The following is a 72,089-nucleotide window of genomic DNA, read 5'->3' as shown; positions in this document are numbered from 1 at the left end:
TCTAAGTACAGTAATGGAATATTTTGAAAAATTTTGTCACGAAATGCGCTCGCGCGTCACCCTTCGGATAGTGACCTGAACGCACAAACAAAACGGAGCTATTTGAATATAACAATGGATTATTTGGAACCAAAACAACATTTGTTGTTGAAGTAGAAGTCCTGGGAGTGCATTCTGACGAAGAACAGCAAAGGTAATCCACATTTTCTTATAGTAATTCTGAGTTTAGTGAGCCCCAAACTTGGTGGGTGTCAAAATAGCTAGCCGTGATGGCCGAGCTATGGACTCAGAATATTGCAAAATGTGCTTTTGCCGAAAAGCAATTTTAAAATCTGACACCACGATTGCATAAAAGAGTTCTGTATCTATAATTCTTCAAATAATTGTTATGTATTTTGTGAATGTTTATCATGAGTAATTTAGTAAATTCACCGGAAGTTTTCGGTGGGTATGCTAGTTCTGAACATCACATGCTAATGTAAAAAGCTGGTTTTTGATATAAATATGAACTTGATTGAACAAAACATGCATGTATTGTATAACATAATGTCTTAGCAGTGTCATCTGATGAAGATCATCAAAGGTTAGTGCTGCATTTAGCTGTGGTTTTGGTTTTTGTGACATATATGCTTGCTTTGAAAATGGCTCTGTGATTATTTTTGGCAGGGTACTCTCCTGACATAATCTAATGTTTTGCTTTCGCTGTAAAGCCATTTTGAAATCGGACAATGTGGTTAGATTAACGAGAGTCTTGTCTTTAAAATGGTGTAAAATAGTCATATGTTTGAGAAATTGAAGTTATAGCATTTTTGAGGTATTTGTATTTCGCGCCACGCGATTCCACTGGCTGTTGACTAGGGTGGGACGCAAGCGTCCCACCTAGCCCATAGAAGTTAATAGTGGTTTCTTTGTAGCAATTCGACCATGAAGACCTGATTCACGCAGTCCCCTCTAAACAGTTGATGTTGAGATGTGTCTGTTACTGAAACTCATTTATTTGGGGTGCAATTTCTGAGGCTGGTAACTCTAATGAACGTATCCTCTGCAGCAGAGGTAACTCTGGGTCTTCCTTTCCTGTGGCGGTCCTCATGAGAGCCAGTTTCATCATAGCGCTTGATGGGTTTTTGCAACTGCACTTGAAGAAATTTTCCTGATTGACTGACCTTCATGTCTTAAAGTAATTGTGGACTGTTGTTTCTCTTTGCATATTTGAGCTGTTCTTGCCATAATATGGACTTGGTCTTTTACCAAATAGGGCTATCTTCTGTATACCAACCCTACATTGTCACAACATAACTGATTGGCTCAAACGCATTAAGAAGGAAAGAGATTCCACAAATGAACTTTTAACAAGGCACACCTGTTAATTGAAATGCATTCCAGGTGACTACCTCATGAAGCTGGTTGAGAGAATGCAAATAGTGTCCAAAGCTGTCATCAAAGCAAAGGGTGGCTTCTTTGAAGAATCTCAAATGTAAAATATATTTTGATTTGTTTAACACTTTTTTGGTTACTACATGATTCCATATGTGTTATTTCATAGATTTGATGTCTTCACTTTTATTCTAAAATGTAGAAAATAGTAAAAATAAAGAAAAACCTTTGAATTAGTAGATGCGTCCCAAATTTTGACTGGTACTGTATGTGAAAATGAACACACCAAAATGAAATGCAAAGCACATTGGATATTATTATTGTCCTTATTTCGGGACTGAACTAATTAGAATAATACTCAGCATGCTTTGGAATTGTTCATTTTTAAATATACATTCAATTCACTTAGCAGTCACTCTTATTAAACAATAGTGCCATCAGACTTCTGATACCAATGTTGGGTGAAAGGGGGACACGAAGTTGGGAACCGCTGTAAATAAAAATGGTATAGAAAATATATTCTGTATTTTGAAAATACAAATGACAGCTATTTAAAGTATCTTCTTACAAAATACATTGGAGTGTAGTTCAGCCCAGTGTTATACAAAATAGTCAAATGTAATTGAAAGACATATTTCAAATACATGTAACAGAAATACTGCCCATCTGTGACAGTAGAGCACAGTAAAGTACAGTATAATGTACTATTTTGTACCGTACCCCACTGTACTGTTCTTTACTGTACTGTACTCTACTCTGTGCTCTACTGTACTGTGCTGTACTGTAGTGTACTGTACTGTCCAAACTTGTGAAATATAGACGTCTGTGATTGGTTCAGATTTGGTTTGAACGGTCCAAATGTGGTTTTGTTTGGGGGCGGAGTTTATTAGAATAATACCCAACATGCTTTGCTCGTGTTCATTTTTTAGATTTACATTTTGGGCTTTTAGCAGACACTCTTATCCATAGCTACTTAGTGCATTCAACTAAGGTAGATAAACAACCACATATTACAGTCATAGGAAGAACAACTTTTCTGTAACCTTTACTGTGTTCTGTTATTTTTTGTTGTTGTCTGAAAACTTTGAACATGATCACTGCCAGTACTAAAGTTTTTAAAAAAGCTAACATAAGTGCATGTGACAGATGGGGGCAATAATAACTATTCCATACTGCAATCTTCAGTTTGATTAATCTTCCCATTTTAATTTAAATGCATATTTTTCATGTGATATAATGCTTTCTTCATTGACATGTAGACATTAGTGAATGCATGTACGGTTGAAATTTGGCCATAGAAACAATGAGCAAAAATATACGTATTTTCAACATCTGGAAAATACTTTTTTTCAACTGTCTGGAAAATATGGCTTTTCAACTTTCATTCAGACCCGAAAATGAACCTGATTTCAACTTCTGGAAAAGTCTTTTGAACATCTTTTCAAAGTAATTTTGCTCACTGGGATAGTATTGTTATAGGCTCGCCACTGCAAAGAGCCCTTTATTATATCAACAATATGGTTTTGCCAAAGCAGCCCCATCACAAAACAAATGCTTGGATCACGTTTGAGTACAAGCGTGAAAACAGCGTGCAAATACCTCATAACTCTGTTTACTTAAACATTGCCGTTATATGCTTCAGGGGTAGTTCACAGACTCCTAAATGGTGTCAGAGTCAGACAAGGTTGTATAACCAGGTATAGGGAGGGGGAGTAGAGCTATCAAATCAAATCAAATTGTATTCATCAAATTTAATTTATCCCATCCAAGTCCAGCGCACAGTGACGACTGTGTGATCACACTCTCTGTAGCTGAGTAAGACCTTTAAACAGGTCAACATTCACAAGGCCGCAGGGCCAGATGGCCAGACAGATTACCAGGACGTGTACTCTGAGCATGCGCTGACCAACTGGCAAGAGTCTTCAGTGACATTTTCAACCTCTCCCTGTCTGAGTCTGTAATACCAACATGTTTCAAGCAGACCACCATAGTCCCTGTGCTCAAAAACACTAAGGTAATCTGACTAAATGACTACCGACTCGTAGCACTCACCGTAGCACTCCACACTGCCCTTTCCCACCTGGACAAAAGGTGGGAACACCTATGTGAGAATGCTATTCATTGACTACAGCTCAGTGTTCAACAGCCTGTTTTTCCTTTGTGTTTTGTGGGTAATTATTTTCCGTTTAGTTGTAATGTACCTGATGGAACTGTCTGCTGTCATTTTTGGGTTTAATTTTTAAGTGTTCATTCTTCTTTCATTAAAAATACAAGATTAACATATTCCACGCTGCACCTTGGTCTACACAGGCTCGGGGCTGTAGACCGTCGCTAAATGTTAGCAACACATCCGCCTTTGCGGGATTTGTGGGACATATGGTAATTAGTGTAACCAGGAGGAGAGATCTCATTTATTGCAGTAAATTCATCAGGCTCAAGTCATGTTTCAGTCAGGCCACTCACATCGAGTTTATGATCAGTTATTATTTCATTGACTATGACTGCCTTGGAAGTGAGGGATATAACATTAAAGGGATACATAGGGATTTTGCCAGTGAGGCTCTTTATTTACTTCCGTAGAGTCAGATGAACTTGTGGATACCAATTTGATGTCTCTGCGTGCAGTTTTAAGGAACTTGCTAACTTGCTCTAGCGCAATTTCTAACTAGCCTTAGCGCAATGACTGGAAGTCTATGGATATCTAAGTATTATTACAATGTTTTTCATGAATGACAGGAATGGAGGAAGTCTTTATTCCAGTGAGATTGTTAAGGCAAACACCACCATGTGAATTGGAAGTGGAAACGTCTAGGAGCAACAACGGCTCAGCCGCGAAGTGGTAGGCCACACAAGCTCACAGAACAGGACCGCCGAGTGCTGAAGTGCGTAGTGAGCAAAAATCGTCCGTCCTCGGTTACAACACTCACGACCGAGTTCCAAACTGCCCCTGGAAGCAACGTCAGCACAATAACTGTTTGTAGGGAGCTTCATGAAATGGGTTTCCATGGCCAAGCAGCCTCACACAAGCTTAAGATCACCATGCGCAATACCAAGCGTCGGCTGGAGTTGTATAAAGCTCGCTGCCATTGGACTCTGGAGCAGTGGAAACGCGTTCTCTGGAGTGATAAATCACGCTTCACCATCTAGCAGTCCGACGGACAAATCTGGGTTTGGCGGATGCCAGGAGAACGCTACCTGCCCCAATGCATAGTGCCAACTGTGAAGTTTGGTGGAGGAGGAATAATGGTCTGGGGCTGTTTTTCATGGTTCGGGCTTGGTCCCTTAGTTCCAGTGACAGGAAATCTTAACACTACAACATACAATGACATTCTAGATGATTCTATGCTTCCAACTTGGTGAAGACCCTTTCCTGTTTCAGCTTAACAATTCACCAGTGCACAAAGCGAGGTCCATACAGAAATTGTTTGTCAAGATTGGTGTGGAAGAACTTGACTGGCCTGCACAGAGCCCTGACTTCAACCCCATCAAACACCTTTGGGATGAATTGGAACGCCGACTGTGAGCCAGGCTTAATCGCCCAACATCAGTGCCTGACCTCACTAATCTTCTTGTAGCTAAATGGAAGCAAGTCCGCACAGCAATGTTCCAACATCTAGTGGAAAGCCTTCCCAGAAGAGTGGAGGCTGTTATAGCAGCAAAGGAGGGACCAACTCCAAATTAATGCCCATGATTTTGGAATGAGATGTTTGACGAACAGGTGTCCACATACTTTTGGACATGTAGTGTATACAGTTGAAGTCGGAAGTTTACATACACCTTAGCCAAATACATTTAAACTCCGTTTTTCACAATTCCTGACATTTAATCCTTGTGAAAATTCCCTGTCTTAGGTCAGTTAGGATCACCACTTTATTTTAAGAATGTGAAATGTCAGAATTTCATCACATTCCCAGTGGGTCAGAAGTTTACATAAACTCAATTAGTATTTCCTGGCGTCGCCTTTAAATTGTTTAACTTGGGTCAAAAGTTTTGGGTAGCCTTCCACAAGCTTCCCACAATAAGTTGGGTGAATTTTGGCCAATTCCTCATGACAGAGCTGGTGTAACTGAGTCAGGTTTGTAGGCCTCCTTGCTCGGACACTCTTTTATCTTTCTTTTTTTGCCCACAAATTTTCTATGGGATTGAAGTCAGGGATTTGTGATGGCCACTCCAATACCTTGACTTTGTTGTCCTTAAGCCATTTTGCCACAACTTTGGAAGTATGCTTGAGGTCATTGTCCATTTGGAAGACCCATTTGCGACCAAGCTTTAACTTCCTGACTGATGTCTTGAGATGTTGCTTCAATATATCCACGTAATTTTCCTCTTCATGATGCCATCTATTTTGTGAAGTGCACCAATCCCTCCTGCAGCAAAGCACCCCCACAACATGATGCTGCCACCCCCGTGCTTTACAGTTGGGATGGTGTTCTTTGGCTTGCAATCATCCCCCTTTCTCCTCCAAACATAACGATGGTCATTATGGCCAAACAACTCTATTTTTTTTTCATCAGACTGGTGGACATTTCTCCAAAAAGTACTATCTTTGTCCCCATGTGCAGTTGCAAACCGTAGTCTGGCTTTTTTTATGGCGGTTTTGGAGCAGTGGCTTCTTCCTTGCTCAGTGGCCTTTCAGGTTATGTTGATATAGGACTCATTTTACTGTGGATATAGATACTTTTGTACCTGTTTCCTCCTGCTCTTCACAAGGTCCTTTACTGTTGTTTTTGCACTTTTCGCACCAATGTACGTTCATCTCTAGGAGACAGAACGCGTCTCCTTCCTGACTGGTATGACGGCTGTGTGGTCCTATGGTGTTTATACTTGCATACTATTGTTTGTACAGGTGTTAGAGCCGATTTGGACATATTTGTATAAAAGACAGAACATTCAGAGCTCCATGTATATTTGTGTAAATATGAATGTATATGATGAAATATTAGGTACGTACCTTTATGATTTATATTTACCTGATTGAGATGTATTCATTTGTTGTTAGTGTAACTTAGTTTTGTCTCCCCCCTCTTGCCCATTCATTGTACTGCAGTAAGTGTGTTAGGATAAAAGCAGGAAGTTGGGCCTTTGGGGGGAGGAGTCCTTGCTAGACGCGGGAGCGGTATAGTTTTTTGACCATACAGACAGGTCATATTGTGTATTTTCAATATCAAGTAACCTATGTTTTAAGTTGATTGGATATTCATTTTCCTGTTAGATATAAGAAGAATAAACATTTTTGTTGCACCATATCCCTGGATCACATTGAATGTTTGGCTTTTTGGAAACCTTGAGTGTGGACTGTATGCGTACCAAACAACCCCGCTTCAGGCTTGGGCAGTGGCTATGGTAAAGAGGAAAGGAAGCCACTACATTCAAGTCAAAAAACTCAGTGAAGGATTGCTATCGGAAGGAAATCTCAGGTTTTGGACACACGCTGGATATTGTTCTATTTGTAATTGCATTCGTACCATAAGGACAGCTCGCTTGGAAGGACTTGAACTCCTAGAATTCGCCAGCCGTGAGTAACCACTGCGAATGAATGAGCTGCCCTGTTCAATGCGATCGTTTGATCATGCATATTATGGAAGCGCAAATGTGCTTATAATTGGAATGTTTGATAAACTTGGGAATGGAATTAAAAACACAGCGCTGTGAAAACAATTAAGAAGTTTAAGTTTGGGAAAAACTGAGATCCTAAGCACAATGTAACCTAATCATATGTCTAATATTTGGCCTAACGTGGAAATGCATCCACGCAACGAATGATACTGCGTGTTCAAACTTCATTAAAGGGACAAAACGTATAAATGGAGGAAATGTTTAAAACGCAACTAAAATGCTGAACTTGCACATGTTCAATTCAAAATGGGTCAATATGCTGAAATGGATGACTGTGTCTTAAAGCATTAAAGGAGGTCTAAAGGGGCATTACGTTTAACAATCAAACCAACAACTGTGTCATTGTAAATTGAGTGAACTAAAAGTGAATGATGGAGGACGAAATCCCAAATAAGACTCCACTGGAGAGGGCAGAGGAGCATTTAAATTCACTCTATGCAGCCCGGAGAGGCAAACTTGGAGTGTGTACACGCAAAATGAATGAAATAAAAGTCCTTGTTGATGGAGGAAACATTGAAACTGTGAATGAGAGTCTTGAAGCATTTGATGCTGTTCTCAATGACTTTAAGAATGCTCATGAATCTGTGCTAGAGCTGGTCACAGAGGAGGAACAGGACCAGGAGAGCATGAACTATTATCAACCAAGAATGAGAACTTATGAACATTTCCTGAAAGAGGTGGAAATATGGAAAAAAGCTGAAGTTGAGCCACAAAAGCTCATTGAACCACACGAAAGCATTTCCTATGTGTCAAAAACATCAAGTAAAACAAAGTGTTCTAAGACGGCTTCCTCAGTGTCCTCTGCACGCCTAAAAGCTGAGGCAGAACGAGCAGCTCTACTAGCTCGCCAAGCATCATTACAGGACAAGCATGCACTGGAACTGGAGAAAGCTCAACTGGAACAACAGAAAGCTCAACTGAATGTTAGGATGGAGAAAATGGCACTGGAAACGGACATAGCAGCATATAATGCCAAACTGAAGGTCCTGGAGAGTGTTGAGTCAACTTCTCAATCCCATGCTGTGGCAGCCCATTTACTAAGCCAAGAAGATGGAATGAACTCTTATTTTGAGAACCAGGAACCCGAGGTCTATGTGGAACCTGAACCATCACCTGTTGAGTTTGCTGCATTAGGTGCAGTTCCAAAGACCCCACTACAAAGGGTTTTACAACAACCGACAACAAAGCCATCAAAACCTATTCAGAGGACAGTCATGAACCACACCCTTCAGCAGCCAACAGCAAGGTCTAGCAATCAACACAGAATCAACACTGCGGGTATCAGCGATAATACCAGCCATGATAACCTCTCTACTGTCATGCAAAGGCAGAATGAAATTGCTGACCTTCTTGTACTACAGCACAAACAGGCCACACTCCCTGTTAGGGAGATACCTATGTTTGACGGTGATCCTCTGAACTTTAGGCCATTCATGCGTGCATTTGAACATGGTATAGAAGATAAGACGAGCAGTCACCAGGATAGGCTCTATTACCTGGAACAGTACACCACTGGTCAGCCCAAGGATCTGGTACGTAGTTGTCTGCATATGGAAGCCAGAAGAGGCTATGCAGAGGCTAAGAGGTTGTTAAAGGAACACTTTGGCAATGAAATCAAAGTCACCACTGCTTACATGGAAAAAGCTTGGAACTGGACAAACATCAAACCGGATGATGGAAAGGGACTGGGTGGCTATGCACTCTATCTTAGAGGTTGCTGTAATGCTATGCAAGACCTACAGAACATGGAAGAGCTTAATCTTCCCTCCAACATAAAGTTGATCATGTCAAAACTTCCCTACAAACTAAGGGAAAAATGGAGGTCTACAGCATGTGATATTTTAGAGAGAAGACACCTGAGGGCCCAGTTCAGTGACCTTGTGACGTTCATGGAAAAACAGGCCAAAATACTGCAGGATCCGTTGTATGGAGATATTCAAGATCCCCTGTCCAACAAAAAGTTTTTAAAAACCAGAACAGAAGCTGACTTTAAACAGCAGTTCAAGTCCAAGAGTAGGGGAAGCAGCTTTGCCACTGCAGTAGCTGTAGTGGCAGATTGTGACTCTGAAAAACCTCTAAAAGAACAAACATTAAAAGTAAAGAGACCAGGCACCTACCCTTCTGACGCTCCCAGTATCTCATGCGTATTTTGTGCTGGAGAGCATTTATTGGTCGACTGCCAACAGGTGAAGGCACAGCCACATGAATCCAAGGTTGAGTTTCTGAGATCAAAAGGCCTTTGTTTTGGCTGTTTGATGAGAGGACACTTAAGCAAAGAATGTAAAAGAAGGATGACCTGTCAGAGCTGTCAAAGAAAGCACCCCACTATCCTGCACATTGAAGGAAGAGAGAGATTTAGATCTCAAACGGCAGATATGAGTGGTGTAGCAGTAAAGCGGGAGGAGACTGTCAGCAGTGCTCTTGTCTCACTGGAAGCTGGTGAAGATACCGGGGCCGGTACAGATTGTGCACTTGCAATTGTGCCAGTTCAAGTAAAGGTGGCAAATGGAAGCAAGTCTGTGTTAACCTATGCGTTTCTTGATTCTGGTAGCTCTGCAACATTTTGTACGGAGAGACTCATGAGGCAGCTGAATGCTAAATGCAGTGAGACTGAAATTCTGCTACGCACAATGGGGCAGGAGAGTCCTACCAAGAGCTTTGAGATATCTGGATTAGAGATTGGCAACGTGGAAGGCAACACATTTCTTGCATTACCAAAGGTCTACACCCAAAATAAGATCCCAGTGACAAGAGAGAACATTCCCACTCAGAAAGATCTCAAAAGGTGGCCATACCTGAAAGAGGTTCAGTTGAAGGAAATTGATGCCGACGTCGAACTCCTGATTGGCGTAAATGCTCCAAAGGCAATGGAACCCTGGCAAATCATAAATAGCCAAGGCAACGGACCGTATGCAGTGAAAACCATCTTTGGATGGGGGATGAACGGTCCTCTTAACAATTCTACCATGGCAGAAGAATCTGGATGTCCTACGGTGATGGCCAATCGTATCTCAATGGCCGACCTGGGAGTTCTTCTTGTAAATCAATACAACCATGACTTCCCTGAGAGAGGGTATGAAGAGAAAAGTGAAATGTCAGCTGAGGATCGTAAGTTTATGGAGATAGTATCAAGCTCCATAACCCTCAAAGACCGTCACTACTACTTACCGTTGCCCTTTCGCAACAAACAGGTAGTCCTGCCGAACAATCGTGACATGGCAAAGCAGCGGGCTCTAAATATCATCAGGAAGTTTAAGAAGGATGAAGGTTATGCTGCAGAGTACAAAGGCTTCATGGAAGAGATGATAACAAAAGGTTATGCCGAGAAGGTACCACAAGAACAGCTTCTCAGAGAGAAAGGCAAGGTATGGTACATACCACACCATGGCGTTCACCATAAGCGCAAAGGAACAATACGAGTGGTGTTTGACTGTTCATCATCCTATAAAGGTACATCTCTTAACAGTGAACTCCTTCAAGGCCCTGACCTGGCAAACACGCTTATAGGAGTCTTGCTAAGATTTCGGCAAGAGCACATTGCCATGATGGCAGATATCGAAGGAATGTTCCATCAAGTACGTGTCCATGAAGATGACTTAGACTTCCTGCGATTCCTATGGTGGCCGGATGGTGACACTAACAAAAGATTGGAGGAGTACAGAATGACAGTACATCTTTTCGGTGCTATATCCTCTCCAAGTTGTGCAAATTTTGCACTACGAAAGACTGCAGAAGACAACTGTGAGAGGTACGATGAAGAAGTGATTCAAACAGTCAAGTCCAACTTCTACGTTGATGACTGCCTCAAGTCAGTGGCCACAGAAGAACAAGCCATAGCTCTCACAAAAAACCTCATGGATGTGTGCTCTCAGGGTGGGTTCAAATTGACCAAGTGGGTCGGCAACAGCCGTGCTGTGCTGGCTTCTATCCCTGATGAACACAAAGCCAAGCAGATAAAAGAACTGGACCTGGACAGAGAAAGCTGCCTGTTGAAAGAGCACTTGGAATCCGATGGAACATTGAAAGAGATGCGTTTACCTTCCGAGTCATTGTCAAGAACTGACCCCTTACAAGAAGAGATATTCTCTCTACTGTCAGCTCTGTTTATGATCCATTAGGTTTCCTCGCCCCATTCGTATTAAAGGCAAAGCAAATTCTTCAAGTGCTCTGCAAGCTAAAGTGTGGATGGGACGAAGTCATCCCCGAAGAACACTCTATTTCATGGAAGAGATGGCTCTCAGAGCTAGACCAGCTTTCCAGATTCCAGATAGACCGGTGTATGATGCCTGAGAACTTTGGTCAAGTCAAGACCGCACAGCTGCATCACTTCGGTGACGCAAGTGAGCAAGGTTATGGCACGGCAAGCTACCTTAGGTTCACAAACGGTATGGGAAAGGTCCACATTGCATTCATACTGGGGAAATCAAGGGTCACTCCACTCAAGCAGATAACGATCCCCAGACTGGAACTTGCTGCAGCAACATTGGCAGTGAGAGTGGACAGGATGTTAAGGTTGGAGCTCCAGATTGAACTTGAGGAGTCAACTTTCTGGACAGACAGCCAGTCTGTGCTAAAATACATCCGCAACGATACCAAGAGATTCCATACCTTTGTGGCTAATAGGGTTGCTATGATCCGTGACCTATCGAAAGCAAAACAGTGGAGGTATTTGAACTCCAAACACAACCCAGCCGACGATGCTTCAAGAGGATTACATGTTGAAATTTTCCTGAACTCAAAGAGATGGCGCAAAGGACCAGAATTCCTGGAGAAAACAGAAACACAATGGCCAAAAGTCCCCGAGGAGCTTGGCTCCATCCCTTCGGATGACCCAGTGGTGAGAAAAGACGTCATCGTAAACAGTACATGTGTGGAAGAAAAGAGTCCGACCAGCAAACTGATTGAGTACTATTCAACATGGAACAGCTTGAAGAAAGCAGTTGCCTGGATGCTGAAACTGAAGAGACTTCTTCTACAGTTAAGCCAGAAAAGGAAAGTTCTCACACAAACTGATCCAGGTTCAGATCAGAGTCTGACTAACTCACTGAAGGAACAAATTGACAAGTTCAAACTGACATTTGGAAAAGAAAGTCTGTCTGTGGATGACCTAGATGAAGCAGAAAAGGCCATCATTCGATTTGAGCAGCGACAGCACTTTAAACAAGAAATTGCACTAGTTGTGAAAGGAAAACAATGTGCCAAGAGAAATGGCTCAATCTGTAAGCTTGATCCAATTCTTGACAATGGCATTCTGAGAGTGGGAGGAAGGTTAAGCAAAGCTGCTATGCCTACGGAACTAAAGAATCCTATGATCCTACCCAAAGACTCGTACATCTCCAGACTGATCTTACTCCACATCCATGAGCAGGTTGGCCACTCTGGGAGAGGTCACATGCTTTCTAGACTTCGCCAGCGATATTGGATACCCTGTGCCAACTCCTTAGCAAGGAAGATCCTAAAGAGCTGTGTCTTCTGCAGGCGGATGCAAGCTAGAGCTGGAGAACAGAAGATGGCCGACCTTCCACAAGATCGGGTGTCACCTGATTTGCCGCCTTTCACCCATGTGGGCATAGATTACTTCGGCCCCATAGAGGTGAAGCGAGGCCGCGTTCATGTGAAGCGGTATGGTGTGATCTTTACTTGCCTTGTGAGTCGAGCTGTCCATCTAGAAGTTGCTAGTTATCTGGATACTGATTCCTGCATCAATGCCCTGCGCAGGTTCATCTGTCGAAGGGGCCCAGTCACAAGTATCAGAACAGACAATGGCACCAACTTTGTTGGAACACACAGAGAGCTAGGAGAAGCTCTGAAAGAGCTGGATCACAACAAGATTCAAAATGAACTACTGAAGGAAGGAGTGACATGGTCATTCAATCCTCCCTCTGGAGCCCACCATGGGGGGGTATGGGAGAGGTTGATCCGACTAGTAAAAAAGATCCTCTATTCAGTCCTTAAAGAGCAAGTACTGGATGATGAGGCTTTGCAGACAGCCTTGTGTGAAGTTGAGGCGATTATGAACGACAGACCAATCACAACTGTAACAAATGACCCTAATGATCTAGAACCCCTGACTCCGAACCATCTGCTTCATCTGAAAGCAAAGCCAGTCCTGCCACCAGAACTATTCCAGAGAAGCGACCTATACTCACGAAGGAGATGGAAGCAAGTACAATATATTACTGACCTCTTCTGGAAGAGATGGATCAGGGAGTATCTTCCACTTATGCAGGAGCGGAACAAGTGGAACAAAACTAAGAGAAACTTCAGTCCTGGTGACCTTGTGGTCATCGTCGACGACACCGCCCCTAGGAACTCTTGGCTAATGGGGCGTGTGGTGGAGGCTTTGCCAGGGGCCAAAGGTCTTGTACGGAGCGTCATGGTTAGTTTTGTCTCCCCCCTCTTGCCCATTCATTGTACTGCAGTAAGTGTGTTAGGATAAAAGCAGGAAGTTGGGCCTTTGGGGGGAGGAGTCCTTGCTAGACGCGGGAGCGGTATAGTTTTTTGACCATACAGACATACAGACAGGTCATATTGTGTATTTTCAATATCAAGTAACCTATGTTTTAAGTTGATTGGATATTCATTTTCCTGTTAGATATAAGAAGAATAAACATTTTTGTTGCACCATATCCCTGGATCACATTGAATGTTTGGCTTTTTGGAAACCTTGAGTGTGGACTGTATGCGTACCAAACAACCCCCTCTTCAGGCTTGGGCAGTGGCTATGGTAAAGAGGAAAGGAAGCCACTACAAGCCACTGAACGTGGTACCTTCAGGCATTTGGAAATTGCTCCCAAGGATGAACCAGACTTGTGGAGGTCTACAATTTTTTTTCTGAGGTGTTGGCTGATTTCTTTAGATTTTCCCATGATGTCAAGCAAAGAGGCACTGAGTTTGAAGGTAGGCCTTGAAATACATCCACAGGAACACCTCCAATTGACTCAAATTGTGTCCATTAGCCTATCAGAAGCTTCTAAAGCCATTAAATACATTTCTGGAATTTTCCATGCTGTTTAAAGGCACAGTCAACTTAGTGTATGTAAACTTCTGACCCACTAGAATTGTGATACAGTGAATTATAAGTGAAATAATATGTCTGTAAAAGTAGAGTAGATGTCCTAACCGACTTGCCAAAACTATAGTTCGTTAACAAGAAATTTGTTGTCACGCCCTGACCTGAGAGAGACGGTTTATTTCTCTATTTTGTTAGGTCAGGGTGTGGGGTGGTCATTCCATGTTTTATATTTCTATGTTTTGGCCAGGTATGGTTTGCAATCAGAGGTAGCTGCCTATTGCTGTCTCTGATTGGGAACCATACTTAGGCAGCCCTTTTTCCCTCCTTGAGTTGTGGGATGTGACGGTCATTTACCATTGTTTATTATTTTGTTTAAATGTTCTGAGTAAAAATAAATAGGAAGATGAACACTTACCACGCTGCACCTTGGTGTACCCCTTTGGACAACCGTTACAGAAGATCCCACCACCAAAGGACCAAGCAGCGTGGTCAGGAGGACTGGACCTGGGAGGAAATCCTGGATGGGGCAGGACCCTGGACAAGGCCTGGGGAGTATTGCCGTCCGCAAGAAGAGATAGAGGCAGCGAAAGCGGAATGGCGATACTATGAGGAACAAACAGGTCAACAACGGAAGCCCGAGAGGCAGTGCCCCCCCCAAAATTTTTGGGGGCACATGGGGAGATTGGCGAAGTTGGGGTTGAGACCTGAGCCAACTCCCCGTGCTTACCGTGGGGAGCAAGTGACCGAGCAAGCACCGTGTTATGCGGTGATGCGCACTGTGTCGCCAGTGCGCACTCACAGCCCGGTCCGCTCGGTGCAAAGCTCCTCACAGTTGCCATCAGCCAGGAAGAAGTGTGCCGGCTCAGCGTTTCTGGTCTCCAGTGCGTCTCTTCGGCCCAGGTTATCCTGCGCCAGCTCTACGCACGTTACCCCCCTGTTCACCAGCACAAACCAGTTCGTCCTGTGCCAGCGCTCCGCCATTGCTGGGCTAAAATAAACATCCAGCCAGGTCGGGGTGTGCCAGCCCTAAGCTCCAGACCTCCAGTGCGCCTCCACGGCCCAGTATACCCTGTGCTTGCTCTGCGCACCCAGTCTCCTGTGCGTCTCCCCAGTCCGGTGAGACCAGTTCCAGCTCCATGTAGGAAGCCTCCAGTGATAATCCATGGCACGAAGCCTCCAGTGATGATCCATGGCCCGGAGCCTGTAGTGATGATCCATGGCACGAAGCCTCCAGTGATAATCCGTGGTCCGGAGCCTCCAGTGATAATCCGTGGTCCGGAGCCTCCAGTGATAATCCGTGGCACGAAGCCTCCAGTGATAATCCATGGCCCGGAGCCTCCAGTGATGATCCATGGCACAAAGCCTCCAGTGACGATCCATGGCGTGGAGCCTGCCGCGACGGTCCCCTGTCCGGAACCTACAGCGACGCTCTCCAGTCCGGAGCCTCAAGCGACGCTCCCCGGCCCAGAGCCTCAAGGGACGGTCCGCAGCCCGGAGCCTTCGGCGACGGTCCGCAGCCCGGAGCCTTCGGCAACGGGCCGCAGCCCGGAATCTTCGGCGACGGTCCGCAGCCCGGAGTCTTCGGCGGCGGCCCGCAGCCCGGAGTCTTCAGCGGCGGCCCGCAGCCCGGAGTCTTCAGCGGCGGTCCGCAGCCCGGAGTCTTCAGCGGCGGTCCGCAGCCCGGTGTCTTCAGCGGCGGTCCGCAGCCCGGAGTCTTCAGCGGCGGCCTGCAGTCCAGAGTCTTCAGCGGCGGTCGGCAGTGCAGAGCCTCCGGCGATGATCCCCGGTCTGGTTCCTCCGGCGACACAGAAGCGGGAGGATCAGCGGGCGGAGTGGGGGCTACGCCCCGAACCAGAGCCAAGAATAGATGCCCACCCGGACCCTCCCCTATAGGTTCAGGTTTGCGGTCGGGAGTCCGCACCTTTGGGGGGGGGGGGGGTACTGTCATGCCCTGACCTGAGAGAGATGGTTTATTTCTCTATTTTGTTAGGTCAGGGTGTGGGATGGGCATTCTAGGTTTTATATTTCTATGTTTTGGCCAGGTATGGTTTCCAATCAGAGGCAGCTGCCTATCGTTGTCTCTGATTGGTAACCATACTTAGGCAGCCCTTTTTCCCTCCTTGAGTTGTGGGATCTTATTTTTGTACTGCTCGGTAAAACCTGCAAGACGTGATGGTCGTTTACCATTGTTTATTATTTTGTTTAAGTGTTCTGAGTAAAAATAAATATCAAGATGAACACTTACCACGCTGCACCTTGGTCAACTCCTTTGGACAACCGTTACATTTGTGGAGTGGTTGAAAAACGAGTTTTAATGACTCCAACCTCAGTGTATGTAAATTTCCGACTTCAACTGTATCTCATATTAATTCAAGTACAAGCACAAATATTTAAATGACTGACAAGAGCACATCAACTCCTCTGTTTATTCTCATAATGGGTATCACATTTTAGACAAATACTGACACAAATAAAGTAAACAACCCCAACTAAATGATTGGATTCATGACTGTGCCATCATGGCACTCCTTGTCACTCCTTGTCATGCCAAATATTACGAGTAGTTGACATGATAGCACAAACAGATCTGGGACCCGGCTAACCAATCATAGCACCAAAGGAAAAATTCCGTAATATGATAAATCAATGCTGGCACTAAGACCGCACTCAGTGAGCTGTATAGGGCCATAAGCAAACAAGAAAATGCACATTCAGAGGGATCGTTTCTCGTGGCTGGGGATTTTAATGCAGGGAAACTGAAATCCATTTTACCTTCAATTTTACCAGCATGTCACCTGTGCACCTAGAGGCGACAAAACTCTACATCACATTTACTCCACAAACAGAAATGCATACAAGGCTCTACCTTGCCCTCCCTTTGGCAAATAAGACCATGACACCTCCTGCTTACAAGCAAAAACTCAAACAGGAAGTACCAGTGATGTGCTCAATACGGAAGTAGTCCAATGAAGCAGACCGTTTCACTAGCACAGACTGGAATATGTTCTGGGATTCATCCGATAACATTGAGGAGTTTACCACATCAGTCACTGGCTTCATTAATAAATGCATCAATGTCGTCATCCCCACAGTGACCGTACGTACATACCCCAACCAGAAGCCATGGGGTAAAGTACAGACAACATCCAGATTGAGCTAAAGGCTAGAACTGCCGCTTTCAAGGAGTGGGACACTGATCCAGACACTTGTAAAAAATCCCACTGCAACCTCCGACAAGCCATCAAGCAGGCTAAGCATCAATACAGGACTAAGATCGAATCCAACTACGACGTCGCTCGACAGAAGTGTCAGGGCTTGCAAACTATCACGGATTACAAAGGGAACCTCAGCTGTGAGCTGTCCAGCGACACAAGCCTAACAGATGTGCTAAATGCCTTCTGCAGTATGCTCGCTTCGGGGAAGCAACACTGAACCATGCATGAGACCACCAGCTGTTCCTGATGACTCTATGCCCACACACACTCATACTTACACTGACACCCCAACACACACATACACACTACATACCCCCACACACACAATACATGCACACATGCATACTTACGCCACACACACACACACATATACACACACATACACACTTTCACATTCACCACATATACTGTTGTTACTGTCTAGTGTCTATCCTGTTGCGTAGTCACTTTACCACTACCTATATGTACATGGCTACTTCGGCAGGTAGCCTTGTGGTTAGTGCGTTGGGCCAGTAACCGAAAGGTTGCTAGATCAAATCCCTGAGCTGACAAGGTAGAAATCTGTTATTCTTCCCCTGAACAAGGCAGTTAACCTGCTGTTCCTAGGCTGTCATTGTAAATAAGAATTTGTTCTTAACTGACTTGCCTAGTTAATTAAATAAAATAAATTCCCCTGCACATTGACTTGGTACTGGTACTCCCTGTATATAGCCATGTTATTTTTACTCCTTATTGTTATTCACTGTGTATTTATTCTTCACTATTTCTATATATATATTTTTTTATCTCTATCTTTAACTCTGCATTGTTGGAAAAGGACCCGTAAGTAAACATTTCACCTGTTGTTTACAAAGCATGTGACAATTTTTTTTACATTTGATTTGTAGTCAATTTCGTTCTGAAATTATCTGAGGTCACAGAGAGGCAGATAAACATCTTGATTCTATGTTTAACAGAGATCTTCTGTGTATAAAGTGACGTGGAATGGAAAAACGTTATGTAACAACGCACTTAGCTGTTCTACAAGTGGTCTGAGGCATTCGGTAAATATCAAGGATTTTCAAGTGCAATTACAGTAACAATGGTTTGGGGAAACAGCGTAGAGATTTAATGATGCTCCTATGAAGGTCTTTATGATAAACCTAGCCTTAATTCTAATGGTTTTGGGACAACGGGCCCTGGTCCATGCGAATGCATCGGATGTGCTTCTGTGCTACAAGCTCATCTCTAATGGTCAATTATCAATTGAATAACTAGAATATTCAAACAGCCGTGTTCAAATGTTATTCACCAAATGTTAATTGTTGTAAATTAACCCATTAATTTGAATAGTCTACTGTCTAGTTTACTCTCATAGGGAGCGCATTGCAAAAACCTACACAAGATTACAAAGTTTAACTTTATTTGAAATCAACTAGTAAGTACATGTGCTTAATTAATTGATAAAAAAATCGAATCAAATTGTATTCGTCACATGCTTCGTAAATAACAGGTGTGGATTAGGAGTGAAATGCTTACTTATGGGCCCTTCCCAACAATGCAGAGAGAATGAAAATAGAGAAATAATAGAAAAATAAAAGTACTAATGGATACACAATGAGTGGCGGTAACACATACTGGTATGAAACATTTGCATTAGCCACTGTTACCTTAACCATATCAATTCCTGTGTAATTTAAAATTAAAACTTTCAGGACCATGTACAGTAATGTGGCAAATTATAATAAGCAACATTGTTGAGCTGACCTGACCTTCTTCTCAGTCATGGACTATTATCCGGCCCAAATATTGAGCATATACAACTTTTTTATTAGATCAGTGAGGAGGAAAGAAATATACTACTGTAGTCTCGGTTCACATGCCCGATTACCACATTTATTCACAAGAGGGCAGCATGTGGCTATGTATGTATCACTGAATGCTACAGATGCTGCAGTAAGAGTTTAGGGAATTTTGTTTTTCCATGGTTGTTCTCAGCAGCTATAAAATATAAAACTTCCACAGCATCCTCTAACCCAACATAAAGTGGTTGAATTATAACCCAAATTAAAACGTCTGAATGTGTGGTAGTTAGAACCCACTGGGCACAGAAGTCAATTCAACGTTGGTTCAACGTAATTTCATTGAAATGACATGGAAACAGTATTTGATTGAACCAGCGTGTGCCCAGTGGGAAGTTGTTTTGGAATTATAACTGAAACTATTTAAATGCAAGCAATGACACCCAATGAGAAGTTTTGTTTGTCAAAGGGCAAGATATGAGTTTGGCCACATGTGAAAACCATGTCTTTTGATATTTTCCTTTAGATTAATCCAGCTATGTGAATAAGGGATTATTTCCACACCGAATCCATGAGACACAACTTCTGACTGTGACATGGTTTGGACTGAGGCAGCTGGATGTGGGTAACAACTGGTTTTGTTCTTGGCATGACAACATACACCACACACATACCTTTGCATAGTTATTTTTGCTATTTTGGGTGTGAAAGTATGTATGCATGTTACTTAAATAGAACTTCATTAGAATAACACAATGTTTATAGCCAGGAGGAAATTTCAGTTCAGTGGCTCAAGGACTACAAATAAGGGTTTTTCTTTCTCCGTTGTGGATTTTCAGAAGTTACGTACAGTGCCACTACATTCAAATCAATCTGCAGTCCCATTTATTAAAAACCTGAACAATAGAAAAGATGGGCGTGTGAGTGTCTGTAAGGCTATGTGTGTGCTTTGTCTGGTTGGGATATTGCCACAGGTTCTTAGCCCCTCCACACCCTCCTCCCACACAAACAACCCCTCGCTGTGGGGTACTTCACACCTTGTCCTGTAATTCAGCGGCAACATTAACACCTCCCTTGTCATGTGTCTCCACAGTGCTGCTGTTGATCACTCACTGTTACGTTCCCCAGTTTCTGTGTTGTAGTTTGTATATTTGTGAGTGTGTTTCAGGTAATGGCTTCCTGAAATTCTCCAAGCAGCTGATTGGTCGGCCCCATTGCTGATTGGAGAGCTGACACCGCCCGCTCGTCAGGACGCAGCTGTCTTCAATTAACAACCCCACCTAAAGCTATATAAGCCAGTGTTCTGTTGCTCAGAGGAGGAGACAGAGAGATGATTGCAGGGAGATATTTGCTGAGAGAGGAGGTTGATGGCAGAGGGTTATATATGTTGGTTGTTTCTCAGAAAGATAATTTGGTATGTACTTAGTTAGTTGTTGCTGAGAAACCTTATTATGTTCTGTGTTAGTTTGTTGCTCAGAGAGAGAGAGCTTCTTTAATGTCCTGAGTTTTTCTCAGTTTAGTTGTGTAATTGTTTGTTATTCTGTTTCCTTTGTTCCCAGGGGGGAAGGGGAAGGCACCTAGGCAGTGCTTAGGCAAGAGGCCCGCGGGCATACATATACCCGTAGTAATTTGTCTATACACACTAGGAAAGACCTGGGCGGACCATCCCCTGTATTTTGGTTAGTGTACCAGATGGTGCTAGTTAAGTAGTGGGTAGGCAGGTAAGGTAGAAGAGGGGGCTTTGATATTTAGTTTCTTTGCTTTGGTTCCGTCCAGCCCCTTTTCCCCAAACTTACCGCGTGAAGGAATAAATTCCCAGTAAACGGTATTCTCTGCCTTTGTGTCATCCTTGCTCACACCTACACTTCCATACCTCTTTCACACCACGGAGAGTTAAGTTGTAGCAGGGTGTTGCGTTCCCTCTTTCTAGAGGCGTGCGTAACACTCACACACAACAAGGGAGGACCCTGACTCATTGTTAAGGTTCACCTTTTGATTGACCACAGGGGAGTAATGGGAACACTCATGTGACAATGAGTAATGCAGGTTCGGGCTGCTCGTGCCCTAGAAAAATACTATTGGGATTTCTGATTTATTGACATCATAGGCTGAAAAGGGCAGCAGGGGTGGCAGGTGCGGCAGGTAGCCTACTGTTTAGAGCGTTGGGCCAGTAACCGAAAGGTTGCTGGATTGAATCCCTGAGCTGACAAGGTAAGAATCTGTTGTTCTGCTGCTGAACAAGGCAATTATCCCACTGTTCCCCAGTAGGCTGTCATTGTAAATATGATTGTGTTCTTTAACTGACTTGCCTAGATAAATAACAAAATTAAAAAAGCATGCCCTTCAGACTAATATTGTTGGAGGGATGTAAACTTTTCAGAGGGGTATAGAAGGAAAAAGAGATGTTTGTGTTCAGATCCCCATTTAACCGTTCAAAAAGAAAATAACATGTGTAGACCTTACCGTGAAATGCTTATTTACAAGCCCTTAACCGACAATGCAGAGTAAGAAAATATTTGGTAAATAAAATTAAGTAAAAAAATTAAGTAATACAATAAAATAACAATAATGAGGCTATATACAGGGGGTACCGGTACCGAGTCAATGTGCGGGGGTACGGGTTAGTCAAGATAACTGAGGTAATATGGACATGTACAGTAGGTAGGTTAAGGGTAAAGTGACTATGCATAGATAATAAACAGCGAGTAGCAGAGCAGCCTAAAAAAGAGGATCAGTGTTTAGTCCGCTATAGTGATTGGGATGTATTTGAGCTCAGCAGCAGAGCAGTAGGGAATCCTGGGATGGCCCCCTGGGATGCCAGGCCAGAGGCCTCTTGCTGTAATGGGAAAGGGGGGCACAAACACAGCAGGAGTCAATGCTGTGCCAAGAAGTCATCAAATATCCCTAACTGTCACATGCTTCACTTGCTGCCCAAAATGATGCTGGAGTAGGATCTTTGAGTCTGGATAGACCTATTGGAAACAGGTGCTTTCAGCTGTTGTAACTTTTACATTTGTGTCCTTTTGTTTGTGGATGTGAGTGCATAGGTGTGTGTACATACAGACCCTAACGAAAAAAGATTGAAGTTTTGAAACTGCAGTAAAACTGCAGTAACTGCAGTGAACTGTGGTATTTTGGACGCAGTAATTGCAGAATAACTGCAGTGTACTTCAGTGTACTGCAGTTGAACTGCCGTTATACTGCATTGTACTGCAGTTAAACTGCACTCTGCAATCTTTTCTCGCAAAGGGAGCTATAAGAAAATGTAAATATTCTCCATATGAAAGGCTTAAAGTAGATAAACCAAAGTATTTGGTTTTAAATATACTTAAGTATCAAAAGTAAATTCATTTAAAATTCATTATATTAAGCAAACCAAATTGCACAATTTTTTACTTTTTTTATTGATTTATAGCCAGGGTCACACTACAACACTCAGACATAATTTACAAACCAAGCATTTGCGTTTAGTGAGTCTGCCAGGTCACAGGCAGTAGAGATGGCCAGGGATGTTCTCTTGATAAGTGTGTGAATTGGACCATTTTCCTGTCAAAATGTAAGGAGTACTTTTGGGTGTCAGGGAAAATGTTTGGAGTAAAAACTATTTTCCTTAGGAATGTAGTGAAGTAAAAGTTGCCAAAATATAAATAGTAAAGTAAAGTACAGATACCCCAGAAAACGAATTAAGTAGTACTTTAAAGTATTTTTACTTCAGTACTTTAAACGACTGACTTCTTGTTTTAGTTAGACTACTAGTCATAATTCCAAAAGTTTATCAACTGTTGCACGTGTTGTAATCATGTCCAAACAAAGGTTTGATAGAACCATAAAGGTTTTAAATGGTTATCGCGGGTAAATGTGTCCTCACCTACTATTCTATTATGAAGATAGAGGTGCAAAAATATCCTCAAATGTCGTCGACCCCCCCCCACCGCCGCCATAGGGAAATCCCATGCCAAAGCCTACCGACCCCTCCCCTCAGATACTGCAACTCAGTAAAGTCCGGTGGCAGGAGGGGGGCCTTCCTTGCCTGACATTGCGGTGCGCACCAAAGCTGATGATGCTTGGCTGATGTTTGATTCAGCTTCTAAAGTAGACTATCAGGGTCGAAGCTCGCTCTCTAATGCATGAGGACTTGGGACAGTAATTTTAGTTAGCATATCTCTATCTTGGTATCAATCAATTAATTACACGCATTAATTTGAAAATGGTGACTTTATTGCGTCGACGAGCTTCGGCGCTGCTTCTTGCGTGGGGTTATTGTATTTTGGCTGAGACAACTTTTTCTAACATCACTCTTGATAACGAGGTTCACTCCAGCTTCATCCAGCGCCGTCTGAGGAGTCAGGAGCGCCGGGAGATGCAGCGGGAAATCCTCTCCATCCTGGGGCTGCCCCACCGGCCCCGGCCGCACATCTACACCAAACAAAACGCTGCCCCGATGTTCATGCTGGATTTGTACAACGCTATTTCCACGGACGGACAACAGCCAGCAGGTTTTTCGTATTATAAGCCCGTTTTATCGACCCAGCGGCCCCAGATGGTGACCCAGCAAAACAGTATTTTCCTCAATGACGCGGATATGGTGATGAGCTTTGTCAATCTTGGTATGTCCTCCTTATCACCATATCCAGAGACGTATCCATGAATTTCGATGGATATTCATTGATAAGTTATTGTTTAACCTATATGATATAAAACATATATTTCACGATTGTTCACTTTATTTTTAAAAGCAGAAAAAGTTTATTTCATCTTTGCGCAACCGATGACCCAGTCTTGACACAGAAGCGCTTTTATCTTACAATACAAATAGTTTTTTACTCAACACATCTCACATGAACATGACCTAAACACAATAATTAAACAGCTGCTTGTTTAGGTTTACTCTGATTTATCTGACACTGCACTGTAATGCTAATACGCTCATTATGCTTACTTTGACTCATTCAGTGTCTCAATTGCGCATACACTCGTAGAAAAAAGGGTTTTCTGGCCATCCCCATAGGAGAACACTTTTGGGTTCCACGTAGAACTCTCTGTGGAAAGGGTTTTACATGGAACCCAAAAGGTTCTACCTGTAACCAAACTACTATGGGACAGCCAAATAACTGTTTTAGGTTCTAGGTGGTACTTTTTTAAAAAAACATAGTTTTCCAGTTTTTTAACAAAACTTCCTACCATGGTTTCTCTTTGGACCTGTCTGGTCTGTAGGAATACTGACCAGGAGAGCAGAGGTCAGGCAAGGTGAAGGGTGGTTGTGTTGTGCTGGTCAGACAGAGCACTGCTGAGGATCCAGTAGATACTCCAGTTAGGAATCAGTCTCTCTGGCTTAACCTTGACTTAAATCACAGGAGTTGACTGTAGAAAGCAGGCTTACTCCCAGTTTCCCTGTTGGCGTAAGTATTAAAGGGTGAAAGCTTTCTTCACTGCTGTTTTGTTGTTTGTAAGCACTTTGCAGAAATAACTCTACTGTTGAACTGAGTGCATGAGCTAAGTGTTTGTGTGTGAGTGACGTTCCATTTGTGTGCAGCTTCTAAACGTGGAGGCTTATGGTAACGTTCTCTTTAGATAACACTGTTCTGCATTCTGAGTTGTAAATGTTATGACAACATGGCTGTATCTGATTTCCCCTGAATCCCTTCAGTGTTCTGGGAGACCGGCTTTAGCAAGGCTTTGTTTAGCATGATTTGGACAGGTATTTCAGTACCCTGGGGAAGGCAGGACAAATCAACAGGGAGATAAAGACTAAAATCGAATTATATTTGTCACATGCACCGAATAGACCTTACAGTGAAATGCTTATTTACAAGCCCTTAACCAATAATGCTTTAAGAAGTTTTAAGAAAAATAAGTGTAAAGTAAAAAATAGAAAATAAAAGGAATAAATAATTAAACAGCAGCAGTAAAATAACAATAGCGAGGCTGTATACAGGGGGTACCGGTACAGAGGCAATGGTTAGTTGAGGTAATATGTACATGTAGGTAGAGTTAAAGTGACTATGCATAGATAATAAACAGAGAGTAGCAGCAGCGTAAAAGAGGGGTCTGGGTAGCCCTTTGATTAGCTGTTCAGGAGTCTTATGGCTTGGGTGTAGAAGCTGTTAAGAAGCCTTTTGGACCTAGACTTGGCGCTCCAGTACCGCTTGCCGTGCGGTAGCAGAGAGAACAGTCTATGACAAGGGTGGCTGGAGCCAGTGACAATTTTTAGGACCTTCCTCTGACACCGCCTGGTATAGAGGTCCTGGATGGCAGGAAGCTTGGCCCCAGTGATGTACTGAGCCGTACGCACTACCCTCTGTAGTGCCTTGCGGTCGGAGGCTGAGCAGTTGCCATACCAGGCAGTGATGCAACCAGTCAGGATGCTCTCGAAGGTGTAGCTGTAGAACCTTTTGAGGATACCAAATCTTTTCAGTCTCCTGCGGGGGAATAGGCTTTGTCGTGCCCTCTTCACAACTGTCTTAGTGTGTTTGGACCATGATAGTTTGTTGGTGATGTGGACACCAGAGAACTTGAAGCTCTCAACCTGCTCCACTACAGCCCCGTCAATGAGAATGGGGTTGTGAGTGCTACGGATTGGTAGTCATTTAGGCAGGTTACCATAGTGTTTTTGGTCACAGGTGTTGCATCTAAGCTGGCTGTGTGTGTGTGTGTGTGTGTGTGTGTGTGTGTGTGTGTGTGTGTGTGTGTGTGTGTGTGTGTGTGTGTGTGTGTGTGTGTGTGTGTGTGGGCGGGCGTAAATCAAGGGGGGTAGGGTGGGAGGAGTAGGGGGACTTCCTTGGACATTATTGCGTTTATAAAACCCAAATCCTGCTTTTGTTTCCTTTGGAGATCTCACCGCGGGTCTAATATCACTATGGTGAAACAGCAGACAGTGTGGTGCCTGTGGCTCCCATCCGGCTGGGGCTTTTCATCCAAAGTCAACCCTTTCCCCTTCGTTGTCCTGCCTCAAGGCTTACAGGAGGGATACAGGTTGGGCTTCATGGCCTATTGTGTGTGTCTAAGGTTCTCAATTTATCATCAGGAATACATTTGGCACTTTTAACCTTCTATTCCCATTCATGTGTCTGTGTGAGCATGTATGTGAGGCAGGGTTGAGTCACCGGGATAGAGGAAAGGGGAAGAAGTAAGTGCATATAAAGTGCAGAGAAAAGAGAAAGAATGAGAAGGCCCCCGTTCCTCTCATGAACCCATGGCCCCTCTCTCCATTTGATCTGCATTCTGTTTCCAGCTGTGGGTTCCACCATTTTGTAAAGAGCCAGTCCCGGTGGTCCCTGGTAGAGGTCGACCGATTCATCAGAATGGCCGATTAATTAGGGCCGATTTCAGGTTTTCATAACAATCGGTAATCAGCATTTTTGGACACCAATCATGGCCGATTACATGGCACTCCACGAGGAGACTGTAACAATGCCTCCTAGTAGGAGGGGGTGTGTAGGAATCAGGAGCAGGAGAGCAGAGAAGTTCCAGTGGCACACGTTTAATCAGGCGGTCCCGAAGGCACAATACAAACAAATGGGAAAACACGCACAAACGTAGTCGCCACCCACAGGGAATAAATTACGCACATGGAGGAGAAACCTCGACTCCACAAACAAAGTCACGTAAGCACATGGTAAACATTTACCGAAAATATAAATGAAACCCCGTGGTGCAGGTACGCACCCCTTATATGCAAATACACAGCAAATAATCCCGCACAAAGCCTAGCCTGCAACGGGGTGTATATAAACCCACCAAATCAACTAAACTGAACACAGGTGCGAAAAAACAGACAGACACAAACGAAAAGGAAAATGGGATCGGTGGCAGCTAGTAGGCCGGCGACGACGACCGCCGAGCACCGCCGAACAGGGAGAGGAGCCACCTTTGGTGGAAGTCGTGACAGAGACTGCGTGGCAGGCTGACTACCTGTTATGCGAGTGCAGCAAGGAGCCAAGGTAAGGTGCTAGCTAGCATTAACCTCTACGGGCCACGGGGGCAGTATTGAGAATTTTGAAAAAAATATGTGCCCATTTTTAACTGCCTCCTACACCAACTCAGAAGCTAGGATATGCATATTATTACCAGATTTGGATAGAAAACACTCTGAATTTTCTATAACAGTTTGAATGGTGTCTGTAAGTATAACAAAACTCATATTGCAGGCAAAAACCTGTGAAAAATAGATTTAAAAAAAAGAGAATTTTGTGACTGTACTATTTAGTGTCATTGTTTTAAAGATACCACAGTGAGAAAGGATTCAGTTCGCAACTCCTAAGGCTTCCACTAGATGTCAACGATCTTTAGAAAGTTGTTTGAAGCATCTGTGATGAATACAGACCGAATTAGAATGCTTACAAGTTGACACGTCATCACTTCATTTTTTGCGCCTGCGCATGAATCTGAGAAGAGTGTCTTTGTCATAATCGTTTATTCTAGACACTTGATAGGTTGTGTGAAAATATTACTGATGTTTACTGATGTTTCACGTTAAAAATGGACCAAAAGATTAATGCTAAACAACGTTTGACATGTTTGGAGAAACGTAAATAGATTATTTACTAGGTTTTCTTTAGCTTTTCGGTGTGACTTTACACTGCCCACCTCATTTTGTGGGAGCCTACTGAACGCTAACTATTTGGACATAAATTATGAACTTTGTCAAAAGAAACCACATTTGTTCTGGACCTGGGATCTCTGGCAGCGCCTTCTGATGGAGATAATCAAAGGTAAGGGGATATTTAGAATGTTATTATCAATATTAGATGATGCTAATGCTAACGGTATAGCTTAGCTTAGCTTAGCTTAGCTTATAGCTTATTGTTGTTAGCATAGTACCAAGTTTATTGCAAAATGTGATTTCCCAGTAAAGTTATTTTGAGATCTGGCCATTCGGTAGCAATTACGAGATGATAATATATTATTCTTTGAATGACAATATTATAATTTACCAATGTTTTCGAATAGTAATTCCGTGATTTGTAATGCTAGATTCACTGGGAGCATTCGAGCCGAAAAAAATTCTGAATTTCACCGCGACTGTAAATGCTGTTTTTGGATATAAATATGAACTTGATGGAACTAAAAATGCATGTATTGTATAACATAATGTCCTATGAGTGTCTTCTGATGCAGATTGTCAAAGGTAAGTGCATAATTCTAGCTAGTTTTCTGTCTGTTGATGCCCTTCTTTGAATTGGCTAAACATTACACGCAGCTATTGTCAATGTACTCTCCTCACATAACCTAACTTTATGCATTCTCCGTAAAGCCTCTGAAAATCGGACAGCGTGGTTAGATTTAGGAGATATATCTTTCAAATGGAGGAAAATAGTTGATTATTTGATTATTTGAAATGATTACTCTTGCAGTTTTGAATTCCCCGCCATGGTCACATGACAATGAATCCCAATACCGGGATAAGATCCTGCCCCCTGGCCTCAACAGGTTTTAAACGTATTTTATAAAAAACAATCAATCTTAACATAATCACTAGTTAACTACACATGGTTGATGATATTACTAGTTTATCTAGCTTGTCCTGCGTTGCATATAATCGATGCGGTGCCTGTTAATTTATCATTGAATCATAGCCTACTTCGCCAAACGGGGGATTTAACAAGCGCATTCGCGAAAAAAGCACTGTCGTTGCACCAATGTGCACCTAACCATAAACATCAAAGCCTTTCTTAAAATCAATACACAAGTATATATTTTTAAACCTGCATATTTAGTTAATATTGCCTGCTAACATGAATTTATTTTAACTAGGGAAATTGTGTCACTTTTCTTGAGTTCTGTGCAACAGAGTCCGGGTATATGCAGCATTTTGGGCCGCCTGGCTCGTTGCGAACTGTGTGAAGACCATTTCTTCCTAACAAAGACAGCCAACTTCGCCAAACGGGGGATGATTTAACAAAAGCGCATTTGCGAAAAAAGCACAATCCTTGCACGAATGTACCTAACCATAAACATCCATGCCTTTCTTAAAATCAATACACAGAAGTATATATTTTTAAACCTGCATATTTAGTTAAAAGAATCCAGGTTAGCAGGCAATATTAAACTAGGGAAATTGTGTCACTTCTCTTGCATTCATTGCACGCAGAGTCAGGGTATATGCAACAGTTTGGGCCGCCTGGCTCGTTGCGAACTAATTTGCCAGGATTTTACGTAATTATGACACAACATTGAAGGTTGTGCAATGTAACAGGAATTTTAGACTTATGGATGCCACCCATTAGATAAAATACGGAACGGTTCCGTATTTCACTGAAAGAATAAATGTTTTGTTTTCAAAATGATAGTTTCCGGATTTGACCATATTAATGACCTAAGGCTCGTAGGGGCGAGGAGAGGGACGGAAGCAATACTGTTACACTGGCAATACTAAAGTGCCTATAAGAATATCCAATAGTCAAAGGTATATGAAATACAAGTGGTATAGAGAGAAATAGTCCTATAATAACTACAACCTAAAACTTCTTACCTGGGAATATTGAAGACTCATGTTAAAAGGAACCACCAGCTTTCATATGTTCTCATGTTCTGAGCAAGGAACTTAAACGTTAGCTTTCTTACATGGCACATATTGCATTTTTACTTTCTTCTCCAACACTTTGTTTTTGCATTATTTAAACCAAATTGAACATGTTTGATTATTTATTTGAGGCTAAATTGATTTTATTGATGTATTATATTAAGTTAAACTAAAAGTGTTCATTCAGTATTGTTGTAATTGTCATTATTACAAATAAATAAATACACTAAAATAATCGGCCGATTAATCGGTATCAGGGGTTTTGGTCCTACAATAATCGGTATTGGTATCGGCGTTGAAAAATCATAATCGGTCGACCTCTAGTCCCTGGAGTGATAGCTTAAAGCCAAACTGGATTAAGGCATTTCCCCTTGATAGACCGTAGCTTTCAGTAAGGGAAAGAGAACTTTTCTACCCCCTCTTTCAATGTGCAGGTATTTAGGTGGCCAATGTTGACGCATCTCGGAAATGATGGAATCAGTTCAGTTTTATTAGTCTTGCTTCCTTCATTTCCTAAACTAATTAATGGTGGAAAAAGCTTTGGCTTCTCGTGCCTTGTTCTTGTGGAATGGTAGACATATTTTTTCTTCTTTCCCCTAAGTGAATTAATATATTGAAATGAAACTGCTGTAGGGTATCCTTTTTTACTCATTTGTTTTGTGTGAATATATACCATTTCCCCACATAGAGTTAGGACTGTTAGAATCCCCAACCACCATCCAGTCTGCCCACTATCAATATGTATTAATTTAATGTCCATGACTATGCAACACATCTGACTATACAGCTGCAGTTTGACCGCACACATCTGTAGCTTGCCTGCACATCTGTGTCGTTATAATGGAGCTATAGCCATACTGTGGAGTGGAGAGCTCAGGTCTGACTTTACACTGCTGAAGCAATCTGACTATAACCTGACTGCATGGTTCCTGGTTGGACTTAGTTGACCTGCATTCCTGCACTGCTAGTGCCTCATGTGGGCATAGGCAGACACAGATGTCTTTGGGATGTTCTTGCTTCCATGAGAACACACCTGCCGCATATGGGAATAAGAGACAGGCTTATCAGTTATCTTTCACATTGCTCCATGTGAAATAAAATTAAGAAGATGGTGCTGTATGGTCAAAGTTTGCCTTGTAACAGGTTTGTGAACCCAACAGGCTAAATTGAAAGCTGACTGTCATAGTAATCTGATTTGGGGAGGAAAGCATGTAGGGTATTTGTTCTCGATACTCAAAATTGTATAATTCCTCTAATCATTTTTTAATCCCTTCTTTAAAGATGGTTTCCTTTTTTTCTAAGACGTTGTTTCAATTGAAATGCTTAGCAAGGTGTAAGGTTTGTTAAACAAAGCCTGTTTTGGTGAATAAAATAATCTGAACATAAGCCACTGAATGTTGTCATACTTCCATATCGCCATTTTTTAATGGAACCTAAGACAGGGTAGTTGGAGAGGTTAAAGAATAAAATGTTTTATTGTCACATACACCACCGGATAGGTGCTGTGAAATGGGTTATTTTAGACATCTGATTAAGAAAGTGTTTTTTTCATTAGGCATTTTCATTGTGTTCCAGCTTACTTTATACCAAGTAGATTTTCTAGGTTTTAGTTTTGCCTCTGATGTAGAATATTCATAAACTTCACCCATATATTTTGATTGGCAGCTGAAAATGATTCATTATAAACAAACAGGCTATCGATTGTGCCACGCCAGTGCTGCACGTTGAACCCTGTGTCATGAGCTAAGAAAAGTGTTGAAATGCTTCACAGAGAGAAGTTTGCATATCTGAGGGCTGATCTCTGGAGCTAATGGTCCCTTACGTAAACACACCAAGACCTTACAAGCAATTATTGCCTTCATAAAAACGCCATGGTTTCTTTCCATCGTTTAATAAATGACTAGCATGGTTCAGAATGCTCTTTACGGTGTGTGTGTGTGGTTAAAAGTTGTTTTCTGGGCTTTAATGTGTTGGGTGCATGTGTGCTGCATTAAGTTGTGTGTGTGTGTGTGTGTTATTCGGTACTGAAACAATACCAAGGCACCAGTGAGACAGACGTATGATGTCATGGGGGCTGCTAGTGGGCAGGATGTGTTTAAGATGGGTAATCATCGCTCCACTCTGCACACCTCCAGTGTGGGAAGTCCCCCATTGCTCCGGAGACCTCCACCAAGCTTTCCAAGGACAAACACATTGGGTAACGCTGTAAAAACACAGCGCTGGAAACCTCCAGGAAATCTTTGGCTCTGCCCCACCACCATTATTGTGGAAACTCTGAGAGTGGCTCAGCTGTTTCAGGGCAGGGTGGGACACCGTGGGCTCAGTTAGGGGACTGATATCAGGCCTAGCCTACTCTCAGAAAGACCATTCACATAAATACTCTATTATCATTCCCCTCCAGAATATAGTACTTCATGTATAGTGGTTAAATGTATTCTCCTATGGTGGATTATGGATAACATTTTGAGGATTATGACATTAGGATCATAGTGTTACTGCAGGGTGTATGTATGGACATTGGATTGGCTGCTGTGGTTTTTCTGGCATTGCTTTAACGGGGCTTTTCTTGTGGTCAGCCCCCCCCCCCCCCCTGGTGCTTTATGCAGACTGATGTTAAGATCAATCAGCTCTCTCATGGAAGCAGGAGTCTGCTATTTTTGACACAGTGCTTCTGAGATGTGGGCAGAGCAATGTGGATCAGAAGACTTTGATTCAGCAACATTTTTGGCAGAATTAAACCACCACCTGGCTGCTGATCTGAGTGTATTCACAGCACTGTGTGTTGGTACACATGCACCCCCCACTGTTTCAACAGACCAGGGGTTATGGGGAGAAAAGGGATGTGCCTTTAACCCTCCAGGGTCAGTGTTCATTATGTTAGTTGTGCAGCTGTTAATGGGTGAGGTTACCTGTTGGAAAAAGCTGATCAGGGATCAGTTGGTATGGGTAGTGAGTAACCTCTTTTCTCCCACTATCCCCTCTCAACAGTTGAGCTGGATCAGAACGTCCTGTCTTCTCGGCACAACAGGGAATTCCGCTTTGACTTGTCCCATATCCCAGAGGGAGAAGCTGTCTCCGCTGCAGAGTTCAGAATCTACAAGGACTACATCGGAGAACACTATGAGAATGAGACCTTCCACGTGAGCGTGTACCAGGTGCTACAGAAGCCCCCTGACAGGTGACACCTCTTCCATTAATCTTTGTGTGTGTGGCCTTATAAAACAGTATACTACTCCCTAAAACTGCAGAGACCCACCTTGACCATATAGAACACCCCTTCAAACACCACCCTCACTCCCCACGCCACCATCATTCACTTAATCCCCCTTCTGTAATACCTGGCAACCCTCCCCTCCCTCCACCCAACCCCTCTCTTTTTGGCCACACTACGCGTTTTGATTGTAGTGAACAGCAGTTTGATTTGTCCACCTAGGAAACACACACACACACACACACACACACACACACACACACACACACACACACACACACACACACACACACACACACACACACACACACACACACACAGCTTGTCCTGCTAGGTGACATCAGAGCCCAGTCATGTGTAGGCATGGCCTGTCCCACAGAGGTGACAGTGAGGCTATGTCGGTGCTAAGAACAACACCATTGTCATTTAGAGACACACATGCCTTCTATACAGACAACAAGGCGGCAAGAGAAAGAAACAGTCTGTGTTGTGGGCCTGGGGGCCTGAAACTCAATCTGTAAACAAATCCATTGTCTGTGAGATCTGCCCCAGAGCTGTGATATCTGCTTCAATCAGTCTGGGAATTTTCATCTGTGATAAAGATACTTCTTTTAATAATGGCTATCGGTGGGGTTAGATCGACACTGCATGTCCTAGCCCATCTTGTTTTGGATTTGCTGTATCCTGGGTTCTCTCTGGGTGGCTAATCTCTTCAGTCTCTACTATTTATTGGAATATGTATCAGCTATCTAGATCAACTTTTATATAACTACTTTACTTTTACATACTGCACTACATAGCAGCATCCCAAACTGCCACTGAGGAGAATGGTTTGAAATGCAATGTGAAGTGGCAAGGCTATACGTTTATCCAGACTTGAGGCAACTGATGTTAGAATTTAGAAGAACACACTTCCTAGGTCTGTAACTCTTTGTTGTGTATCTAACTGAGACTTTATGTGCTGTGTATCTAATGTTAGTAGTCAATGTGCCCCTCAGTGAGGAGGACCTGTTCCTGCTGGACACGCGTGTGGTGTGGGCTATAGAGGAAGGCTGGCTGGTGTTTGACATCACAGCCACCAGTAACCAGTGGGTGGTGAACCTGGACCAGAACCTGAACCTGCAGCTGGGCCTAGAGAGCATGGACGGTGAGTCACTGTCATAGAGTTATAGGAGTACTGAATGGCCACTGGTCCAACAGAGATAGATCTCTAGGGCTGGTACACCCACCACATAACATTGAATTTAAAACTATCAACATATACACTGGACTGACATGTGCATGTATTTCTGTCTCCCTCTACAGGCCAGAGTGTGAACCCCAGGTTAGTAGGGCTGGTGTGGGGCAGTGGGCTACAGGACAAGCAGCCCTTTATGGTGGCCTTCTTTAAGGGAACTGAGGTTCGCCTCCGCAGCGTCCGCTCTGCCCACGGTCACAAGGGGCGCAACCCCAACCGCTCTAAAAACCCCAAGAATGCCCAGGACGCACTGAAGGTTGCTGAGGCTGCAGCAGGTACACAAATTCCCCACTTGGAGTTTAATGAGTCAGTCAACATTTTATAAACTTGTAAACTTCATATTCAGGCTATGAATAATATTTAACTAGGAACACCTCTATTATACAGTGTTTAAGTGGCAGTGATCACAGTGGATTGTGTTGATTAATCTGTATGCTGTTAATTTCCCCCTTTGTCTTCAGAGACCCTCAGCACAGACCCAAAACAGGGCTGTAAGAAGCATGAGCTGTATGTCAGCTTCAGAGATCTGGGATGGCAGGTACAGTAATATGACGACTCCTTCTATCACACCAGGTCCTGATATCTCTGTTCTGTACTGTAATGATCTGAGCACCCCCTCTTCTTTCTCTATTCACCCACTTAGATAGGAGTATGACTTGAATAGATTCAATATGACATTATCTCCATCTCCCATTTGTTGGATGTTGTTATGAGAAATTCATTTTTTCAATTGTCCCCTCAGGACTGGATCATTGCACCAGAGGGCTATGCAGCGTACTACTGCCAGGGCGAATGCGCTTTTCCCCTCAACTCCTACATGAATGCCACCAATCATGCCATTGTGCAGACTCTGGTAAGAATATTTATAGCTTTCATATTATTATATACATTTCTGAGGGGGTTGAATATGGCATTTTCTCAGGGTTTCACTGTAGAGTCTTACTTTAAATTGTAAATTATTTTCATTTTTCAATTTCTTTATCAAAGCACTCTTTGACGTCCTGCATCCTGTAAAGAAAACTGCTAAAGTATCAATGCACATTTTACCCCACACTTGAATATTTCTAATAACAGTGCTCTATTCTACCCCCCCCCCCCAGGTCCACTTCATAAACCCAGAGACAGTGCCCAAACCCTGCTGTGCCCCCACCCAGCTCCACGGCATCTCAGTCCTCTACTTTGACGACAGCTCCAATGTCATTCTGAAGAAGTACCGTAACATGGTGGTCAGAGACTGCGGCTGTCACTGACCTCCATCAGACTTCCCCTTCTCAGGATACACTGGGGCTAGTGGAGGAAGATGAGGAGGAAATGGGGATTATGCATCAAAACTCATTCATTTCCTGATCTATAAGTACCTGCTGCTTCAGGACTGGCAGGAAGACCAACTGCCTTTATTATTGGCTGCAAACTGACAAGTACTAGCAATACTGCCTTAGCAGTAGAGGCATACTGCCCTAGCAGTAGAGGCATACTGCCCTAGCCCAACTACGAAGAAGATCTTTGGCATCTGGATTGTCTCCACTACATGGTGCATTAAAGATAGTGACAAGGCTACTCGTCTAGAGACCACAATAGAATTCCCAGTCAGTACCATGGAGGAATGAAACCTCACAGACACTGCACTGTCATCCATTTATTTATAATCTCATTTTACTTAAGTTAACAAAGAAAGGAAAGTATTGATGAATACAAAAAGATAGCCCCCTGGACAGAGGCATGAGACTCAAATGAAATGCTAAAGATGCTCCAAAACGGAGCAGAATTAAGAATTTAGCAATTGCTTGTTTATCCATGAGTAGACATTTTAAGATGTGCCTTTGAACAAGATAAATCCTGTTTGGACAGTTCTGCTGTGTGCACCCAGCGCATCTGTGTAAAACAATTGCTGGATAAAAGTGCTGCATCTGATTGCATTAGACAGTCTCTGAAATGGGTTTACTTTGACATGTTTCTTTTTTACAGCATCATTAATTTTTTCCACAAACAGCTGGGTTTACTTTGATTTCGATGACAACAAAATGGCTGTCTGTTTTTCCTTTGAACAGCATGTAGATGATGATGTATTTTGCGGAGCAGAGGTCAGGTGTAAGACATCTGGCTGTCTGTGTGCAGATTCAGAGGCTGCTACTATGAGAGATGGCAGAGCTGACGGTTAATACGAGACTGTGTGGGATTGATAGAGTATGCCCTTTTGGGTTGAGTTTCCTGGAGGAGGTGGCACAGACGTATATCACCAAGCTCTGCACAGCACAAGAAAGGCATGTGGTCCCAGAGATGCCATTGGTTTTGCCCACATGAGACCGAGAGAACTCTGAGCTATCATTCTGTTCCAGCTTCCTTTTGATGTCCTTCCAGACCTGCAGGTGGGCGATCGAGGCCATATTTTCTGTAAAAACTAAATGTGAGATTACAGCAACAAATTGCACAGAAACTCTCATAGACATAGCAGATGCAATACATTTATATCACTTGGCCAGAAAAGCATTTTCTCACACACTGACAACCAAAACATGGTAACTGAAAACGTTGATGGTTTATGTATAATCTATCATAGGCTCTATAAGCATATGTATATAAATATTGTAAACATCAGCTGGTGAGGTAAAATATAGTAAATGTAGCCTACTTTAGGGCTCTATTCAGTCTGTATAGCCGAAGCGTTACAGATTGCGTGCTAGAAATGTCATACCCCCAAGACATGCTAACCTCTCACAATTACAATAACGGCAGGTTAGCATTTTGTTTTTTTTGGGAGGGTATGATATTTGTGCGTCTGTTACTTTCTCACTCATCATTATTCATGATTCATTCAGGATTATCCGTAATCATGGTAGCATCCACATTAATTTAGAAGTGTTTAGAAAATACTATATTCTTATTTACAATAAAAGTTACTCCAAAATGACACAATACATTATTTACCATTCATTTCTATTGGTCACAAACTAATCTTAAACACAATCAAAACAAACAGGAAATGCATTCAACAAATTTGCAGAGTAACAAGCTTGATGTAGTCATTGTGTTCTATAAATATGGGACCAAATACTTAACTTTTTACTACTTTAATACACATACTGTATAAGTGAATTTGGCCAATAATTTTGGTCCCCTAAAATGGGGGACAATGTACAAAAAGCACTGTAATTTCTTAATGGTTCACCAGATATGAATGAAAATACACTCAAAATAAAGCGCACAGTCTGCACTTTAACCTCCTAGTAATTTAAAATCCAAAGTGCTAGAATACAGAGCCAAAACAACAAAAATTATGTCGCTGTCCTAATACGTTTGGAGCTCACTATGCAGCATTTACCGTGAATACAGTCTCTGCTTCCGGCAGAACATTCCATTCTAAATGTTTATCACGCTGTAACGCTGAATTTCCGCCATACGGATTGAATAGAGCCCTTTAACATGTTTTATTCTTAATCAACAGAAATATTTCAATTAGAATTTCAGAACATAAAGGATTGTCAAACCGTAGCAAAAGTTGAGGTAAAAGAACAGACCGGACACCAATGAAGGGGATCTAGTGCATAATGTTATGCCAACAACTGTCAGCTATACAGTACAGCACACAGGGAGCCATTCACACTCACTGGGGCCTACTTCAACATTCACTGTTCTACATACAGAAATCAGTTCTGTCAATTAAAGTTGCTAATATAGAGGTAGCATAGAATGACATGTATTTCCCCTGAATGATCTCATTGATAAAATTAGGAGTGTTTATGTTTTCAAGTTTTAATAATATTGTGTGACACCTTTAAAATTGCAATTCCAGAGTTGGGTCAAGGTAATATATTGTGCCTGATATATTCTCTCTCACATCCCTGATAATCCATGGCTTTTAGACCAATAACTGCAATTGTACTCTGCTTATGAGTCTGTCTTAGGAGTCACTTAGGGCACTGCTTAGGGCACTGTCGTTAGGAGTCAAATCTATATTTCTTTCCTCCTTGATCATAATTCACCTTTATATAAAACAGACAGGCAGAAACGAGCCAAAGACAGCCACGAAGACAGGGATGGAAGAGTGTGAGGTTGAGATAAAGATAATAAAACCAAAGTTAGGCTTTGCTGGCACCCTTTCCATATGGTAGTGGTGTTTATCAGTACGGGCAGTTGGTGCCTGGGCCACACAGCTCAGGGGCTGACCAACGCCTCTTCCGCGCTGGTTCCAACCCCCCTCTCTGCCCTGCTTTTGGCCTATCTGGAGCAGGGGGAAGGGGAGCCTGGGGGCAGGATGTTTGCAGGGGCTTAGGCCCTCTAGCTGGGGTGCCAGGACCCTGGGGTTGGGTGGGTGGGGGAACGGAGGGTGATGTGGGTATGAGAGCCAGGCAGACGTCACCCACACTAAGTTGGTGGCAGCGGAGGCCACAAAGACGGACTGTTCTCTGGGGACAGCAGGAGGACCAGCCACGCCCGCGTACAAAGAACGGGTACTCCACATACACATCCAGGAATTCCTGTGGGAAAAAATACTGTTACAGTCACAATGCAGAACCTCTGTTTGTCTACTAAAGTGGTGTTAGTGTTCTGAAATTGGGGATTGGCATTGATGTAGTATCATAATGAGGGATACTGCAGGAATGTATTTCACTTTCTTTAGGGTTAGACTCATGAAGAATTATACTATTTGCAAATATTTATGATATCTTGTATATTGAATTCCATGTTATAAATTATGGAAATGTCAGTAGACAAACATACAATGACAAACACACTGACATGAGCTCATGTGATGTAATGATGTAGGAGGCTCAGGCCCAGCTCACCTGAGAGTGTTCCTCGTGTAGGAGGATGAGGAGGCGGGAGAGGGAGGGGGCTGTGGAGGGGGAGATGTGCTGCACAGTGCAGCAGCTCAGACGCAGCTCTGGACAAGCCTCTGCGCCGATTAGGAAGTCTTCTGTCTGCAAATCCTCAACCCTCCTCAGCCGCCCGTCTTTGAGCTCGATTAAAGAGCCTGCCGCAAAGTGAGGGAGCAACCAGGGCAGCTGGTCAGAAGAGGCGGAAGGGTAGGAAGAGTGATGGGAGGAGAGATATGGAGGCACACATACTTTTTCTGTTACTCCCATGGACCAATATTTCTCTGTTGATTGATCAATAAGTGATGGTCTTATGGGAGATTGTGCCTCAAACTCCAAAGGACTTTGCCCTGAAGCATCGTACTTGGGGGCTGTGGAGAGGTTTGTGTATACCAGTTCAGGGTGGTGGTGTAGGTTCCTGTTGGTGGTAGGAGATAGAGCTGTGCTCAGTGGGGCAGAACCTGTCCCTGAGCTGGGTCGTCGCTGGCCCCCCTGTTTCCTTCTTCTCATATATGGGCTGCTCTGTCTGCTTTGCTGTGCGGTGTGTGGACTTAACTTCTCCCTCACTTTTTTATTGAGGTGCCATCTGTACCCTGCTTCCACCCCACTGGGCTCCTCTGTAGGCAAGGCCATGTGTCTGCAGATAGAGGGGTGGCGTGGGTATTCTGAGGGGTGATGGAGAATGTAGGGAACTTCCCACCCTGAAGGCACTGCAGCCCAACGTCTGTAATAGTGCTCCTTCCACTCAGCCCAGCCATAGCTGTCGTTGACAGGAGAGGGGAGATAGGGGTTGACTCTGGTGGTGGAGGCTGTGGTGGGGGACTGGGTCCAGGGCTGGTATAGTGGGGGCACAGATGCAGGTGTAGGAGGGAGCAGGTCTGAGTAAGATGCATTGTAGGGCTTGACTTCATTATGGCTCTTGTAGGGGAAGGGGACCTTGAACGTGACAGCAGGAGGCTGCTCTGAGAGGCCTGGTCTGGGGTCCCTCTTCTTGGGCGGGAGACTCTCTCTGCCTAGGCCGGTCTCTGGGGTTAGTGTGGTGCTCATTGGTTCACACAGCCGTCACATATACTGACACTTCAGTTCCCTGGCCTACAGGTTGTTGTGGAGAGGTTAAGTCACATAGGCCTCATGTGAAAGAGGCACCCTAAGGGATCCCGTTACTCTCTGGTGAATCATCACTGACAGAGAGGTCAAAGGTGGTCTCAGTCTCAATGATCCAATCTGAAAAAATACAGAAATTATAATTTAGCCCTCATCCTTATGTCAAAAGCCCAAGAGGAAGGTACACCAAGATAATTTTATACATTTCATAGCCTTGTATTACAGGCTTTTCAGCTTATAGTCATGTGACTTTTGATGATGCATTTCATAAACTATATTTCATTACGTACTCTCACAACGCCCTCTCTCTCTCATATCCCTCTTTTTCTCTCTACTCTCCCTCTCTCTTTAAAATTTGCTACATAAGTGATAGACAGAGCCTTTCTCTGCCAGTTCTCCCTGTCTCTCTTAGACCCCTATGGAGTTACAGATGGTGACTATGCCCTTAAAATCTCATCACTAATTTCTCCATCGCCTCCAAATTAGAGCCTTTCAAACCACAGACTGCTGCATTGAGAGTGTGATTGACAGCTGAAGTCTGGCTCACTAGAACACTAAACTTTAACCGGATGTACTTAGGAAGAAGTTACTATGGTAACACAGTATAGTAGTGTGCATACTGTGGGAACAGTGTACATGAGGGGAGGTGTTGCACAGGGGTGCTGTGTTCTGCTTTCCAACACTAATCACAGATATCATTTTCATGAAAACTTAATGAATCTACTTTGTCTGAATAATATATCGCATTCTTACCCACTGATCAACACACATGGGATGTCATTGATTTTACCAACAACAGGAGTTATTCATTTCGCTGTAGCTGACCTACTATGCAGCACAGTAACAAAATGCATAATGTATTCATGTGAATCTGAGCAAAATACATGCAGATAAAACTGTTATACTTCTCAATATTGTATAAAAATAATGACCTTATATAGAAATGTAGCTTAACCTTGCATTTCCTATGTACAGCTCATACCATAAAGATATTTCACAATGCACACACTTGCCAGTAGTTTACCTATTCAAATCTACATGCTCTTTATTTAAATGATTTGACCGAAAGCCTGAAGAGAAGTGACAGAAGAAAACAGAGCAAGACTTTACGGTGCAATCTTATGCAAAGCTAAAGCCAAGGCCTGAATGGTGTCATCACACCACCGCAGAGCAGGCACCAGCTCCCTTGATTGCTGAATGATGCTCTTTCACTCTGACTAACAGACATGTCTCGCAAGTATGAGGCATAGCTTGGATCACACCTTCCATTGTGTGTACAGACTAGATGACCTCATAAAATTGGGACAGAATACACCCTCAAATGGAGAAACATTCCTAACACAGAGGGCTGTACTGACAGAGGCCAATCATTGGGCAAAAACTCAGAGCAGCAGACTGGTAGTATAACCTATTAAGGGTATCAATTGACCTCACCTTGCTGTGCATGTCATACTACGACTATGCAAATGCAACCTTCATACAGTGTCTGTAGGTGTGTTGTATGTACACAATTGTGTTACTTTTAGTGGAACAGTAATTGCTATGAAAGTCCTGAAACATACTTTTCTTTTGGTATTGTTATCATTATGTGCAGAGCTCTTTTTCTCAAGCAACACATTTCCAAGTTACAAATTACACCCCAAACAGAACTGGTCATATCGCGTTGCGTAAGTTCTGACTGATGTGAAGCCTAATGATCTAGATGGGTTAGATGCACTTTATCACTGATGCAATATTATTGCTATTGAGTTTTTACCACTTGGTGTAAATGCAACACCTCAACCGTAACATAAAGGAATACCATGCATATCTAATGACTACAAGGGAGATGAATACCTTCCTCCCACACAGTTACACACATATTATCACATTCACAAGATACATCTCAACACTTGCCGCCTTACCTCTCTTCTGGTTAAGGTGTGTCTTTAGTACAGCATGCTGCAGAGTGAATGGGAACATCCAGACAGCCTCACTATGTCTATCAGACAGATGCACTCTCTCTTTTTCCTCCCACTCTCTTTTACACCCCCACTATCTCCATCCCTCTCGACATATCTACCAGATTTGCTCAGCCCTCTCCTTCCCTCCTTCCCTCACTTCCTCTCTGTTGCTCTGTCTCTTTCTCCGTTTCTAGCTCAGTCTTGACTCCCTCTCCCTCCCTTCTTCTTTCCCTTTCACAACCCTTCTCTCTGGTTTCTGACTCTCTCCATCTCTCTCTCTCCCCCCATCCCTCTCTCCTTCCCTCTCTCTCCCTCCCTCTCTCTGGGTGTATAATTAGACATGAGACCGCTGTGATACTCGTCAGCTGATAGTAGGCGTATGGCTGCCTGATGGGCTTGGAACTCTGCCCAGTTGTGGTGAGGGCGGGAAACTATAGCTTAGAATGTTCTGGGCATTACACATCTTTAGCTTTCATGCCTGTTCCACCAGTTGGAATGCAGAACCTTCTTGGGAATATATAGGAAGACACATTCTGAAAATGAAATCCCATTCTGAAAATACTTCCGTTGGCTTCACATTTATTGCAATTCTCAGTTGTTGAAAATGACAGTGAATTCTCGCAACCCACTTCTCTATTACTGTGGTCATTAATACAGTCTTACAGTCTTCTCTTAGTTTTCTCACTGCTGCATATGTAGGATACATATCCGAGCCACTGAGCCAAATGCCAGACAGTGTGAATGTCAGTAAAGTTAGAAAATTATCAGCCTTAATTGCTTTCTATTCAGCAGTTAAAAGGATCAGTATTTAGACCTATATACATTCAGAACAAACACCATTTTTTAACTCAGGACACAAAAGATATGTTCCCTCTTTTACTATTCTTCTTTTTCCCCTCTCTTTGTATTTCTATTCAGCCCTACTCTCATTCTACAGAATAAAAAGTGATCATGGCCCTTGATTCAAGCATCTCCCATCTATAGGAAAGCAATCTGATTTACAGGTAGCTCCAGATGCCCCATGCTCTGCAGGGTGAAACCCCAGTCATGATGAAGCCCACACACACACATTAGAGAGAGGCGAAAAGAGCTTCTCATTTTGAGTCACATCATTCTTCATCTGCCCACACACACTCTCTCAGACAGTACAGGACATGTCAAGAGTTAAAGCTGGAGGAGTCACTACCTCAACCAACACTTCTCTGACATTTATGAAGATCACTGTTGATACAAATCAACGTATCATTTTCTCACTCCCACGTCCTCCAAACACCCATTAGAGTATACATGCATCTGCAGTCAGTAGCTTACATCCGCACCCATGCATGGATGCCAAGACTTGTTATTGTTAAGGTTTCCACAAAGACAGATAGCTATTCATATGTCCTTCCCCTCTCTCCATCTCTTTCTATATGTCTCTCTCTGGGTGGCAGCATGTCTGTGTGCTTTCATTTGAAAGAATGCCACCTCACAGGAAAACATCCTATACAATAAAACCCCATTGATATTACCACTTATATACCATATAATTCAAGGCTAATTAAAGGCCTATATAAGGCCTATTCAAATCAAGCCAATAAAACATTTCATATTAGCTATTTAAATGCAGAATAATATCTATTTACAACAGCTCAGGTTGCAATGAAAAGGAAACACATCCTTTGACCACTAGATGGTGTCAATTACTTTGATATTCACACAATGTTGTAGTACTGAGTGATCATTATTTCTGCATTTGCAGGCAATCAGTATTATCCCAGGCAACACATACATTTTATGGGACGGTACTACCCTTACATCTAAAATACCTACTGATACAATGCGGTATAAGTATAGTACGCTATCAAAACTGGCCTGCAATTAAGCAGTTAAGTATAATTTTAAGCTTTTACTTCTCTAAAGATTTCTTTAAAATAAAGGTATACATTTCTAGAAGAAATTGTTTGCAGTCTAGCTAAACACAATAGGTTATTTTGGAGGTGTTGGCTTCTAATGCTATTTTTGTGATGAAAAAGGTCATCTTTGCCATGAACTGAATTATACATAAAGCTGCTGAAATCAACTGTTCCTCTGAAGAACAATGTGTGCTCTTTCAAAAAGGCAAGCCTAAAAAAAGATTTTGATTTGTTCAATAACATCAATACTATTCCATTAACGGCAAGAAGATCTTGTATCCTGTCGCATTGCATTTTGTGCACATCAATTGAGCCTGGAAGTGAGAGGGACACAGAGTGGAAAGGAGAGGGAGAGAGAGAGGATGACAAAAATAACAAAAGCAAGTGTCTGTCTACTGACTTGGTATCTTCCACTGTTACATAAAGGACCCTGCACTCTCCAGTATCCAGCCCTCTCACACCAAGCTCCTCCCCCTGTGAATGACCATTTGGTATGCTCCACAAAGCCCTAACCTGCTGTTCTCATCCAAATACTGTAGTTGACAGAGTAAGTTCACTCAGAGAGAAGGGTCCTGTACTGTTCCATAGAGAAAGGAGAGAGTGTGTTTGAGAGAGCCAGTGAGTTTCTTGGGAGTGCTTTGACTCTCTGTCTGTCCCAGGAGAGAAGGAGGGAGATGAGCTGTCCTGCTGAGGCTCTGGAGGGCTGACTGTTCCCCACCCCATCTCATTTCTGTGCCTGACTGTGTGACCTGACTCTCCAGTCCTCCTCAACAGCACACCTCATCTGATTCTGCAGCTCTCTCTCCGAAGCTGCCAGCACCATGAGCTCGTCTGGGGCAAACCTCCACAACAAGCGTCTACCCTGTGAGTAACTTTAAAGCTTCTTTACCTCTCTTAAAAACTACTCGAATGTGTAGGACTTGGAAAGTCTACGTCACAATGGGAATATTCCATAAGTCATTACAGATCATTTTAGTCATTTATTCTATAGTGTACTGTACTGTTTTTTAAAATAATTTTCTATATTCAGATGTGAGCCAGTTTTCTACACAGGAAAATAATCCTGCAGCAACAGGAAATTTAAATTATTATGTGGATTATAATTAATGGACAGTTTTGTGGGGATTGATACAAATAAACTGAAATTTCAATGTTCAAATTACAAACTTCAGAAGCTTTTTTAAACCTCAAATACACTACAGGTTTTACATTTCCTGCATTGTAGGACAGTTCTCCTGCAACAGGGTGATCAAATTAAGATCCTACATCTGTAGTTTCAATCACTGTAATCCCCTATTGCTGAGCAGAACGCTACACAGAGAAAATTCCTGTCCATATTTGGGTATCTGTAGTAGCCTTACAGACAGACAAACTCATTAAATATTTAGTGAAGAGAAACATAAACCAAGCCACAATCAACAGAACCTGTTCAAGTAATTATGGGTGATTACTGATTCCTGCTGTTGTTATTGTTGTTGATGTTGGTGTGTGTGTGTGTGTGTGTGTGTGTGTGTGTGTGTGTGTGTGTGTGCGTGTGTGCGTGTGAGTGTGCATTGAAAGCAAAGAATGCGTGTGTTTGTGCGTTTGTGTGTGTCTGTGTGTGTCGGTGTTGGCTGCTTTGACTGCTCAGCCGATGTGGTAAGGACCTGGTGTTTGTTGATGTTACCAAGGCTGACATACTGTATGTTCTGCTGGCCAAATAAAGACTAGAATGGTGAATCATCCCCATGAGTAATGTACCATAATACCGCTGTAATCAGTGGAACTTTACTCAAGACGTTGAGGTTTCTTAAAGGGATACAGTATATTCTCATTTTGGATTGGGGCCTTAAATACATCCAATGCTTTCACTGACATGAATCTCTAACTCCTAATGTGATTGTGTGTCTGTATCTATAGATTGACTTCAGTGACATAGGGCTACAGACAGACTGTCCTACAGACGATGCTCTCACAGTGAAACACAGAAAGAGGAAATTGAATTTGTCACAATAGGGTCAGTCAGTCAGTGGCTAAATTTGATCAGACCATGACTGAGAGAGAAGACATCCTCTATCTGTGGGTAGACCGGTCCCAGTGCCCAGTGCCCTACCTGTAGGGTCTGTATTGTGTGGGAATGTTCTGTTTGGAGGGGCACAGTGGTGTGTGTTGGCTTGGAGGACTGAACAGCTGCTATCACACTGTTGAAAAGTTACATGACAGGTTGGGAATGATTAATGCGCAGTTTGTATTGAATGTACACCAGATAAGACATAACTGATTGCAAACACACAACTTATTCTCACATATTTTCTATGTTGTTGTGGACATGGTTTTGTTGTGGTGCCAACCATGCTCGGTGATCAAACATTGTGTGTCTCAGGTATCCCATTCAGGTATTCTACTCTTCACCAACCATGGTAGATCCCTTCGTTTTCTGACTGGACTAACTCCATTATATAGATACGACTGGTGTCTCTCCCTGCAGCATTGCATGGAACTCCTATCTGTTCCACATGTATGCTAGTGGCTCACAGGATTACTGTTGCCAGAGTGCTCATTTTAAACAGAGCCAGTCTCCCACTGAGGCAGACACAGCATAGTACATTTCTGATAAGGTGGTGCAGCCCACTGTAGGATGGAGAGGTGGCCACAACAAAAGCTTCTGGATTTATTCTACCTGTACTAATATTACTTTATGACTGCAACAGCTGCAGTGTAGATAATGTAGTTTTTTCCCCATGCATGGCTGACCAACAGCTTGATGAACACACAATATCCATGGATGCTGTGCACATGCAATGCCCCATAGTGTGTGTATATGTGTATGTGTGTGTATGTACATTATGTATCTGTACACACTACAGGCCTTGAATGCGTGTCTGTTCATATCTATTTCTACTTAGATCCTTTAATCTACACAGCCTAAAACCTTAGGCCTAAAACCAAGGCCTGAAACCAAGGCCTAAAACCAAGTCCTCCTAATTAGTTTGGATCAAATCTCCCATCATCCCATTCTCTGCTTGGTGAAAAACAAGCCCTGGTTCAGACCAGTTATACTTGTTAATGCCTACAGGCATATTGTAGTTCACTAAATACAACAACACAGTTAGTATTCATTATTCATAAATCTGTCAGCATGTGCTGGACCCACAAAGCTCTTACACATCTCCCACATCAACACAGGTATCACAGGTATCATTAGTAATTGTATGGGAAATACATAGTGGTTTGGTTTCTGGTCTTTGCTGTTCACCATGGACCCACAACGATAGTGCAAAACTACTCAGGCTCATGACAGCACTAGATTTGAAAATAAGGGAGAGCCGCACACTCTAGGAGCTCAGATGCAAAAATGTAATATCCAACGTTTTGACAGCCAAGCTGTCTTCATCAGGGTATGATCACAAACACTGCGAGATGACTCGTTTATATAGTGTCAAAAGACACACAGGTGTCTGTAATCATGTGGCCTAATATCATTGGTTAATTCTCAAATATAAAAATGGCATACAAAGAACAGCATACAAAAAACAAATGGATAGCATACAATCATAGATTCATTTTAGACTACACAAGCTTACAAACAATTACAATGGCAAAGTCACAATAATCACAAGAATGGCTTTAGATCAAAGTCTATGTTGAGACCGAAGGGTGCAAGGGTCTTTAAATTCAAGATCCAGGCAGCCTCTTGTTTTAACAATAAATTATCAAGGTCACCCCCTCTCCTAGGGAGGGTGACATGTTCGATGCCAATATAACACAGAGACGAAATCGAGTGGTTTGCTTCCAGAAATCACTGTAAGGCCAGAACTATTCTATTGTGTCCAGCCAAACATTCCAGTGATGCTCTCCATTGATTTGATAATAACAATGTGGGCTATTCATCACAAAAAGAGGATGAGCAACAAAGAGGTTCCAGGAACACCAGGAAAGGTGAACAATGTGATAGTTGATGTGTTGCCAAAGGGCATGATGAGTCATGATGGAGGGAACTCAGTTGACCAGCAGTGTCACCCTATCGATGCTTTTAAGTACATCCGCTCCCTCACAACACTCCAGACAAATTCTGCTCATTCATGGTGGGTGAGTGTAGTCTAATGGAGACGTCTCTCAGTTTTCAGCTTCTTGGCTTCATTGTGGATGAGTAGTCTGCTTATGGGCCACATAGAGGGCACTGGCACAGGAGACTGAGGCTCACTGACCCATAAATGGCACTATTGTCAGTCCGGAGTGTGAATGTTTGTGCTGGGAGAGGAGAGATGATGTAATTGTAGTATTTACAGAGTGGGCATGTGGTGGTGCCAGTCTGTGATTCAACCCATTGCAAGCTCCCCACACACACACACACACACACACACACACACACACACACACACACACACACACACACACACACACACACACACACACACACACTGCTCAACTCTCAACATCAATAATTCACTTTCTTCGCAATTGGAACCAAGCCCAGATGGGAGGTTCAGGAGAGAGCAGGAGGATGAAAAAAGCCCAATAATAAACGGTGTAAACAAAATACGACAAGAGGCATCTTCTACATAATTGTTAATATTGTCATCTGTTTTATGTAAGGGAGGCTATTGCCTGCCACCCTGGTCAGTTTAGTTATACTTTATCACCTGCTAAACCCTTTCAATAAACAAAGTAATTGCACAGGGCTTCATATAATCTGATGTTGTTCTGAAGCAGTTTCATTGTTGCCCCCTTATTCACAACAATTGATCCAATGAACTTCCAGTTACCTAGAGGCAGTCATGGCCTGCTGATGATCTCCATAGTGCCAGCTTTTGCCAGCCACTAGACTGTTGAGAGTGGAATTTGATGATGAGAGAGCAGTGGAAAAGACATCCTGTTAAAACAAGAAGACATCCTCCTCATGAGCCCCAATCAGTGGGTACATTCTTTCTCTCGGCTCTCCCTGTCTACTCATTCTTTCTCTTGGTTCTCCCTGTCTACTCATTATCTCTCTAGGCTCTCCCTGTCTACTCATTATCTCTCTAGGCTCTCCCTGTCTACTCATTACTTCTCTCAGTTCTCCCTGTCTACTCATTACTTCTCTTGGCTCTCCCTGTCTACTCATTCTTTCTCTTGGCTCTCCCTGTCTACTCATTCTTTCTCTCGGCTCTCCCTGTCTACTCATTATCTCTCTAGGCTCTCCCTGCCTACTCATTACTTCTCTCAGTTCTCCCTGTCTACTCATTACTTCTCTTGGCTCTCCCTGTCTACTCATTCTTTCTCTCGGCTCTCCCTGTCTACTCATTCTTTCTCTCGGCTCTCCCTGTCTACTCATTATCTCTCTAGGCTCTCCCTGCCTACTCATTACTTCTCTCAGTTCTCCCTGTCTACTCATTACTTCTCTTGGCTCTCCCTGTCTACTCATTCTTTCTCTCGGCTCTCCCTGTCTACTCATTCTTTCTCTCGGCTCTCCCTGTCTACTCATTATCTCTCTAGGCTCTCCCTGCCTACTCATTCTTTCTCTTGGTTCTCCCTGTCTACTCATTATCTCTCTTGGCTCTCCCTGTCTACTCATTACTTCTCTTGGCTCTCCCTGTCTACTCATTCTTTCTCTGGGCTCTCCCTGTCTACTCATTCTTTCTCTGGGCTCTCCCTGCCTACTCATTCTTTCTCTTGGTTCTCCCTGTCTACTCATTCTCTCTCTTCGCTCTCCCTGCCTACTCATTCTTTCTCTGGCCTCTCCCTGTCTACTCATTCTTTCTCTGGGCTCTCCCTGTCTACTCATTCTCTCTCTTTGCTCTCCCTGTCTACTCATTCTTTCTCTGGGCTCTCCCTGTCTACTCATTCTTTCTCTGAGCTCTCCCTGCCTACTCATTCTTTCTCTTGGTTCTCCCTGTCTACTCATTCTCTCTCTTCGCTCTCCCTGCCTACTCATTCTTTCTCTGGCCTCTCCCTGTCTACTCATTCTCTCTCTTTGCTCTCCCTGTCTACTCATTCTTTCTCTGGCCTCTCCCTGTCTACTCATTCTTTCTCTCAGCTCTCCCTGTCTACTCATTCTTTCTCTGGCCTCTCCCTATCTACTCATTCTTTCTCTCAGCTCTCCCTGTCTACTCCACACCTAATCTTTTTTCTTCTCTTTTATATGTACATTCCTTCTTTCACCCACCTTCTTTGCACTTCCATTGAACTTTTTACTCTTTGGTTGACCTTTCTTATCTCACTCCTTTTATTTTTTTATCCACTTTTCCTCCCAACTTCTTCCCTCAAACACATCTCCAGAACAAGCGGTGAGATGGTGCATGTTGAAATACAATCCCTCCTGTTTCCCTCCCACACACCCGCAGCAACATGTCCTGTCGTAAAGGTTACCCAGTCTCATCTCCCCCAGTCCCAAACAGCATTACGTCACGTCTTGTTGGTCCTGATCAATCTGATCAGGAGTCACTGTCACTGCCTGCTGTTGTCTCACTGCCTGGCGATGTGCCAGCAGGTGATTCATCTCTTATCCTGAACAACATCTAACACTGATCACTGGTGCCATGTTGTCATCCTGTGAAAGAGAGAGAGAGAGATAGAGAGAGAGCACAGGCAGTGCTCACTCTGCCCCCAAAGAGAGGTGTGTGTATATATAGAGAGAGCTGCTTTTTGTCTTCCACCGCAAGGAAACCTACATTTTCATGGCTGTGTCTTTGCAGTTTACTGTCAATTCCAAAGGATTATTTAAGTAGGATTACTTCATTATTTTGGAAATTAAGTCTGTCACTTTTATGAAACCAGTTATGCTTGGTGGTAGAGAATTCCCTTCAAATGACTCTGGCAAACTAGTCTATAATTAGTGTTTGCACTAAAGGAAGTGACCATTCCCATAGGGTTTTTGTGTTGAGAGCTGCCTCCGCTGGGGAATGTATGGAGGCCACAAACCAGCAGCCCCAGTGAAAGATCTAAAACCCAAAAGCAACTGGATCATCGAGAAAGCTAATCGTCCATGTTTTGTTCCCAAACACTGTTTGTCGTTCTGAGGTCAGCTCTTCCAGTCACGAGTTCATCAGCCCTTCAGCTCTCACTATCTCTGTGTCTGACTAGCACTAAGGTCTAATGTGAGTATGATACAGAGAGGGAGAGAGGTCCCTGTTGGAAAGGACAGTGTGCTGATGATGTCATGGTGTACCCCTTCCTAACCTTCCCGACATGCCTATGGAGTAAAATAACTTCCTCTCACTGGCGTCATGTCTTTAGAATCACTCCCTTACATCCCTGCTTTAGAATCACTCCCTTACATCCCTGCTTTAGAATCACTCCCTTACATCCCTGCTTTAGAATCACTCCCTTACATCCCTGCTTTAGAATCACTCCCTTACATCCCTGCTTTAGAATCACTCCCTTACATCCCTGCTTTAGAATCACTCCCTTACATCCCTGCTTTAGAATCACTCCCTTACATCCCTGCTTTAGAATCACTCCCTTACATCCCTGCTTTAGAATCACTCCCTTACATCCCTGCTTTAGAATCACTCCCTTACATCCCTGCTTTAGAATCACTCCCTTACATCCCTGCTTTAGAATCACTCCCTTACATCCCTGCTTTAGAATCACTCCCTTACATCCCTGCTTTAGAATCACTCCCTTACATCCCTGCCCTGCTTTAGAATCACTCCCTTACATCCCTGCTTTAGAATCACTCCCTTACATCCCTGCTTTAGAATCACTCCCTTACATCCCTGCTTTAGAATCACTCCCTTACATCCCTGCTTTAGAATCACTCCCTTACATCCCTGCTTTAGAATCACTCCCTTACATCCCTGCTTTAGAATCACTCCCTTACATCCCTGCTTTAGAATCACTCCCTTACATCCCTGCTTTAGAATCACTCCCTTACAGCCCTGCTTTAGAATCACTCCCTTACATCCCTGCTTTAGAATCACTCCCTTACATCCCTGCTTTAGAATCACTCCCTTACAGCCCTGCTTTGTGTTTGTCTGAAAGGGCTTTTTCTGTTTTTCCCGTCAGAGTGGAGGATCTGGGTTTGTCTTTGTGTGGGGAGGCAGAGTGGGAAAGCTGACACGTCCGGCTCTGTTCGAGTCCGACTCATTCCACACGTCCAGCTGGTACTGAGCCCTAATCCCGCACTCTGTCCAACCCCCAACTCATTCCCTGAGGGGGAGAGAGGGAGTGAGTAAAAACAACGGAAAAACCTTTCTGTAAGAAAGTCAGGTCAAACTTAAAGCCCTCTGACAATCTGCTTTCATCTGTTTTGTCCCAGTCTTCTCTCATCTGAGTCCCCCTTCTTCCTCCCTCCTGAATAGCCGCTCTGTGTTGCCCACTGGCTGCCACTCTGGGTGGCTTGTGGTGTGAAGTGGGGGGTTTGGGTAAGGAATGGAGAATGATTGACCGGAAAAGTGATCTCAGCAATCCGAGACATTGTGACCCTGTCATTTTGTGACCCTGTTTTTTCCCTTGGGAAAAGGGAACTGGTCAAAGGTCAAAAAGGTCAGCTGTGAGTTCCCCAGACCTTATTGATAAAGGTGATTAGATGGTAACAAAATGGGATAGGAAAATCAATGGGAAGATTTGCATTGTTAACTACTTTCCCTTTAGCTCATGTATAAGTCAGGTACCAGGCCTCTTAAGAAAAATACATAAAGCATCAATCAATCAATGTTAACCTGGTTGTAGGATCTTTTGCACTAACATGAGGACGAGGAAAACACTGAGTGATCTAAAGTATGACCAAGCTGCTGTTCTCCCAAACTGCAGCGACATACTGTACTGTTATCAGTCTTTATTACTGTGATACACATTTAGACATCAGTCATGCAGCCAGTATTTTTGAGATATACCCTGGCATGTTTTGATATTCCTCATATGCCTGGCCTCAATTTCAGCTGGCATCTTGCTTTGTCAGCATGGCTCTCACACTGCCCTCCTAATAAGAGAATACGGGGTCATGTCTGATTGCATACGACCGTGAGAAGAGAAAAAGGAGTCACTCCCTCCCCGCATGCCAAGTGTCAGCTCTGCTCTAAGCACACAGACCTCTCCAGTGACCTTGTTGAATGCCATCTATACCTGACATAGTAAAGCCACACTGCTCCATGGAGTTGTCTTTTTCTTTCTGCCTTTTTTTGATGGGACAAATGTTAAGAGCTAACATAACGTTTGTATTGTTGTGCTGTTGTGTCTTTCTTATCTAACAATATCTAACACTTCTCTTACACTAATACACTTACAGTTGAAGTCGGAAGTTAATTAACATACACTTAGGTTGGAGTCATTAAAACTCGTTTTTCAACCACTCCACAAATTTCTCATTAACGAACTGTAGTTTTGGCAAGTCAGTTAGGGCATCTACAAGTTATTTTTTCAACAATTGTTTACAGACAGATTATTTCACTTATAATTCACTATATCACAATTCCAGTGAGTCAGAAGTTTGCATACACTAAGTTGACTGTGCCTTTAAACAGCTTGGAAAATTCCAGAAAATTATGTCATGGCTTTAGAAGCTTCTGATAGGCTAATTGACATCATTTGAGTCAATTGGAGGTGTACCGGTGGATGTATTTCAATGCCTACCTTCAAACTCAGTGCCTCTTTGCGTGACACCATGGGAAAATCAAAAGAGATCAGCCAAGACCTCAGAAAAATAATTGTAGACCTCCACAAGTCTGGTTCATCCTTGGGAGCAATTTCCAAATGCCTTAACATACTTTGGTGCGAAAAGTGCAAATCAATCCCAGAACAACAGCAAAGGATCTTGTGAAGATGCTGGAGGAAACAGGTACAAAGTATCTATATCCACAGTAAAACGAGTCCTATATCGACATAACCGGAAAGGCCGCTCAGCAAGGAAGAAACCACTGCTCCAAAACCACCATAAAAAAGCCAGACTACGGTTTACAACTGCACATAGGGACAAAGATTGTACTTTTTGGAGAAACGTCCTCTGGTCTGATGAAACAACAATAGAACTGTTTGGCCATAATGACCATCGTTATGTTTGGAGGAAAAAGGGGGAGGCTTGCAAGCCAAAGAACACCTTCCCAACCGTGAAGCATGGGGGTGGCAGCATCATGTTGTAGAGGTGCTTTGCTGCAGGAGGGACTGGTGCACTTCACAAAATAGATGGCATCATGAGGTAGGAAAATTATGTGGATATATTGAAGCAACATCTCAAGACATCAGTCAGGAAGTCAAAGCTTGGTCGCAAATGGGTCTTCCAAATGGACAATGACCCCAATGATACTTCCAAAGTTGTGGCAAAATGGCTTAAGGACAACAAAGTCAAGGTATTGGAGTGGCCATCACAAAGCCCTGACCTCAATCATAAAGACATTTTGTGAGCAGAACTGAAAAAGCGTGTGCGATTAAGGAGGCCTACAAACCTGACTCAGTTACATCAGCTCTGTCAGGAGGAATTGGCCACAATTCCCCCAAGTTATTGTGGGAAGCTTGTGGAAGGCTACCCAAAACGTTTGACCCAAGTTAAACAACTTAAAAGGAACGTTACCAAATAATAATTGAGTGTATGTAAACTTCTGACCCACAGGGAATGTGATGAAAGACATAAAAGCTGAAATAAGTCATTCTCTCTACTATTATTCTGACATTTCACATTCTTAAAATAAAGTGGTGATCCTAACTGACCTAAGACAGGGAATTTTTACAAGGATTAAATGTCAGGAATTGTGAAAAACGGAGTTTAAATGTATTTGGCTAAGGTGTATGTAAACTTCCGACTTCAACTGTATCTTACACTAATACAGAATCACATCATCATTTATGATATGCATTTATTTGTAAATTAGAAATATTAAAATGACTAGGAGTTATCTTCAACTCCTACATGTCTTCATATTGTAGTTAAGGCTGGTTGGTTGGTTCGTCGGTCCGTTGGTTGGTTGGTGGCTGGCTGTTTGGTTGCTTGGTCGGTTGGTTAATCATCTGAGTTATTCTGCATCATGAAGACAGCAAGTTCCTTATTCCAGTCCCTCCTCCATGGATTCCTTGACCAGGAGATTGACCAGGAGCTTCTCGTGGTCATGTGTTGGGGTCCTGTTAGAGCTCTCTGATTGTTATCAGTGGCTGTGTCTTCCTGTTCATGCAGGCTTGAGGTGGTAGAGCTGGAATTTCCATAGTCAGTGGTGTCTCCATCAATTGCTTGTGTTGTGATATCATCCTCTGATTAATCCACAGGTGTTCTGGTGTTCTGACAGTCCCTGGTAGGGCTCTGGTCTCTGGTTGAGGTGTCTGGGGCATGCTTTGTCTCCCCCTCAGGAGTTTTAGCCTTAAAAGAGATGGGAGCAGAGGCATCATGCCCATAGCGGGAACAGGGGCACGTGCCCCCTCAGATTTGTCATGTTGTAATTTCATTTGTATTATTTATGTAAAAAAAGGTGTGGTTGTTGTTTCTCGGTCATACTACTAGCCACCTAGAAATTTTATGAAGTTAGCTTTATCTATCCCCCAATCTCCCAGCCTCATGACTAGCTACCAAGAAGCCATCACAGTGCAGTTATCACAAACCATATTATTTTCAGTGTTATAGCCTAACTAGACGATAGGCTATTAAGGCCCGGGGAAGAGGCAAACTTTAGGCTACTTTGGATTTGCGAGACATGTAAGACAAGACATTGCGAGATACAGATTATCAAGACATATGAGCATGTTTTTTTCTGCCTGCCCCCTCCTCTCTCTCCCTCGCGCTGGATCACCTGCTCTTTCACTTCGCTAATCAAATCAAATTGTATTGGTCACACACACATATTTAGCAGATATTATTGCGGGTGTAGCGAAATGCTTGTGTTTCTAGCTCCAACAGTGCAGTAGTATCTAACAATTCACAACAATATACACACATCTAAAAGTAAAAGAATGGAATGAAGAAATATTTAAATATTAGATAGAGCAATGTCGTGGCATTGACTAAAATACAGTGGAATAGAATACAGTATATACATATGAGATTTGTAAAGCAGTATGTAAACATTATTTAAACATTATTAAAGTGACTAGTGTTCCATTATTAAAGTGGCCGGTAGTTCCAAGTCTATGAATATAGGGCAGCAGCCTCTAAGGTGCAGGGTTGCGTAACCGGGCGGAAGATGGCTATTTAACAGTCTGATGGCTTGCATCTAGACATTCCGCTAGCGGAACGCCTCACCAATATCCAATGGTAGAGCGTGGCGCGAAATACAAAAACCTTAAATGCTATAACTTCAATTTCTCAAACATATTACTATTTTACACCATTTGAAAGATAAGACTCTCGTTAATCCAACCACATTGTCTGATTTCAAAAAGGCTTTACAGCGAAAGCAAAACATTAGATTATGTCAGGAGAGTACCCAGCCAAAAACAATCACACAGCCATTTTCCAAGCAAGCATATATGTCACAAAACCCAATCCACAGCTAAATGCAGCACTAACCTTTGATGATCTTCATCAGATGACACTCCTAGGACATTTTATACATGTTATACAATACATGCATGTTTTGTTCGATCAAGTTCATATTTATATCAAAAAACAGCTTTTTACATTAGCATGTGATGTTCAGAACTAGCATACCCACCGAAAACTTCCGGTGAATTTACTAAATTACTCATCATAAACGTTGACAAAATACATAACAATTATTTTAAGAATTATAGATACAGAACTCCTTTATGCAATCGCTATGTCAGATTTTAAAATAGCTTTTCGGCGAAAGCACATTTTGCAATATTCTGAGTACATAGCTCAGCCATCACAGGCTAGCTATTCAAACACCCGCCAACTTCGGGGCTCACTAAACTCAGAATTACTATTAGAAAAATTGTATTACCTTTGCTGTTCTTCGTCAGAATGCACTCCCAGGACTTCTACTTCAACAACAAATGTTGTTTTGGTTCCAAATAATCCATAGTTATATTCAAATACCTCCGTTTTGTTCGTGCGTTCAGGTCACTATCCGAAGGGTAACGCGTGGGCGCATTACGTGACAAAAAAATTCAAAATGTTCCATTACCGTACTTAGAAGCATGTCAAACGCTGTTCAAAATCAATTTTTATGGTATTTTTCTTGTAAAATAGCGATAATATTCCAACCGGACAATGTTGTATTCATTCAAAGAGGGAAAGAAAAAAATGACGAGGTCTCGTGAATGCGCATCTCCAGTCTCTCTGTCACCAGGCAGTCCACTGACAAACTGTGCTGCTGTTATCTGCCCAGAGACAGGAGACGCGTCAATCCGGTTTCTGAAGGCTTTAGAGAGCCAATGGAAGCCTTAGAAAGTGTCACGTAACAGCACAGATACTGTAATTTTGATAGAGATGCAACAGAAGGTCTACAAATTGTCAGACAGGCCACTTCCTGCTTGGAATCTTCTCAGGTTTTTGCCTGCCATATGAGTTCTGTTATACTCACAGACACCATTCAAACAGTTTTAGAAACTTTAGCGTGTTTTCTATCCAAATCTACTAATAATTTGCATATTCTCATTTCTGGGCAAGAGTAGTAACCAGTTTAAACCGGGTACGTTTTTTATCCGGCCGTGAAAATACTGCCCCCTATCCCAGACAGGTTAAGATAGAAGCTGTTTTTCAGTCTCTCGGTCCCAGCTTTGATGCACCTGTACTGATCTTGCCTTTTGGATGATAACGGGATGTATAGGCCGTGGCTCGGGTGGTTGATGTCCTTGATGATCTTTTTGGCCTTCCTGTCACATCAGGTGCTCTAGGTGTCCTGGAGGGCAGGTAGTTTGGCCCCGGTGATGAGTTGGGCAGACTGCACCACCCTCTGGAGAGCCCTGCCGTTCGCCACAGAACCTAAAAAGCAATGTGAGCAAGGCTTTGAAAGTTATTCTTGTTCTTCTTCTTTTTGAAAGCAATCGGCTTTTATAAGGACAATTATGATGAGTTAGTTCTCCATAGAAACCAGTGATGCATTACACACTTAGAAAAATATAGAACCTTAAAGGGTTCTTTGGCTGTCCACATAGGAGAGCCCTTTGAATAACCCTTTTAGGTTCCATGTAGAACCCTTTCCACAGAGGGTTCTACATGGGACCCAAAAGGGTTCTTCTACGTGGAGCCAAAAATGGTTCTGCCTGAAACCAAAAAGTGTTCTCCTATCCTTGTATCTGTCTGTGGCCCCAGGCCCACAAGTTAACATGCTCTCTTAGATTGAGGCTGAAGAAAAGTACCGCCGACATGGCGAGAGTGCTTCAGTGCTCCCAATTTTACACCTTTATTACATAATCCTAAATTAATCACACACATCGGGCTTTGCTTTCCGCAGGGGAGTAACCAGAGTGACAATATCCTACTCTCTCTGGTTACATAAACAGCAGCTCTGGGAGATTTGTCCTTTAGAAAAAGCAGAGTTGGAAATGACAATGGAAAAAGTTTTAAGGATTGTGGACTGATTTTAATCACTTCATGGAAACAATTATGATGAGAGAGGAGGAGAAGGGAGAGGAGAGGGGATGAGAAGAGAAGAAAGGAAAGGAAATGTGAAAGTGCTTCAGGAGTGAAAGACATCTCTGTCATTATATGGCCTTATTACGTGCCTCAATTTAGCTGAATTGGTCAGATAGCTGCCTACATCACTGCAAGTTACGTTAGAAAATAGATGTGACAGGGGACGAAATTATGTTGCTCATTGTACCGAGTTACATCATGTACATACACAGAGCTGTTGTAATAGCTAATGAGATCTGATATGTTTTGGGTAAAGTTGGCTTCATGAGGGTGGTTCAAATCAAATCCATCTGAATCATCACAGTGAGTGAAGGCAATAGAATCCAAGACAAAGCACAGTCACGGCCTAATTCCATGACTTCAAACTTGTAACTCATAGAGCAGACAGAATACCAATGTTATGAACAGACATAACTCATTGAATGTTTGGCAGGATGCAGCAGACTTCTCACCAGCTCTTTATTTTTTCTGTATCATTTTGGTTTTGTGCCTCTGGAGCGCTGAGAGTTTGCTTGGGCTGGTGTCAGAGGCTGTCCCCCACATGGATCAGTGTCTTAGTGTTTGCCCACAGATGCCCAGTGATTCCCAATGGTGCCCAGTGGTGCAGTCAGACAGAGAGTCAGGCCCAGGAGGTGAGGTGAAGCCTCTCCTCTGCTGTCTCTCCTCCCCTTCCCAGATGGCCCCAGGACAGGGCTTTCAGACTGGGGGAGACAGGGAGTTGCTGTGACAGGCCTGCCTCCTTTTGTCACTAGACAGAGGGCTCCACAGGACCCACGGGGAGTTTGGGGCTGACACAGCAGACTGGACTGGGGGGGACCTGTTTGCCCTTTTCAGATAGACTTAAATCGTTCTGCATACAAAGGAAAACCAGGAACACCATTGGTATTACCATTATACCATTTGCTTACTGTAATGTTAGAGAAGCATGGGCAAAACAAAAGCAACACTGCTTTATGCGGTTACTTGTCATGACTCAGCAAGGATTAAAACAAATTCAGCAATAAAGACGTTGTCACGGTGACAATACTATCAGACATCCACTTGGAGCTTGCAGCCCGGTGGTCGGAGGCCTAGTTCCTCTTCCCCCTATTATTATTTCTGCCCTGATACCTCTATCTGTCCTCAGCTTCTTAGAGCCTCATTACTGTCTGAGCATGATCAGTGATCACAGCACAGGCCACATAATCTTTACATTATTCCCAATTTAGATCAGGATTAAAAGCCTCATACAATTAGCCCAATCCCTGCCTGTAGCTTCTCACTATGCCTAAATCCCCAGACAGTTTTGTTCAGTAGGAGGTCAATATATGGATGTGTTGAGAGGAGAGAGAGGGCAATTCATGTTTTAACACTTACAAAACTGTGCTGAAAGCCCCAATGTAGCCTATCTGTCTGCTGTATGTAGGCTAATGTCATGACTCTCCTGTGAAGATCTGAAGGATCAGGATACAGTGGGTCCGCTCTACATTGCCCCCTCTCTCCCGCAGAGGGGGAGAGGGGTGAAGTTGGCCGTTTAATGACGGTCGGGTCCGTGGGTACTAAAAGAACAATTATGTCAGATCAGTTGTTGTTTTGGGATCTCATTAAGGACGGTATAACAACATAACTGTATCTCTGAATGTGTATATTTCCCAGTTATCAGATTTACATCTAAATGTTGTGGAACTTATATGATTAAATTTGAAACTCTTTGTGAGAAGATGAAATGTAATGTTAGCCTTCTAAATTAGAATTGTTTTTCATATAAAAGTTTTAACCAGTCAGTGACCACACCCACGTGAGCACAGACATTATGTCAGAGTCATGGAATGCCCCTTTTTCCAGAGTTTATAAATGGACTCACTAACAAAATGTACATTAGACCAGAGAAAGTGAGGATGCAGTCCACACGCTGAAATGGTTGCCATTTAAATGGAGACCAGTTACGTGCAGCACCAGCTGAATACGTTGCAAATGGTTAAGAAAATTAACACATTAGAACAAGCAGGCAGACGGTGTTGAATTGGACATTACGAATGGTTAGACTCTACATGACCAGCAGGGCCAACAGTGTGAGCTGAAAGGTACAAAATGGTTAGAAACTCTGAAACTCTCTCTCGAAGAAGACTACACAGGAACATTCAGTCTGTAGCTGTTTGAGTACTTCAGTCTAGTAAACTCGACCGAGAACCACCAGGTGGTATTTTGAAAGATTCATTCTAACTAACACTTCCTCTGGAAGATACGTTCTCACAGACACCTGAAACCAAGAAGCTATGACTACAAAAGACATGGTGACCTCTGGTGGACAACCAGAGACTTACACAACCCGAGACTTTCTGTCCACTTACTCCCCATAGATGGATTGAGTGTTTTCAACAGAGAGACAGCAAAGTCATACACATGAAAATGTACATTGCAATTCTTTCGAATGAGCGTCCGTTCATGTGAAAAGTATTCGCATTTCCATGAGCATAGTTATCAGCTGTATGTACGTTAGTAGAATTCCTTTGTCTCTCCTTTTCCTCTCTTTAGAATCTGCCATTTTGTGTAACAAGCCGTCATATCGGTTTAGTCCACTAGGGACTTTTCATTCCATTGGGTAGTAATCAATGTGTAAGCTATCCTGTTTGTGTGTTAATGTAATTCTGTGTGATTATTTAGTAAGTTAATAATAAATATTTAAGCCAATTTGATCCAGGCTGCATCACATCTGGCCATGATTGGGAGTCCCATAGGGCGGTGCACAATTGGCCCAACATCACCTGGGTTTGGCGGGGTAGGACGTCATTGTAAATAAGAATCTGTTCTTAACTGACTTGCCTAGTTAAATAAAGGTTAAATAAAACTAAAAACTAAAAAAATTGTATATCGCTGATTCATCATTTATGATAGGTTCGTGCAGATATCCAAGAGTTTTGTGACATTCAGAATGAGACTGAAGGTAAATAAGAATTAATGAATTGACTGTGACTGATGTAAGAGATATTTATATCTTTAGAGTTTAGTCAGGAGATAGTAACTTGTTAACTTTTCCCGTGGTGCCCCAGATTACCACTTAACTAATTGTTATATGATTAATTTAATCGCATAATAATTGAATGTGGTATGTAATTCTTTTATAAAATAACAGTCAAACACATTAATGATAGTCAAGACACGACACTACACATCACTTAATGATCTCACAGTACTTGTTCCATATTGCATCGCTAACCCATTAATGAGTGTGTTTACAGATTGAGTTATATGTTAACAGTGGAAGAAGACTTTTTGACATCTGTATACATGATGTGTTCAGGGAGCCCACCATAAAAAGGTGATGTAAACTGGAGGGTGGTTTACTCTGTGCCCAGAACACCCTGGCATTCTTCAGGTCATTCTGGGTTCTTGCATTTCTCTTTCCTCTCTCCCTGTGTATACACTTCAGTGCTGTCCCCTCCCCTGGCTCTAGCAGCACTCTGCTTTATTACAATGGTTCTGATGAGGTGGAAAATGTGATTGCATTCTGTCCTAAACAAGATTAATCTAGTAGGGGAATTGACAGCTGGCCTTTGCAAAGCAATTGGTGGGTGTGGAGGGATTGAATATAGTACACTACGGTAAAGTGTGAATATCGTATATATTGATCTACATCTCTCTGGCCATCCACACTGGTCAGGTAAGTTACGGACCTGCAACAGTAAAAGCATTAGCTGTATCTGGATTGAATCAGAATACATGGAGCTGTGGAGTTGACGTTTTTGAATCCCAGTGGATTGTCAATTGCATATTCTTCATGAACAAAGGAGAGCATTTATGATATGATATGATATGGTTTACAGGATCAATCATCCAATCATATTTCAATGTAAGGCATCAGTATGAAATGTTGTACAGACATATGCTATGGTGCTAAAAGTGTCTGTTACACTTGGTTATACCAAGGAAACCAAGACTGCAAGAAGATATGAAAAGCCTAAAATTCTCAACCCCAGAATCTGAGATTATAGTTCCCTGCCGTTTCTTGTTCCCATGGCTCATTGTTGCCCCCTTCTGGTTATTGTTTGTTACAGATTTGGGGAGAAGTGTTGATTCTGCAGACCTGTTAGACAAGAGTTTCTGACTGATATGTTCTGTTGTTCTATGTTCCAGCGGAGACAGAGCATGCTCAGAGAGTCCCAGAACTGGACTCAGCCCAGCAGCTTAAACTGAGAGAGCGACAGCGCTTCTTTGAAGAGGTATTTCAGCACGATGTGGACGTCTACCTGTCCTCTGCCCACCTGCAGATTCATGACTATAAGAGACGTGAGTGCAATCGGCATCACACACATGTATGCACACATGTACCCTAACCCTAATCTAAGCTTCATGTCCATTCCCCAGCTCAAACTTTACCCAAGCCATTACCCTAACCCTAGATTCAACTCCACAGCCTTCAAGTTCTCTCTCTCTCTCACTTTCTCTCTCAATTAAATTCAAATAGATTTTCTTTGGCACGGGAAACATGTTTATATTGCCAAAGCAAGTGAAAAAGATAATAAACTAAAGTGAAATAAATAATAAAAAATGAACAGTAAACATTACACTCACAAAAGTTAGAAAGGAATAGAGACATTCCAAATATCTCTTTCTTTCTCTCTCTCTCTCTCTCTCTCTCTCTCTCTCTCTCTCTCACACGAAAGTTTCTGGGTCGTTCCACGAAATGAGTTCCTTTTGCATCCCTTTGATATTTTAAGTAGAAATGCTGAATTATAAAAAACCTGTTATGTCAAATTAAATGCCTGTTAATATAGACCACATAGAAAATTCTATAAATCCGATTTTTTACATGACTAGACTTGCTAAAGTGCCAAAATTCAGAATTTTGACATGCATCCTCTATGACTTCTAGGAAGACTTTAACCCACTTAACCCCAACATTTCTCCAGGTTTTCACCGTCATTGTAAAGCCCTATTTATTTTGTTGTCAGTCATTTCTGAAGATGATTAATTTGAAGGTAAAAAAACATTTCATAGTGTAAAGCAGGTGAGCTTGTTCTACTCCTTTTGGCCATTTTCTGGTGTTTTGGTGGACAACTGAGAGGGTTGAGCATAACACGTCAGCCCTGTTAGCCGTAGATAGAAGGCTAAAAATGTTTTAACAATGTACATTTTTTTGTGAAGCTTGCAGTTACATACCAATCCCTGTTGCACACAACACGCTTCCATTCCTCCTGTCACAAGGGTATTTGGGGCTGATTTAAGATGAAGTCTATTACCCTATTACTTTATTTGGCACTTAATAGTCACTTAGTATAGTATATGTTTTTTTTTAACCTACTGAGATGGGGAAAATTGTTTTTTCATTAAGTGAACATGTGCTCTTTATGACAGAATGTTAAAATCAGGTGAAATAAAATGTTTATTTAGTTAAACTACTCGAAAGGCATCTAATTGGTGGAACAACCCTACTAAGTGTTACTAAACATTTCCTTTGAGAAGTGAAGCTGACATACAGTAAATGCCTCTAATCAACCACGTTTGTCTCTTGTGTTGTTGTTAGCTCCCATTGGCAGCGTCTCGTCCATGGAGGTGAATGTGGACATGCTGGAGCAGATGGACCTTATGGACATCTCTGACCAGGAGGCCTTGGATGTCTTCCTCAGCTCTGGGGGGGATGAGGGGGTGCTGGCCTCCCCTCTGCCAGGTAAAGGTGAGTGGAGGGGAGACTCGCATCTGAGGCAGTCCCGTGTTGATAGTGTAGTATTTGGCAGAGTCTAGGCTTTGTCCCTCCCCTATACTAGCTGGCAACATTAACTGCAATACTGAGTGCAGCACTGATCATCTGTGGCCTAACATCCCTTTCATTTCACCCACAATAGTTCATGGCAACAACAACAACAATGAGGTCATCAGCCAGGGACGCTCTCCCCACAACACAGGCGGTTGCGTGGGGAAGTGCCGCATGTCCTCCACCTCCTCCACTTCCTCCACCAACAGCCAGAACACCAATGAGGATGGAAGGGAAACCCCTGTAGTCCAATCAGATGATGAGGATGTGAATGTCGGCACACTCTTGCTGATGGGATCAACCCCAGGGAAAGATGAGGAGAAGGATCGGCCCATCTTCTCTTCATAGAGGCCTTGCTTCACTTCCAATATTCACTAACATTTTGGACATACTGGTGCTGACAAGTATCACTGAAACGGGACACTCACACAGAGGTGTTCCATGGACTGGCAACTATCACTTACAACATAATTTTCTTTACTCTTCATTTAGTTTTGTCTGAACTGTAAATATAAGGCCAAATCCTCTCAAAGCTTGCTTATCTCCATATATACTTCTGGCATATAGATAACAAGATACTTATTTTTATTTCCTCATTTGAGATTCTAGTAGGGTCTGGCGATGTGTGATACGGACATTTGAGGAAGTATATTCCTGTGTGTACTCTACAGCCAGGATATGTACATAATAGAGTTGTGAAATATGCAACCATGTAAGCATGCTTTACTGTACTACAGACAGGGATTTACAATTGTGCAATTACACACACAAAAACATTATTTAGAGAGTAACTGCAATGCTGAGTAAATCTGGCCCTTAGTTCCCGTATTCTCCAAAATGTTGAACCAATCCCAAAACACCTGCCACAAATAAAAACTAAGGATGTACTGTACATATTGCATAGTGTTGCTTTCATTTTGATATATACAGTGCATTCGGAATTCAGATCCCTTCTCTTTTTCCACATTTTGTTATGTTACAGCCTTATCCTAAAATGTATTACATTTAAAAAATCCTCATCAATCTACACACAATAACCCATAATGACAAAGTGACATTTTCTTTTAGACATTTTTGCAAATGTATTAAAAAAATAAACAGAAATACCTTATAAGCATTCAGACCCTTTGCTATGAGACTCTAAATTGAACTTTCTATTGATCATCCTTAAGATGTTTCCACAACTTGATTGGAATCCACCTGTGGTAAATTCAATTGACTGGACATTATTTGGTAACGCACACACTTGTGGTCCCACAGTTGACCGTGCATGTCAGAGCAAAAACCAAACCATGAAGTCGAAGGAATTGTCCGTAGAGCTCCGGGACAGGATTGTGTCGAGGCACAGATCTGGGGAAGGGCACCAAAACATTTCTGCAGCATTGAAGGTCCCCAAGAACACAGTGGACTCCATCATTCTTAAATGGAAAAGTTTGGAACCACCAAGACTCTTCCTAGAGCTTGCCGCAAAGCCAAACTGAGCAATCGGTGGTGAAGGGACTTGGTCAGAGCTCCAGTGTTCCTCTGTGGAGATGAGAGAACCTTTCAGAAGGACAACCATCTTTGCAGCACTTCACCAATCAGGCCTTTATGGTAGAGACGGATGCCTCTCCTCAGTAAAAGACACATGACACACTACTTGGAGTTTGCCTAAAGGCACCTAAAGGACTCTCAGACCATGAGAAACAAGATTCTCTGGTCTGATGAAACCAAGATTGAACTCTTTGGCTTAAGTGCCAAGCGTCAGGTCTGGAGGAAACCTGGCACCATCCCTACGGTGAAGCATGGTGGTGGCAGCATCATGTTGTGGGGATGTTTTTCAGCGACAGGGACTGGGAGACTAGTCAGGATTGAGGGAAAGATGAACGGTGCAAAGTACAGAGTGATCCTTGATGAAAACTTGCTCCAGAGCACTCAGGACCTCAGACTGGGGAAAGGTTCACCTTCTAACAGGACAACGACCCTATGCACACAGCCAAGACAACGCAGGAGTGGCTTCGGGACAAGTTTCTGAATGTCCTTGTGTGGACCAGCCAGAGCACGGACTTGAACCCGATCAAACATCTCTGGAGAGACCTGAAAATAGCTGTGCAGTGACGCTCGCCATCAAACATGACAGATTTTGAGAGGAACAGCAGAGAAGAGTGGGAGAAAATACTTTGCCATTAATGAACGAATACACTGAGTGTATAAAATATTAGGAACACCTTCCTAATATTGAGTTGCACCCCCTTTTGCCCTCAGAACAGCCTCAATTCGTTGGGCATGGACTCTACAAGGTGTTGATAAGCATTCCACAGGGATGCTGGCCCATTTTGACTCCAATGCTACCCATAGTTGTGTCAAGTTGGCTGGATGTCCTTTGGGTGGTGGACCATTCTTGATTCACAAGGCAAACTGTTGAGCGTGAAAATCCCAGCTGCATTACAGTTCTTGACACACTAAAACCAGTGCTCCTGGCACCTACTACCATACTCCATTCAAAGGCACTTTTGCCTTTCTCATTCACACCTTCTGAATGGCACACACAATCCATGTCTCAATTGTTTCAAGGCTTAAAAATCCTTCTTTAACCTCTCTCCTCCCCTTCATCTACACAAGGGATGGGCAACTTTGATGGATTGGGGCCACAAAAAAATGGAACTCATCATGAGGGGCCGCAGTGGCTTGTGGGGTGGAGAGAGGATTTAGCAATTTTACAACTCATTTCATGCAATTCTATTCATTTTGCCATCGGCGGAGAGAAAATGGTGCAGTTTAACATCAAATTTCCTGACGTTTTACATATTTTGCCAAGGGTGGAGGCTAATGTTTGCCGTTTTTAATATGATAACTGATGATCAATGGGCCCTACGCCAGTCGGTAATTCGACCATGCTTACTAAAAGTTTAGATAGCTGGCTGCTAGGCCTATCCCTGATCTACACTGATTGAGGTGGATTTAACAGGTGACATCAATAAGGGATCATAGCTTTCACCTGGATTCAGCTGGTCAGTCTATGTCATGCAAAGAGCAGGTGTTCCTAAAGTTTTGTACACTCAGTGAAGGGAGTTACTGCCTTCAATACATGTACAATTGTTACCTGGGTCATGTTTAGCACACTGTGCTAAAACAATTGTAAAAACATCTACTACAGTGTGCCCTACTAAACATGACCCCGATGATCTTTGCCATCTGGCTGTTTACCCAAAATGTATAGGAAGACACCAGCTTTAAACTACAGTAGCACAGTAGTAGACTAATTACTCAAATAACAACATTTAATAATTCAGAAGCGTCAGCGTAAGTTTAATCTTTGGATTTGACTCCATAATTTTTACTTTGAATCATTGGCAGGTTTTCAAAAATACTGTATGACCTTATCTTCAAGTTGTCTAATTATTTCTTAAAGTTCTCTCAATATATTCTCCTTACCTCCTCCTAAAGGCCTCCTCTTTCTCTCTCTCTCACACTCATACATGAATGCACACATATATGCACACATATGAGGCTCTATGTGTGTATTACATGAAAGGCAGCATTTCCTCTGTCAGTGCTCAGGACCTGCCATATATTATCACACTCTCCCCTAGGCTGGTCATCCAGGTGTTGTGTCTGGCTTTACCATGACATCGGTCATATTTATCTCTACTGAGCTATGAAGTGATGGTACTGGTTTGGTATCTTGTAATTTCTTAAATGACCTGAATATGCTGTTAGGAAAGTGTACACTGCACATTCTGGACTTATTTTATCAGAGTTTGAAATCGACTATTGATGGAAGCTTGAACTTTAATGTATTCTACGTACTATTCTAATTTAGAAAGGGTATCTATGCTGTTCTGCAATGTTGACCCCACATATTATTATAAGATGTGAATGGTTTGCTATGAATTTTTTTTTTGTTGAAAATGTATGCACTCTACTGTCAGTCGCTCTGGATAACACTAACATGTCAAATGTAAATGTAGAATTATGAATCACATACAGTAAACATTGTTAATTTATGATGTTCAGGACAGGCTTACTGACTCCTTTCAGTAAGGACCCGTTACCACAGAATCTTCATGATACACTTTAGGGTCAGTTAAAAGCTTGTAAAGGAGAGGTGTGTCCAATTGCTGATGTCTGTCTTAAACCATCCTGCAGGTCAAAGTAACGCCATATTCCTACAAATAGTGATGGTTAATCGTGATGCCTTAAAGGTATAGTTCACCCAAATTACAAAATGACATATTGGTTTCCTTACCCTGTAAGCAGTCTATGGACAAGGTCTGACAGCAATCCGGGCTTTGGTTTAGTTTCCTTGGCATTGTTTCCACTAATAATAATAACAATTGTTATTATTATTTATTAAACTTCTATAGCCCTTTTCATAGAATCACAAAGCTCTTCAAGAGCAAAAAACAAACAAACAATATATCATGACAGGTCAACCAATAGAGGCCAAGTCTTTGAATACTGCATCCTCCAAAGATGGAGAGGGTCAGCTCATGGCTTGAGTGAAGGGAGCTAGCTGGTCAGAGGATGGTAGATGATGATGCAGTCTGCTGCTGATCTTGTAGAAGGCAATTCTGGTCTTATAGCCACTGGACTTCTCCTCTTCCACTCTGTGTAGCACCTGCCTAAAATGCAAATGTTTTTTGTGGCACAAATCCAATTCAAGTCATGGGACCAATATTAGCATTTTTCACACACCATGTTCAAATCATTTATACACGACTTTGTTGAGCTTCACTATCAATTTTAGATACTTTTGGATGATTTGGACATGATGCACGAAAAATGCTCATATCAGTCCCATGACTTGAATGGGATTTGTGCCATGAATGCTAAAAGGTTAGCACGTGGAAACAATGCAAGGAAAACTAAACTAAAACATGGATTCCTGTCATACCTTGTCCATAGACTGTTTACAGGGTAAACCAATGTGTAATTTTAATATTTGGGTGAACTATCCCTTTAACTGGGCATAATATGAAACCCCATGCTTATTGTGTTCTCTCTATGTGGAGTTGGGGTCTGTTTGGTCAAAACAAAATTTGGTCTAGTTCAACCTTACGAGTCTACTGTATAATCAGCTCTCAAACCATATAAAACACAAAAATCATTGTATTTGGGACAAATCATTCACTAAACCCTAAACCTCATCTAAATCTTATAATGAATAATGTGGCAATTTAACAAGTTGAGGAGACTAAACTGCTTAGTGTAACCCTAGACTGTAAACTGTCATGGTCAAAACGTATTGATGCAGCGGTAGCTAAGATGGGGAGAGGTCTGTCCGTGATAAGGCATTGCTCTGCTTTCTTGGCATCGCAATCATTTAAATGAGTCCTACTGGCCCTAGTTTTATTACACCTGGACTACTGCCCAGTTACATGGTCAAGTGTCACAAAGAAGAACAGTTGGCCCAGAACAGAGCAGCACGGCTGGCCCTTAAATGTACATGGAGGGCTAATATCAATAAGATTCATGTCAATCTCTCCTGCCTCAAAGTAGAGGAGAGATTGACAGCATCACTACTTGTCTTTGTGAGAGGTATTGATGTGTTGAAAGCACCGAACTGTCCGTTCAAACAGCTAACACGCTGCTCAGATACCTACAAGACATGCCACCAGGGGTCTCTTCACAGTCCCCAGAAAAGACTCTAGGAAACACACAGTACTACATAGAGCCATGACTACATGGAACTCTCTTCCACATTAAGTATCTGAAGCGAGCAGTAAAATCAGATAAAAAAACAACAGATAAAATGATACCTCACGGCATAACACGGACAATGAAGAGACACACACACACATACACACACACACACACACACACACGCTATAATGTTGTGGTATTGTTGTATTGTGGATTTAATATTCTACATTTGTAATATTAGAGTAATAATGTAGTAATGTCTTGTAAGATGTATTGTTTATTTGTGATGTAGGCTGTTGTGTTTTGTTGTGATGTACAGTGGCAAGAAAAAGTATGTGAACCCTTTGGAATTACCTGGATTTCTACATAAATTGGTCATAACATTTGATCTGATATTCATCTAGGTCACAACAATAGACACACACAGTCTGCTTAAACTAATAACACACAATTATACATTTTCATGTCTTTATTGAACACACTGTGTAAACATTCACAGTGTAGGGTGGGTAAAAGTATGTGAACCCTTGAATTTAATAACTGGTTGACCCTCCTTTGGCAACAATAAACTCAACCAAACGTTTTCTGTAGTTGCGGATCAGACCTGCACAACGGTCAGGAGGAATTTTGGACCATTCATCTTTACAAAACTGTTTCAGTTCAGCAATAATCTTAGGATGTCTGGTGTGAACCGCTCTCGAGGTCATGACAATATTTTAAGTTGGGTTGAGGTCAGGACTCTGACTGGGCCACTCCAGAAGGTATATTTTCTTCCGTTGAAGCCATCCTGTTGTTGTTTTACTTCTGTGTTTTGGGTCGGTGTCCCGTTGCATCACCCAACTTCTGTTGAACTTCAATTGCTGGACAGATAGCCTTACATTATCATGCAAAATGTCTTGATAAACTTGGGAATTAATTTTTCAGAGTGAATTTTTTCAATGTTTTATTTTTCAGAAAAGCAGCCCCAAACCATGATGCTCCCTCCACCACACTTTACAGTTGGGATGAGGTTTTGATGTTGGTGTGCTATGCCTTTTTTTCTCCACATGTAGTGTTGTGTGTTCCTTTCAAACAACTCAACTTTAGTTTAATCTGTCCACAGAATATTTTGCCAGAAGCGCTCTTTTTTTGGACAGCAGTGGCTTCTTCCATGGTGTCCTCCCATGAACACCATTCTTGTTTAGTGTTTTACTTATCGTAGACTCGTCAAAAGAGATGTTAGCATGTTCCAGAGATTTCTGTAAGTCTTTAGCTGACACTCTAGGATTCTTCTTAACCTCATAGAGCATTCTGCACTGTGCTCTTGCAGTCATCTTTGCAGGACGGCCACTCCTAGGGAGAGTAGCAACAGTGCTGAACTTTCTCCATTTATAGACAATTTGTCTTACAGTGGACTGATGAACATCAAGGCTTTTAGAGATACTTTTGTAACCCTTTCCAGCGTTATGCAAGTGAAACTATTCTTAATCTTAGGTCTTCTGAGATCTCTTTTGTTCAAGACACGATTCACATCAGGCAAAGCTTCTTGTGAAGAGCAAACTCAAATTCTGTGAGGGTTTTTTTATAGGGCAGGGCAGCTCTAACCAACATCTCCAATCTCGTCTCATTGATTGGACTCCAGGTTAGCTGACTCCTGACTCCAATTAGCTTTTGGAAAAGTCATTAGCCTAGGGGTTCACATACTTTTCCCAATCTACACTGTGAATGTTTAAATTATGTATTCAATATAGACAAGGAAAAATACAATAATTTGTGTGTTATTAGTTTAAGCACACTGTTTTTGTCTATTGTTGTGACTAAGATGAAGATCAGATCTAATTTGATGACTAATTTATGCAGAAATGCAGGTAATTCCAAAGGGTTCACATACTTTTTCTTGCCAATGTAACTGTTTTAACCCTGTTTGGACCCAAGGAAGAGTACCCGCTACCTCGGCAGCAGCTAATAGGGATCCTAATAAATACTAAACCGGTGTAAGAGTCATGAAATACCATCATCCTTGAAGAGATTAATCCACACTGACACAGGAACTGTCACAAAGGTCTTAGAACATGAACAAAGACTCTCTACTCTGCAAACTATAACACTTACAAATGATCGGGTTTCATGCAATAATAAACACTACAGTGGAGAACAGGCCTACAGCCTTTAACCACTGTTATTAATTTGATGTTCAGAAGGACCGGCTCTAGCATTTTAGGGATTCTAATCGAGAAAAACATTTTAGTGGCCCACCTCTTGACAGCAGAGAGACAAATTTACATTTTAAAGTTCATTTCCTAAAATTCTACACCTTGTTGCAGTTTTAAAGCAAATTTTCTGCAGTTCTACACACTTTGCCATGGGGCAGAGGGAACATTTTGCACGTGCCCTGTGTGCCCGGTCGGTATTCAGACAAGATAACTACAAGTTTAGATAACTGGCTAGAATAACAGTGTAACTGTCGGTGACTGACAAAATGAGCAAAACAGCTGATGCACAAACAAATATATCACTTAAGCTTTGAGCTGCTGTTCAGGATGACCAATATTGACATAAAAAAATAACACAAAAATACAAACAAATCTATGCCCCTGGGAAAGATTGA

General features: G+C 42.5%; 3 protein-coding genes across 4 annotated transcripts; 2 read left to right on the top strand and 1 right to left on the bottom strand.

Annotated features, from left to right (window-relative positions):
- Positions 1-23,178: 23,178 nt before the first annotated feature.
- On the top strand, positions 23,179-35,890 carry LOC115207619 (bone morphogenetic protein 7-like). The gene is made up of 7 exons (XM_029774894.1): positions 23,179-23,608; positions 32,512-32,701; positions 33,733-33,881; positions 34,040-34,246; positions 34,433-34,509; positions 34,714-34,824; positions 35,072-35,890. Exons 1-7 carry the CDS (start codon positions 23,209-23,211, stop codon positions 35,219-35,221), a joined length of 1,284 nt encoding a protein of 427 aa, XP_029630754.1. The 5' UTR covers positions 23,179-23,208; the 3' UTR covers positions 35,222-35,890.
- A 1,138-nt stretch (positions 35,891-37,028) lies between these two features.
- LOC115207618 (uncharacterized) lies at positions 37,029-42,031 on the bottom strand. Its single transcript, XM_029774893.1, has 3 exons — positions 41,794-42,031; positions 38,756-40,009; positions 37,029-38,446 (listed from the first exon to the last, which is right to left on the bottom strand). The coding sequence occupies exons 2-3, from the start codon at positions 39,830-39,832 to the stop codon at positions 38,090-38,092; spliced, it is 1,434 nt and encodes a 477-aa protein (XP_029630753.1). The 5' UTR covers positions 39,833-40,009; positions 41,794-42,031; the 3' UTR covers positions 37,029-38,089.
- A 2,171-nt stretch (positions 42,032-44,202) lies between these two features.
- LOC115207617 (dysbindin) lies at positions 44,203-64,769 on the top strand. Of its 2 annotated transcripts, none has more exons than XM_029774891.1 (4): positions 44,203-44,591; positions 62,260-62,412; positions 63,650-63,793; positions 63,969-64,769. In XM_029774891.1, exons 1-4 carry the CDS (start codon positions 44,549-44,551, stop codon positions 64,223-64,225), a joined length of 597 nt encoding a protein of 198 aa, XP_029630751.1. In that variant the 5' UTR covers positions 44,203-44,548; the 3' UTR covers positions 64,226-64,769. The 2 variants fall into 2 exon arrangements, with proteins under 2 accessions (XP_029630751.1, XP_029630750.1); XM_029774890.1 differs by having other exon boundaries at positions 44,210-44,591; positions 63,650-63,799.
- Positions 64,770-72,089: the final 7,320 nt, after the last annotated feature.

Source organism: Salmo trutta, chromosome 14, assembly GCF_901001165.1.
Source record: "Salmo trutta chromosome 14, fSalTru1.1, whole genome shotgun sequence".
Lineage (NCBI taxonomy): Eukaryota > Metazoa > Chordata > Actinopteri > Salmoniformes > Salmonidae > Salmo > Salmo trutta.
This window is presented reverse-complemented; position numbering and strand designations above follow the sequence as displayed.

Bases quoted from the DNA above. Each gene is read 5' to 3' on its own strand.
- LOC115207619 (XM_029774894.1), top strand. From the start codon at position 23,209: ATGGTGACTTTATTGCGTCGACGAGCTTCGGCGCTGCTTCTTGCGTGG. The intron at 33,882-34,039 runs GTGAGTCACTGT...CTCCCTCTACAG, and splicing joins GGGCCTAGAGAGCATGGACG to GCCAGAGTGTGAACCCCAGG. The intron at 34,825-35,071 runs GTAAGAATATTT...CCCCCCCCCCAG, and splicing joins ATGCCATTGTGCAGACTCTG to GTCCACTTCATAAACCCAGA.
- LOC115207618 (XM_029774893.1), bottom strand. From the start codon at position 39,832: ATGAGCACCACACTAACCCCAGAGACCGGCCTAGGCAGAGAGAGTCTC. The intron at 38,447-38,755 runs GTGAGCTGGGCC...TTTTTCCCACAG, and splicing joins TACACGAGGAACACTCTCAG to GAATTCCTGGATGTGTATGT.
- LOC115207617 (XM_029774890.1), top strand. From the start codon at position 44,549: ATGAGCTCGTCTGGGGCAAACCTCCACAACAAGCGTCTACCCT. The intron at 62,413-63,649 runs GTGAGTGCAATC...TGTTGTTGTTAG, and splicing joins GATTCATGACTATAAGAGAC to CTCCCATTGGCAGCGTCTCG. The intron at 63,800-63,968 runs GTGAGTGGAGGG...CACCCACAATAG, and splicing joins CTCCCCTCTGCCAGGTAAAG to TTCATGGCAACAACAACAAC.